The following is a 72,089-nucleotide window of genomic DNA, read 5'->3' on the forward strand; positions in this document are numbered from 1 at the left end:
ATGTACATGTTTCTGTGAAGTTAAGTGGAGTGTTACTCCATTGGTTATATTTCCTCACAAATTTTATAGCAACATGCGCAAGACACTCAACTCATTCGAGATACACTGTAAGGCCCATTTTCATCCTGAATGCATCACGCGCCCCACGTGATTTCGTGCATCACGAAATTACAAAAATTCGAAAAATCTCACAAAGCCTCGGCAGAATCTTCGTCGTCAAAAGCGGAGAGTATCCGTCGATGAATCTTTCAGGTCTTGATTTGAATGCGTTCTCTACTTGTCATTTCATAAGTTTATCGTAGTATTTTTTGTCTATATTTGTTTAAAATAGTTGTATTTGAAGTCGAATAGTATCGAACAACATGACGGTTTGCCACGGCGAAAACGTTTTGCTCGCCGCTCCACAAAGACAGCAACTTCTGCCACTCTTTTCAGCACAAGCATCTTTGCAAGAGCATTTTAGTTCTGCCTCCAAGGTATCCTAACAAATCGAAACTGGCAAAGTAAAAGTAAGTTAAGGTAAGCCATGCCTGTCGGCACTGAAATAATGTCACCTAGCTCGTTAGCTTCAGAATTGTTTTATTCCTCTTACTGAATAACCCAGCCGTAAATAATCTGCTCCGGTGATTCTTCAATGTCGACTCCGGTTTCGCCTGTTAAAATCACCCAGTAAACCGCATGACGACCAGGCCAATTTTTCTTTTACTAGCGCGACAAAAATAATTGGCCACTGAATCGGAATACGCTATTCGAGATTCATAACCGTTTCCTCCTTGTACCGGCCATCATTAATTGACGAAATCGTCAGGCGTTAGAGAGAGTAAAATCTGTAAGTGCAACTCTCAGAATGAAAATGTTTTATTGAACTAGAGTAAAAAACTAAGTTGTTTTTCTCTTTCCTAGAATCATCGAAACAGCCTCCTGTCATTCTACTTTCAAATTCAACAGCCATTCTTGGAAATGAGGCTGATTTGCGTTGTCACGTGACGAGCCACTCAGTCACTTACATCAGGTGGTACTTTAAGACTCCGGCTACTAAATTGAATTCCTCAAACAGTGGAACTCGGGAAGATTTGATAGAGATCTCATCTATCTTACCAATCAATATCTTTAGTTATTATCAGGAGAGCAAATTGAATAGCCAACCCTACAGGCTGGAAGCAGTGGTTCGTGTTCACAATGTCTCTTTCGCTGACCAGGGTGAATACATTTGTGAAGCGTTCAATGAACACGGAAAAGCCAGACACGTTGCATTCTTGAAAGTTATAGAAGGTAAATCACGCTTATATTCATTTTCGAGTTGTTTATCTACTGTCTTAAAGTGCCCCTAACACCAAAATGTTTTTTTCGCAAAAATGAATCTTTACACCTGTTCGAAACGCATTGCGGCCAATTTTTTCATTTTTCTAACAAATCCTGCCATTTTATAGGCTTCGAAAGTTGCGAAGATCCAAGCATCTTTTGTTCACGACCGAGTCAGAAGGGGAGTCACTGTGGGTCTATTCCTGATTTGACGTCACAATCTACTTCCCATGCATGTTTACAAAGAGTTAATACAATGTAATTCAGTTTGTGACGTCAAATCAGGAATAGACCACTCCAATGACAGGATTTGTTAGTAAAAGGAAAAAAATGGCGGCAATGCGTTTCGAACAGGTGCAAAGACTAATTTTAGCGAAAACATTATTTTGGTGTTAGGGGCACTTTAATTGCACGCCGCAGTGCGAGTCTGACACCGATGCAAATTATAACGTTCTGCTTCTTATTGTTGAAGGATCCAATCCATCAGCTGATGGCTTTGAGGCAAAGTATGGAACACTGTCTGGACAATCTCAGAAGTTACCTCTGGCTATGCTTATTGTAGTGCCTGCCGCTTTCTTAGTTGTTTTAACGGCGGTTTTTGTCAGGGCGCTGGAGAAAACGAAACAAAAACATCCCGTTGGACTTAAAGCTGACAAGAGTGAAAATGAGGTGGTTTCGATTTTGAATAATCAATGTACTTGCCAGGTGTGTTTGGGTGTGTGTGTGCCTGATTGCGCATTTATTTTGATGAAAATGTTTGAATTGTGACTAATTCAAAGCAAGAAGCAGCTCCAAAAAACGGGAAAGCTGTTCTCGACCTCCATGGTCGTTCCACTCAAAGGCACAAGCATTTTGTGTGACCTGTTTGTTTTTTCGCTGTGTCTATATGATAGGCACCCGGTCAAGGTTTCAAAAATCACTAAATAACTAGTCATGCGGCTATGTTACCGATTAAATTAAAATAAAATAAAAAATTGGGCTGTCTCGATGTGCAAGTCCATTTCAAATAAATTGCGTCGCGCGAAACCTAGTGGCAACACAGTTACTGAAAGGAGGGTCCTTGCAATCAGCGATACTTGAAATTGGTGCTAAATCTAACCCCGTCGGTAATTAAATGCTTTTACTGACTGCTCTCTATACTAGCCTTCTTTTCACTACATATGTTATTTATTGTTCGCTGCCTCTTGACGGACTAGTGCGCTTCTCTAACAAACCTACGTACAATTATTTCCAGGAAGGAGATAAAGAAACTGCCATCTCAGATCCTCAGTGGATTTCAAATTTTACCAAACACGACGGATTTGAGCGTGCTGGGCAGCAGACTGTACCATTAGCCAAAAAAGTCACGTGTGATGTAGTACCTTGTTTATGCGACTCGGTAACGTCATCAGGGCTCAGTGACGTCGTCAGTGGTGATTTCGTTGGCAACAAACGCTGCAGCGAGGTTCTGGAGCTGGAGTGGGATGGAATTGATCTGGTGATGGACGAGGGATTTGAAGCTATCAAATTGTGCAAGGAGGAGGAAGTGTAGCGGTGAATGACGAGAGAATGAGTGTTGGCCCGGCCTACGATCACAAAAGTCAGATGGACTCACGGGAAGCGATGCCAGGGTTCGTGCTGCTCCTTGAAGTCCTCAGGAAAAGCCCTGGAATTTAATTTTGGACTTCAAGGGCGCTCGAAAAAAAGGATTTTGTGGGAAAACTGCTTGCATTTTTGCTCGGGTGAAAATTGTTGAGGTTAAAGAGACATGTCAAAAATTGAGCCCAAAAATGACTATTGCATGGGGAAAGATTAAATGCAGTCAAAAATTAGAATGCCCGTGCGTGCACTTAACTTTCAGGATGTGGGAAAGAATGATCGAAGAAAACACTGAAAATCGATGTATGGCATCATAGAAATTCTCTTACAAACACCTCTTTAAAAACTCAAATTCTGGTTCTTGAAACTCCTTGAATACTCCCGAAATTTTATAGACAAAATCCAGCTCGAACCGTGGAAGAAAAGAATGCTGGAAAATTCGAAAGGAAACGAAGAGAGTATAAGGGAGAAAGGGAATTCGTTGAATAACTGGGTCAGTGGAAAGAGCGATTAAGTGGAACATGGAGAATAAATTTGAGAAGGCAACGGACAAATATGGAGAGTGGAGAGATTATACACAACTCGCCTCGGTGAACCTTTTCTAAGTGCGAGTTGTATACTTAATTAATTAATATTTTGTAATTAGGGGTTTTCAAAAAACCAATAAACAGAATTGAAGAACACCGAATACAGCCACAGCAACTACAAGGGCTCCCGGGTTCGCTAAGAAAACATATGCAAATAAACAAATGAACATACAACACTAAAACAAGGAACTCCAATTCGTAAACACAAAGAGCTTCAACATAGACAGCAATAAAAGCAAGGTGACACACGCTAACACCAACCCGGTGTGGCCAACACATCACGCTTGCCGTGGGAGAACAGTTTTGCTGTTCCCAACCCTTGCTTTTATTGCTGTTCAACATAGAGCAGTTTTCAAATGACTGTCGGAAGTGGTTACGCAATTGCGCTTTGCGCTTGCTACGCTTAGTGATTGGTTTAAAAATCTCGCCACAGTTTATCAACCAACAAGGACAGCCATAACTAATCGCGACTTACACGCGCGATTTTCCCCGCGCTTTGGGCAAGTTACATGGAATTATTGGTTCACTGCGCTGTTTGCTCCTGCTGTGATTGGTCGAAGTAATTACTTTGGTCAGTGTTTGGTCTACGACACTCAGTTGAGAACCGCTCTACACCGACCCAAAGAAAGAAAAGGTTGCAAAAAGCGACTTGTTATTAACAAGTTCTATCCGAATACGCTGGTAGGTTTCGAAGAAAGAAAGCCAAAAAACTGAACTTCTGGTTTGAGGGAAAGCATTGGAATTTCTAGCAAATTGTACTGTGGATGTTAAAAAACGCGTGAATATTCATTATTGAGAGACTGTATGGGGATTCATTGCGTATTTGAGGGCATGATGACTGCCAACTCAACTCTTAGCTCTGTTATAATTGTTCATTATGGAGTTAAAACCAAATGCAAATATTCAATTTTTAAAGAAAATATGTTAGGAGTTATTCATGCATTCTTTGGCGTGAGGATGAATTTACAAATCCCTCGTACTTGACTTCCTAGCAAACACTAGGAAATTTCTCGAAAACCTTAAAAAGGTCAGTTGTAAGGGTTACATCATAGAGCAATCACTGTCGTTTACTTCGAGACCTAATTCTTTTGGTATTCTTTTTGTTAAAATTGCCTCTTTTTACCTTTTTCCCCCTGTAAATTGGTTGCTATGGTTAAAAAATGTCAATCACCGTCATACGTCTTCACACTCTTGGATGATCTCTTCGGTGGTACAATAATGAATCAAACCCTCAAATATTAAAAATGTGAAAGGCCACCTTAACTCAGATACAGCGTATCGCAAGGGCCGCACGATTTTAGCAATAGCGGACGTTTTTTCCGTGTTTCCACAGCCTCATCTATACACGAGAGGTAGATGGGAGAATTCTCGACAGTTATGCAAACCCTCGACTGCGTCTCGGGTTTGCACAACTGCCTGAACTGAATTCTCCCAACTCCCTCTCGTGTTTAGATGAGGCTATGGAAACACGGAAAAAGGTCCTCTATTGATTTTATGAAATATTTCCCAAAGATAATTAGACAAATTATGAAGGAAAATGATGGTTTTTTCCTTCTTGATTGAAACAGATTTCCTTGATACACGCTCATATTTCCTACCAGCCAATCAAAACGCGCGTCTGACAACACATAACCAATCCAAATTTGTGTGATGTCACAGCCGTGTTCCATACTCTCATCTTAACACAGCTATTGACCAATGAGAGTGCGCGTACCATCCTAATTATTTTATAAATGTAGATGCTTCTTCCATCTGACTTTACTGTGCTCATAGCTGCAAAAATGGTCACATCAATGGCGAGTGGTAAAGCCCCTGGGATTGATAAAATTCCAATCCATGTTATCAAAGAGTGTTTACCTGCTATCCTGCCATCGTTAACGTCTATTATTAACGCTACCTTTGAGTTTGACACCTTCCCTTTGGCCTGGAAAACAGCTGAAGTGACCCCGATACCGAAGGTTAGAGACCACGACATTCCAAACAATAATAGAGCGATTTCGCTACTCCCTGTCCTTTCTGTCCTTTCTATACGCTCACAATCAGTTTATGTCATATCTACTCTCGAGAGGCCGTTTATCATCCAAACAAAGCGGAAATAAACAGTGGCATTCAACGGAAACATCTGTCATTCAAACAACTGACGAAATCCTAAATGCCATTGATAAAAAGAAACTAACTGCAGTTGTCCTTCTTGATCTAAGCAAAGCTTTCGACAGTATTGACCATCAAATACTTCTTGCTAATTTACAGGACATTGGTGCGTCCAGACCTGTGATAGAATGGTTCGGAAGTTATTTAACCTCACGATACCAATTTGTGCGAATAAATACAACTCTGTCGACCAAACTACCTGTTAGCTCTGGCATTCCACAAGGGAGCATCCTTGGCCCATTACTCTTTAACATTTATGTTAATGACCTTCCTCCTGTGCCAGAAAATTGTTCATCGCAGTGTTACGTCGACGATACCAAACTACTCATGTCACTTCAACTACACGATCAGCACGAAGCGATAGCAAAGATGAGTGAGGACTTGTTAAGTATTTGGAATTGGTGCTTTGGTAATCAGCTTTTACTCAACCCAGATAAAACAAAACTAGTGATATTCGGCAGTCGGCCAATGACTGCTAAGGTTAGCGACTTTAGGCTATTTCTATTGGGGAAGGAACTCGAGCCCGTTAAGGCTGAAAGAGACCTTGGCGTCACATTGGACTCCAATTTGACATATAATGAGCATATTATTTCCATTGTATCCTCATGTATGTCACGATTGGGCCAAATTAACTGCGTTAAGCATATCTTTGATAAACACGCCTTAATTATTATCATAAATACCTTAGTGTTTATCAAATTATTCTATTGCTCTTCTGTTTGGAGTCATGCTACTCAAGCTAATCTGGATAAGCTCCAAGCAGTACAGAATTTCGCTTGTCGCATTTTGTGCGGCGCTAAAAAATTCGATCACATAACTCCTTTGCCAAAAGACTTGCGCTGGTTACCAATCAGGCAACAACTTTATTTTCGTTTTGCTGTTCTGGTTTTTAAGAGCACGACGGGGTGTGCTCCGGAGTATTTGACATCTAAGCTCGTCAGAAGATCCGTCGTCTCGACAAGGAATACTAGAAACTGTCAGCTTTTGAACATACCACTCTTCCGCACTACTACCGGCCAAAGGACCTTTCAATATAGAGCGACCTCTCTGTGGAATGAGTTGCAACCTGCGTTCAAACTTAGCCCATCCGTGACGGAGTTCAAGCGCTTATTCAGGCAAAAGCTTCTTAATGACTTCTTAATGACTGCTTAATGCTTGCTTAAGTTTAGTAACTTTTATCTTCTTTTATCATTGTCATGTAATAATGGATGACACTCCGTGTTTCGGAGACGTCCGAGTTTGGGGTGGTAAAAATGGTATCTCAAGATCAATTGCGATGACTTCTATTAGGCTGATTTAGCAACAGAACGGGAACGTCAGTGGCGACGTCGCGCGCAGCAAAACTACCAACGAGAATTTAGAATAGAGAAGAAAAGAGTGGAGTCTATTCTATTCTGAATTCTTATTGGTGTTTTTTCTGCGCGCGCCGTCGTTCCCTTTCTGTTGCTAAATCAGCCTATTGTGTGCTGCCAAACCGACTGCACTGGCACAGGGCCTCTGGCAGATTCCACGGCGGAATTCACAAGGTGCAGCAAGTTCCGGATTTTTACGTCTAAGTCTGGTTTCCTTAACTCTGTTAGCTCTTTCGTTCTCAAATCTTTCCACTCCTTGTGCACCAGTGTTACACAATCTAAATGGATAATACCCATATAATCTAAATTTAGATCAGTGGGTGCAACCCATCTCAGATGATCATCCGAGTCATCGAAGCATGTAACTCATTAAATATGCGTTTCCTCTTTCACTTCAATTACATGAAGCTCATCCTATACTTAGACATTTTCTCGTCAGGAAAAAAAAAGGAAAAAAAAAGGGAAAAAAGGAATTTTTTTGTTTAAGATGATCGACGGACATGGATGACAAAAAGGTTGAACCTAGTCCGTTAGCCACGCGTAAGGAATCATCGATAACCACCACACCATCGAAGCACGCTGCTGAATGAAAGCGAATTTTTATAATATTTAAATAGAGACCCATTACCAGTATTGAAAGCTAATCGATTTAAGATGGGTGCGTACTTAGAATGGGCGTTTAGACTTAAGTACAGTTTATCAGCACTATTCAAATTGGGTGCTTAGACCTAAATACGGTGCATGCATGGTTGGATGACTCGGATGATCATCTGAGATGGCTTGCACCCACTGATCTAAATTTAGATTATATGGGTATTATCCATTTAGATTGTGTAACACGGGTGCCTTTATTGATCCTTCTCCTCCATTCCTCGCGCCAACTTGCCAGCTGTTCCCAACCATCAACAGGGATCCCTGCCAAATTGATGTCCTTTTTTACCAGATCTTCATACCGAAGTTTCGGTCTGCCTCTTCCTCTTCTTCCTTCTTCAAGCTCTCCGTACAATATTTGTTTCGGCATTCTGTTGTCTTCCATTCTAGCTACGTGGCCAACCCAACGTAGTCTAATTTTCATTAACTGTGATTCTACGGAGGGACACAGGATTTTCTCCAGAACTTCCTGGTTTGAAACCTTGTCCTTGTAGCTGATTCCTGCAATTTTACGTAAGCATTTTTGTTGGAATGTACTTAGTTTATAATTCTGTAATGTAAAATTGACGAGCCAATAAGGTATGTATGTATGTATGGCCAGCTCGGCTTTCCCATGGTTAGAGACTGTACTCGCGAGTCCCGTGAGCACGCTCAGAAACGACTGAAACGACTCAAAACCCCAAGAACATCATTCCACATTGCAATTTTATTCAAACAAGCAAAACAAGAAAGACAAACTGATCGTGACAGTTGCTCAAAACGATTAATTATAGCCGCGGCGGGTTGTATGATCATACTAACTGGCACACTAGTTATTTGAACCAAATAGACGTTTGCCCTGTTTTTCCATAGTTGTTGGCAGTGTACCACCCACGATGAGTGTAATGAGGTGACCCGCCGGGAACATCCGGAGCGAAATCCGTTGGAGTGCAGCCACTACAGGGATTTCGTCCCGACCCTGAATGAACACTTGGGAAAAAGGGGCCTTTGTCAAATGCTGCAAATGGTGCGTTCTTGTTGTTGAAACCATACCCGGTCGGATAAGAATCACCCCAAGTAACCCCAAGAGCCTCTGCCAGACCGAATCTCAGGTAGGTCCCACTTTCTCCTTTTACGGCTTCAACAATGAATTCTTGGACGTGCATACGACCCTTCTGTCCGCCATTATAGCGGTTATGGTTTTTGAATGTAATGTTGAAGGGGTTGTTCTTAAGAAAAATCCTGTACACGTAAGCATACTGTTCGATGCCCCCTGAGGCTGGGTTGTTTCCTCCGGCCATGATCATATAATTTGCGTTAATAGCCATTTTTAAAGCTCCGTGCGGTAGATTAATAAGGCCATTTAAGGATCTGCGTTTGTTGGGAAGCCACGCGAAACCAAAGGGATTATTCATGTTGGGGATGCCTTTGTTATTAGCATGCGTTCCAGTTGTAGAAACGTAGCCATAACTCGCTAGCATCCATCCTCCGCCTGCAAACTTCATGTCACAGAACGTCTCAGCCGATGCTGTTTCACCAGGGGGCTGGATCCAGTACATGCCGCTGCCCACGCTATCGCCGGCGTCTAGAATTGCCTGGGCGTTTGGTGCGGGATTCTCTTTGCTTCCAAGTCTCACTCTCTGACAATGTTCACCTCCATAAGGAGATGGGCAACTGCAGAGATTTACGCCATTGCAAGTACCACCGTTTTGACATGGTTTTTCTGCACACATGCCTACAAAGGAAAAAAGCTGCACTTTTATGAACCTTTCCATTGCTTAGCATCGCGCGTTTTTTTCCCACCGAAGATTTCGATCGGTGGCTTAAACTCAGCCCAACCTCCTTTTTCCCGCTCAAACTCGAAGGCCGGACTAAGAGAATGGAAGATCTCCTTTTCTACTTTAAGGTTAAGGAGGTCATGAACTGCACTGTCAACTGTGATCGGTTATCCTGTGTCACTTTTCCGGCAGTTCATGACAAGCCTCCATACTCGTAACAGCCTACGTATGAATACTACAGTCAAGTTTCAAAAATAAGCCAGGCATCATGCGGATAGCGTCTGTCTAATTAGAGATAATGATACTGTAACCATCCCTTGAGAAGACTGATTTGCTCTATCCAGTGTTCTTTGACTTTTGCCAACCGTGCGCGAGATATTAGGGACTTTTAAATCGAGTGCAAATTTTCCCTTCTGAGCGTGCGCACTTTGAAAAATGTCGGCCTCCAAACCTTATGTGCATGCGGAAAACTCGTACTCGTCGTTTTTCGGCGACTTTTTTGTGGCTGGCGGCCCTTTTCTTTTCCTCTTTGGATTGCAGGTGTGGAGTACTTTCTGTAAACCAAGATCATATTCGCGAATGCATTGACAGAGATGTTTAATGTCAACCCCGGTGAATGAAATGAATAGGTTATTTTTCGATGTTGACTCGGGGATACTCGGAAGAATCCGAGTGCTCCTTCGGAGGCGTCGAACCGACGGCCTTTCGATTACCAATTCGGAAGCTCTACCACTGAGCTATAATTTTTTTTTTTCCGTACAATCGCAATTTTTTTTCCATTTAGATAATTTAGATCCCGGCTAGCAATGAGGCGGGACAATCGCGACATTCACCTAGTTAATGGCCTGGCTCCCAAAAGTCTCCTGTAGCTCAGTATAATAGGAAGGTCGTAGGTTCTACTCCTGCCATGGAGCGCTCGGATTTCGTTCGAGTATCCTCGAGTCAACATGGAAAAATAAATATATTTAATACAAGATCACTTGTAACCGGAGCTTCTCGTTCTGGCGTTACATTAGGTTTTACTCACTCCTTTGGCAGAAAGCTCCGGTGAATCCTGCAGGACAAGAGCACCAAGCAGCAAATCTTCCAGCGCATTTACCTCCGTTGCGACAGAAAGTATCTTTACACACTGAAAAGATAAAGGTGAAATTTCACTCCCAAGTTAATTAGGCTGTATTACTTTTTCCGGAAACTGTCCAAGCGCGCTCCAACAGACAAATTGCCAGTGCTTATAACCCCCTATTCGCTTTGTATGATATTGTGAACACATTGTGACATTCCTTAACTTGCGTCAGCAATGTTTCTATTGAACACCCGAGATGCACAACGAATCAGTTTCTACGGTGCATCACTGACCTAGTGCTTTAAAAGTAAAAAAAATAAGTCAAGGATATTTTTGGCTTTGATGTAGGTCCACCAGTTATCATCCCTCTGTGGAACCCTCGAGAAAAAGGCGAGTTCGTCTAGCCAGTTGTGGAATTGTTTGCAGCGAACCTGCCCGGGTTAATTCAATCTCGACACCAGGCTGAGGGAGAGGAGAGCTCTGGGGAACCCTGAAACAAAGCCTGAAACAAAGCGTGAAGACCAATGAAAAGCGTCTGTAATTGGTGCATTCATGTTAGCGCGAGGAGTGAGCAGGCGCCATAATGTTCAAATAGCCAATTTTTGGCTATAAAAACCCTACGGCGCGTCTTCTCCTACATGGAGTTTCCCAGAGCCTCGGGTCATGCGCAGACAAGATCTGAGGCTCTGGTGACGAGAATAGGGTTAATTAAGAGGGTTGGACAAATTGTCTGTCCTGCGCCATTGTGTCGAACATCAAGTACGCGAAAAAATGGCCTAAAATGGCTTATTCTGGGAGAACGCCTCGAATAAAAATCCTAGCTGAATGATGAAACGGAGGACAATTTAGCGAAACTGGGCATGACCTTTCCTACTTTTTTGTCAGTTCTACGAAACTGACTGATTTGCCACTGTAATCAAATCATTATTTCTTTCCACACAGAGCATCTCCCAATTTCTGTTCTAAATTTCTATATTGAAGTTATCTGTTAATTCGTTATCTATTTATCTCTTTCCTGAGGCTCTTTCTTCGCTGTTTATTAGCAGTGGCCAGGGCGGACTGCGTACATCTACAACAACGCTTTTTAAGAATCAAAGCAATCGAATCCAGTTGCCATGTCCATAGGCCATTTTACAGTTGTGTGCTCAGTGACTTAGCCTATAAATTGTTCCGAGGCTGCCGTTGACGTTGCATTGATGCAGACCTCACTGCTTTTATCACATAAATTGTGTTCTTGTAATTCTACTTAGTCTAGTTTAACATTAGATAAGCACAAAGGTTTGTGTCATAGCTGGGTCACCTGCAGCCTCGCTTCCATTCTTAGGCCAGGTAACCTAGCTACAACAGTAAAATGGTTTGTTGGATCATTTTCTTCCTTCTCATTATTTTCGCTATAACGAACAGCTTGGTCTTTCAGTTAAAGAAAGTTAAAGAGACTCCAGGAAGATAATATCTCCTTCCAAGCGATAGCTTAAAATTTGACTGAAAAAAAGTGCAAAGTACCCGGAGTGGCATGTATGGTAACGAGGCACCATGGCAAACCAGTCAACTCACCATTGCACTGCTTGAGACGGCAGTACTTGACAAAAGCCTCCTTTGTTTCGTTGCATTCCTTAGCTGTTGCATTCAGGTCACAATTGATCTTCTGGGAAAATATTGAGCAGCTTTCCAATACTTCTTCCGTTTTCTCAAAACATTGCAGGCATGACGCTAAAGATAATGTCAGCAAAGTTAAAATTCGAAAACCTTTCCATTCAAAAGAATGATTTTCGTCCTTGTTCCCTGTTGATTTGGTAAGAATGTTCGGCCAAGGGTTTCGTCTTTTGTTAAAACGAGAATTTTGTTGCCTTTTCATAAAGAGATAGTTGCGTGACAAAACTACAAGCAAGGGCTAACGCTCACATGGTTCATTTGGGGTAGAAAACTAGCACTTCACGATTTTTAAGTCTGTACAAGCAAAATTGTCCGGCAAACGTAACAACAAACCTTTTGCGCTGTGAGTTTCACACAGCTTTTTCGCGTGCTCAAGATACTTATCACAGATGTCGTAATGGTTGACCGAGAATTGTTTCTCATTTGATGTCCTGCATTTTCCGGATTGCACATAAGCTTCTTTCAAACAGTCCTCGTACGTCAAGTACTAAAACATAAATAACATATTGTGAATAACTAGTAAGTGTTGGCATGCAATGGTTACGCGATATACTTTTTGCCCCTGTTGACCGGAATTCCAGCTTCTGTCCCTCTGTTTGGTAAGCGTGTAAATTTATCCCTGTGATCAAACCGGTCTTTCCCGGTGAGGAACGGCTTCTTATTCGGCAGGTCTTTTCTGCGGGTAACAGGTAACGAGTAACGATAACAGGTAACGGGTGGCGGGTAACAGGTAACAATCTGTGCCCGCGTAATGGGTACCGAGTTTTGCGATTCCTTGCTTCACTGAAAGCACCTGTGGGTCGAAAAGTCTGAAGAAAAACGGCTCTTTTGCAAAAGTTCAGTTGCTTTTATTGGGAGTCATCTCGAAGACTTTTTTGACCTTTTTTTTGTTGGGTATTGAGTACTAACCCTAAACCTGAAAAGACATGCTGCTCGCAGGGTAGAAAATCATTGAAGCGTGACTAGGGGGCAAAGCGTCCTTTTTCCATAAAAATCATTCAAAGGATACGTGCCCTGTAATAGGCGCGGTAACATATTTTGAACCGATTTTCTCATTTCTAGGAAAATGAATGGATTCAGACCTAAAGATTTTTTTTTTTCAGGAAATGCGGTTAAAACCTTCCGGCCGAGCGACTTTATCTAAAAACGAGGCCCTACACGGTCGAGGGAGATGACATCAAAGTGAAAAGGTTAAAACGTGACTGTTGCAAAAAGCTGTGTTGTGTTTCACAAGCTTGGCAGCGCCTCAAAGCAACAGATCAGTTACGAATACTACTAAAGGTCGAGGGCAACTTTTATCAGCTCAATACATGCACGCCTTACTTATGAATGTTGGAAGTTATTCGTCCCTACACTCATAGCGCAATGTTCTCCTTTCTGGAAAAGGATTTTAATTATATATATATAATTCTGTGGAGATTTGAAAAGATTTGCCTTTCAACGCAGCTTCTTCTGCTCGCGATTTGAGCTAATTTTAAAACTGTCCGATTTCTAAGAAAACGCCTTAAACCGAATGTTATTGACCATTTATAGAGGAACGCTTGACATGAGAAAGCATTTTATACAGGAACGCGAAAATACTCAAATGCTGTTTCTAAGAATTAGATATTAGTGATTGCGGAGAAAATAGAAGGACAGTTAAAGGTGAAGTAGCCTGCGAAGGCAGACGTATTTCTGGCGGTCGTTTCGGGGGAGAGAAACGACTGCCGAAAATACGTCTGCGTTCGCAGGCTAAAGGTGAAGGCAATGAACTGAAGTCGGCTAAAATCGCACCCTGATGGGAACATTGAAGAATCTTAGAACTAAAGTCCGACATATCGGAAGAATCAGAAAAATAGAAAAATCTTGGAACTGAATCGTATGAATCGTAGAATCGGAAAAAAAACAGGAGAATCTTATATCCGAGTTGGATAATCGGAGGACTTCGATTTAGCCATTATGGCACCCTAATGTGCAACACCCCAAAAACCTCTCATCGATCAGGGACGCAAAGTGATGTTAAATTCTTTAACCAATTTAATGCCAAACTTAACGGTGCTCGAAGTCTTTCAATAAAGGAATAGACCGTTCTCTGATTGCTCAATTTTACTTTACCTTACTGGTGTCAGTTGTTCAAAAGGTGGCTAACGCTGTCCACCGAATAAATCACCATACAGCAGATAAACACTAGCAAAATCAATTGAGTTATCCAGTGGGTAGCACTATCGATCCACCCTTCAAACAATTGGGGCCTGGTCACCAGCAGCACAAGTTTAACAATTATCTACCGTAACAAAACACAATGGCTTCGACCAGGTGAATGCGTGCTTGTAAAGCAGACGTAATAATCACTACTCCAAGCAGCTTACCTCTCCACATTTTCCCTCTCTTTTTATCAAGTAGCTTTGATCGGCCAGAGAGAACCCAACAGACCAGAGGCTTGACGCGATGAAACAAGTGAAAACAAGCGATGCTAAAGTTCTTCTCATTTTGTCAGGCTTAGCTTCTAACGCGCACAACTAGACACTAGAGACGACTCATTGCGGAAATGCGATTACTTGCTTTTTGTGTTCCCTGAATTGTAAATTGATCCTGAACATGCACCAAAACACGTTTTGCACACTTTCGTAGGCTCTCCGCCCAGCAGCGATTTGGTTCTTTACCGGCCGTGTTAAGAAGTTCCTCTTTCTGCTCTTTCAGTATCACGTTTGACCATGGTCAACGGTAGTTACACATTTCTCTGTCGAGTTTGCTTCCCGAGAGAATAAACAATGATTTTTTGTTTTCTGCAAGTGTTGATTGACAAACGAGAACTTGATGTTTTCCATTTAATTTTAAATTACAATTCGCCAAATTTCAAAATAGATTTATCTAACAATTGTTTCATTGAACAGCTTTTCAACCAGCTTCCACTAGTTCAGTTTCAGACTCCGTCTTTCAACGACGTTACACGATCTGTTCAAATAACTGTGTTTATTGAGAGGGAATTAAGCTAGTGTGGAAACTGTTGAAACACTGAAAACAGGCCGGGGGATTAACCTTTTGGGGTTCGGTGAGGAATTAAACTTAAGCGATGCTTTTTTAATTCCAAAAATCAGCGTGTAATTTCACCTGGCTGACTTATTTGCTCTCTCGCATCTTTTAACCTGGGAATTAGTTCAGCTGGATCAATCAGATCACCGTATTAGACAAAGATCCGTTATCGTAATTTTCTCTTTTGCTGATTTTCCTTTGTGAATCAAAATTTTATGCGTTTTTAACAGATAGGGACACTCGCTTATTTTATGCGCTCTTAATGCGCCGATCAAATCGAAAGTTCAAAATCCCCCCCCCCCCCCCCTTCCTTCCGGGGCAAACCCCGGGCATTTGACTATTTCTGTGCCAGGGTGGGGAAAATTGAACCGGAAGTGTCAGGTTTCAAATACTTTTTTTTAGGGCGCCGAAGTCGCTAACATCTATAAAACACATGTTTGGAGGAGATGGAAGAGTTAAAAGGAAGAGATGTAGCATTTGTGAGCGATTGGCTTACAAAAAAGGTCTTGAAAAAGTCTTTATTAAAGACGGCAGGAGCCGACGACGATTGTTCTTTAGTGGGGAATGACAGACAAATCCGACGATAGGGTAGGGTATTTGAACACCATTTTTGCCCGAGGGGTCAGGAATTTGAACGATCCAATCTTCAAAAGTTCAAATGCCCGGGCTATGCCCTGGAAGGGTGGGGGGGGGGGGGGGGAATGTTGAAGTTTTGAGTTGATCGGCGCATAAGATGCTCATATTCTTCAGCCCGCTCTTTTTGCTGGTCAGGCATGAGATGATCTTTGTGTTCAACCAATCTTTTTCGGTTAGCATGTTGAATGCGATGTCTAAGTATAAGGAGGCCCCAAAAGGTTTTCCATAGGAAAGAGTGGGTGTTCAGCGGAAAGAGATTACAACTCTGTCGGCGATCCTTTCAGTTGGACAGTTGACGCTTTGATACTTTGTCTTACCTTATCAGGCAATTTTTTGAGAGTGTTTGCTTTTATTCACATTTGAGGCCTGTTGCAGGCCGGATTCAAAATCTGCTCAGTGGTATCCTTGCATGACTCGAGAACAAGGTAACTATAAATTGTTACTTCATAACTCCTAAGTTAATGACGTTAATAGTACTGAACAAAGGGAGCTAATGAAGGATCTGTTGCTTGGTGTTAAATGTCACCGCTCTCTAGGCTGCGCGGCACTTCCTTGCATTTTACACGATGTGACATTCCCAAACCCGAATTTAAATCCTGAGTGACTGAGTAAATCGCTGGTGATGAGGGGATGAGTGTTCCAACAAATGTTCGTTGAAGACACAGGTTTATAGATTTGGAGGGTCCGCGTTCTATAGCTAGTACCGGTAAGTGCATTGACTGAATGCAAAAATGGCCGCCAACAAATTATTATTTTGTCTTTGTGTTAATTAGCCTAACTAGCCTCGGTCACACGCGTAAAATTGAAAGAATTTGGGCTGTAAAACGAGGCTAGTTAGGCTAATTAACACAAAGACGAACAATTTGTTCAGTTCTTTGTTCCCTTACTATGTTGTGATGAGATTGAATGGAGACTGAATGGATAAGTGTATGAATACAACATTAAGAAGGTGTGTTGAGATACGTAAGACAGAGACAGGTTGAGGGAAGGTATCATGGGTGTTTGCAGTCCATTTTTTTTTGGGGGGGGGGGGTGGGGTGTTGATAGCTGCTTTAAACCGTGGGTAGAAATTTATGCATATTCAACTTAGATAAAATGAGGATCACCAATTTAACCTAGGTAAAAACGGATTCAACCCGAGACCGAATTTGACCGACAACATATCCACCACTGGCACGTAATTTCCTGCAACTGATTCACCCGCGGTCCGCGATATTCATCTGCAACTGACAAGATCCTCGAAAATAGGTGGTCTAGGTCTTTTTTAATGACGACTGGACTTGCTCAATTTAGAAGCTAACTCGGATAAATCTAAGAGTTTTGCGGGTTCTGACACTGAATGTACTATGATTAGAAAATCACTGTTCTTTCTCTGCTGGTTAAACCACTTTTAAGAAATGGTAAGATTATGGTAAACCTCCATGATCATGATTCATAAGTTGGCTGGCATCTGCGCTGAAATAAGGGCATTCCAATTCATCGTTCACTTCTCCGCTGTAGAACTAAAGTTGTAAGTATATGTCGCTATCTTTAAGTTAAAAAAAAAAACCTCTTTGTGAATATCATACATACATCGTTAATTTGGTAATGCAGGTCAGCAGTGGCAACTTACACAGCTGAAGTTGACCTACCTAAAACAAATTCTAAAATCTGCTATTAAAACAATTCTTACAGAGCATGCATCGACAATACTGTTTACGATAAAATGAAATAACCTATTTACAATAAAAGGAAACGACGGTATTCACCCACTGGTTGTAGATAGATTCACAAATTTTGCAAGTATTAATATTTACATCCAATAATGCAAAAAGTTAATATCCTTATTGATATTTGTTGTGATCCCTTTGTTAAAAGTAATTATGCAGAGACTAGTTTTGTTACATTTCAGTGTTGCTTTCAAAGCATGATCTATCTTATCCAAATTCCTTGTCGCTCTCATGTCCAATGAACTCCATTTCCAGTGAATTCCATACCACATGCAGTCCCTCTACATAGAAGCGATTTCTTCCAAGAAGCACTGTTTTCTTGTTTCACCTCAAGTAATACACCTCTACGCTTAGATTCAGTGAAAGCAAAGAATGGCAATGATCAATGGTTGAAGTCCTGTTTAACCTAAAAAACTCCAATTCGCAGACATCCTACTCTCGCCACTTGATATAGCTCAGTACCTCGCTTTTTAAAACATCATCAGGAACTATGTGGATAAATCTATCAACTTCATTAAGTAACTTCTCAATTTCATATAGCCTAGCAACAGAGCAGTTGCCCCAGACAGATATGCAATATGTCATTTGTGGAATCACTGTATTAAAGTAAAATGCTTCTAGTAGTTTGAGTGGATGGTATCGCATATTCTTCAGCATTTATACTGACTTCATGAACATTTCATTCATGGAAAAACGTGTACCTTTGCCTTTTTCTAAGTTGTTCGTTCAAGGATAATCAATATTGGGACAAGTGTATGAAGATTATGATAGGTACGAATGATGTTTTGAAAGTTCTCAGGATTTGCAGTAGCCGAGGCGAGTGCAATTTGAGAACTTTCAAAACATCACGAGGGACTACACTTATAAATCACGAAATGCACGAGTAAGTTCATACGATTTTGTGATTTACCTCTCAAAATCAGGGGGTCGCCGACCACCTTGTCAGTGTTTCGTACGAATCTCATTTCCTTTTACATTATGACAAGGTTTAATACAGATTTCTCACAATCGCATTCCTAAATTTGTATTTTAATCTATCATGTTTTTAATGTATTTTAAACTTATTTCAAGTGTTATTCATGTAATAGCACATGGCTTATTTTTAAGGGATTTTGCATTCTGTTTAAGCCGGCCTACCGCAGATTATTATTCTTATATTGTAATCTGGAACTTGATTAAAGTTAAAGTTCAAGAATAGAAACGTCATATTGCTTAATTGTACGAGTATAATGAGATCTTGGCGTGCAACGCGATATTCTGTTGAGCAGGCCACAAACTGACATGTAAGAGAAAGGAGAGAAAGAAGATAGTGGAACAGCAATAAGGACTAATGTAGATCTAAAGCAGAAATTTCCCTTACTACCTGCATGCAAATTATCCAAGAGGTCTAACAGCTCGCCTACGTTTCAGATAAAGAGAACTTCTTATCGCAAGGTTGTTTCTTTCATATTGCATGATTTGCGCCTGGCATCTGACGTCAAGACGTATGATTGTGCAAAACTTGTTCGGCCATTTTCTATTGTCAGTTTGTACACCAACATGGCCCTCTCATCACGTGCATGCAAATCAAGAATAAGAGTGCAATGCCAAGGGAAGAAAAAAAAAGACATGAGTGTTGTTGTTGATCAAAACAGGAAGTAATTATCACACCCTTTTGTGAATGCGAGCTTTATCTGTAACGAATCGCAAACGATATTTCGAATGACTTAATACAATCAAAAACTATTACAGAATTTAGTCATTCAAACTTAATTAATGTGTTTGTCCAGTACGTAAAAAGGAATCAACCGACAAATGTTGGACGGGCCTTATAAATAATAATAATAATAATAATAATAATAATAATAATAATAATAATACTGATAATAATAATAATAATAATAATAATAATAATAATAATAATTGTAAGCGTCTTTTGACCAAACTCTGCCGTTTTCGTGTTTCTTGCGAGTGATGACAAGGCAAGACGCTTGAGTCTACGTAAGTAACTCAAGTACAGCAATTAAAGGGATGACCCGTTTGTAGCGTCATACATTTATAATGAAATTGCACGCATGGCATAATTGCAATTGACTTCGCAAGAGTTAATTTCGCAAACAAACCATCCAATTTCGAAAACAGCCTTTAATTTTAATTTTTATTATTGCTCTTTCGTATTCGCAGAGCTATAGAGTATTTAATTGTAGCTTAATAATTGAGTAAAACGCAACCTTGAAACAACATAAAAATGTATTACCCTCATGTTTAGTATACCTGTAGAGCAATTATGTTGTAATTACTAGTTCTAGGCAAGGAAAAGACAAAAGAAGAATTCGTGAAAACATCTTTAAGACATCAAACTGCTTTACCAGTGTACATTCATGACAAAATACTGCTGCATAACAAAGCTGAATAACCTCCGGATATGGCAGGCAAGATCTATCAGGGATGGGAAACCTGTGTTTTCTTCAATTATTATTAAACTTGCCCCTACGAGAACGTTGTATAAGAATTTAATTTCCCGTATTGCAATAATTTCGCTATTACTCCAAGTCGTACGGCATTGAACCTGCGTATATCAACATCCCAGGAATAAAATTGGTGTAAAGGGGTCTAAAGGGTGTGGATGTTTGGAAAGAAAATTGAAAATTTATAGTCGTGTGCTCGCGTCCTCAACGTTAACTCAAAGTTGATCATTTTAAGTCGTTGTCAGGAGCCTAGAAAGGCAAAAACAATTTACCCGAAATGTAAAACGCCTTTGCGGGGCGTGAGCGAAGCCTGTGTTTTTGTTCATTGTTCCTTCAGTGACGTTTTCGTAACCGTCGTCGTTGCCTTTTCTGAAGCTCTCTAATGTCACTAATTGATATTTGCTATCAAGTTCAAAACACAATCAAGCATTTTGCAGATGCACCGAGCAGACGTCATGATATCGACGCATTATTTAAACAATGGAACATCTTTATTGTCTGCTCTTGAAAAGGTCAATCTTGGTAAATAATTTACAATGAAGATAGTGGAATGGTATTGTTTTCTGCGATTTGGTTCATTTGTTTATCTCACATGCTGACTTCCGTCTTAGTTTAAAGGTCAATAATGAACCGGACCGGTTAATAATTATTGACGCGAGCGTTTCGAAAAGCAATATCATGATTTGGTCATTTAACAGCTTCGAATTCGAGCGTCATTTTCTTCCCACCCACGCATAAAAGATGCATCAGTTATAGGGGCAAATACCGTGAATCATGCTTTGCAATCACTGCAGCCATTTCACAATACCCTTTTTTCTGCAGTTTCTGAAGGCCACCATCTGCAAAACAACAAGATCAGAATTGAAAGTGAAGTTTTTTGTGACTGACGTCAGCACCAGGACAACTCCCAAACACGTTTCATTCTTTGGCAACTGGAACACGCTGCTTGTTTTGGAAAAGGGTTGGCTTAATGGCGATGCGATTTATGTAACCAAATTTATATTCTAGAGCATACTGACTCAGTATTCGTTGCTTTGATCCCCTAAAAGTTTACTAAGACGGTTATTCTTTCCTTCTTTCCTCAAAAACAAATGTCCTGTTTGAAGCAGGCAGAGGGGTTATGTGGGCATCAGTACCCGCTTTCGTGCTTTTTATCTTAAATTTATAACCAACTGCTGTTTACGGTTTTCCTTTCCCTCTGAAAATCAATCCTACGGTATGGGAAAGTTTTTTTGCCTCTCTATATATATTAGCTTATATTCTCAGCCTGACTTCTCGGTGACTTCTTTCTATTTCAGTTTTCAGTACATTTAAGATGATAGTGAAATATGTGAAAGTCATAATGGTTTAAAAAGGGGATCGTAACAACTCAAAGAGATCTAGAGATGATCGTCGCAGTGTTGTAAAGAGTTGTTAAGCAGTAACTGTTGTAGTCCAGGCCCGAGTTGCTCAAAAGGTGGATAACGGTATCCACTGGATAAGTCACTATCCACTGGATAGCGCAATTGGTTTTGGTTTTGCTGTGAGTTATCCACTGGTTAGTGTTTTATCCGACGGTTAGCGCTATCCGGCATCGTTTGTACAACTGGGGCCAGGATTGGACGGGACTCGAAACCATAACCGTGCCATTGCGCTGCATTTGTATTTGTATTTATTTATTTATTTATTTATTTATTTATTTCTGGCTCCACTTTAAGTAATTTTATGATTGTACAGTTATTAATAAAAATAAATGATAAACCTGTGAAAAAGAATACAACTAAGTATACTAACTAGATCATGACTCGGATTAATCAGAGAAGAGAGGAGAGGGCCACATCTACGGTAGATAGCTGTTGTGCCAGTTAAAAATTTGTTGTGAAAGATGATGAAATGATCATACTGCGCTGTGCATCTGAGCTATCAGCAAGTCAGGCGAGAATCTGCGCAAGATAATGTAATGATGAGCAGTGCGGTGCTCTAGCATGATGGGTTTGATTCAGTTTTTCAGGCTTCCCTTATAACTGCTTTCATTGTTCCCACAACTGCAAAGATGATTCTCGCTTAGAGTCATACATTTAACAAATTGATGTCAGTTTTTCAAGCGTCTGTCCTCTTATTGATCATGAATTTCGTCATAACATTGTCAAAGTAGTTGTGCCGGGATCCACAAGGCGATAGCTGAGTGGATCCGCAGACTACTTTGACGATGTTATAACAAAATTCATTGTCAATAACAGGACAGAAGCATGAAAAACTGACGTCTATTCGTTTTTTTTACAATAACAAAAAGGCAGAGGGGTCAAAATTAAATCACAGCACGAGAAGAACGCGAGACAAAAATGCGAGAAACTTTAATTTTATTCAATCTGACGCAAGCAATATCGCGTCAATATCGCATAAATTATAAAATTTAGGTATCTGTCCGCTTGTTGACTATAAAAATTAGCCAATGAGCGCGCGAGAATTTTGAAGTCATTGTAAAATTAACAATTTACTACTAGTTTCACAGCTCACAACTTGAGCTGTTTGGTAGACTCATCTCTCGTTTTTAGTATACCACAGTAAGACTTATTTTGCTCCGGGAAAAAGCACGATTAACAATTAATTTATGATTTTCAAAGCAATGAAGTGACAGAGCAGACTTGAATCATTATTATTCTAATTTAGTCAAGTTCAAACCTACGATAGCCGAAGTAAAACTGAAAAAAAGAGTTAATTTATATTATTATTATTTTTTTCATACATGAGGAATCATGGCAATGTAAATCGCAAATCAATAATAGCTCCCGGTGTCCCGCCCCGATCGCTTCGCTCTCCAAATTCTTTAATTTGTTTCGGACTCTACGAATGTTTTTTTTCCGTCCTCGCCGGGAGCCTGTGAAGGAGTAAATTGCTGGAGAAAATCTAGTGATTACAGAGTGAACAGTTTCATGTTATAATATTACCCAAACCAGACATTCACAGTTTATTGTGTAGTACGTCTCTGATGACTAAGAAATGGGTCACTGATCAGGCCCGTAACCTGGATTTTATGTGGGGAATGGGGGTGCTAACGAGGCCAAAGTGGACCAAACTACCGAAATGTATTTTTTAATGTCAGATCCGTTTATTTAGGAAAGTAGCAATACATGAAAAATTGTAATGGCAAAGTACCCGGTACCACACGGTACCACAATTGCTGGTAATCTCGCAATCTGGTTGGCTAATTTGCCGTTGTCGATAACAGTCCATACCATACTGCTCGCGTCGATGTGTCGCTCAGCTCGCGCTCTGAAAAAAACAACATTCCTTTGACGTTGATATTGTGGTAAAAAACAAATCGAAATGTTGTTTAACGTGGTATGTACTCTTATCGACAACGAATACGCCTCATTACTCTTAAACTTACTCTTAAAATATTTCCCAAAGATAATTAGACAAATTATGAAGGAAAATGATGGTTTTTACCTTCTTGATTGAAACAGATTTCCTTGATACACGCTCATATTTCCTACCAGCCAATCAAAACGCGCGTCTGACAACACATAACCAATCAAAATTTGTGTGATGTCACAGCCGTGTTCCATACTCTCATCTTAACACAGCTATTGACCAATGAGAGTGCGCGTACTATCCTAATTATTTTATAAATGTAGATGCTTCTTCCCTCTGACTTTACTGTGCTCATAGCTGCAAAAATGGTCACATCAATGGCGAGTGGTAAAGCCCCTGGGATTGATAAAATTCCAATCCATGTTATCAAAGGGTGTTTACCTGCTATCCTGCCATCGTTAACGTCTATTATTAACGATTTGGCCTGGAAAACAGCTGAAGTGACCCCGATACCCAAGGTTAGAGACCACGACATTCCAAACAATAATAGACCGATTTCAGTACTCCTGTTCTTTCTAAAGTCTGTGAGCGTGTCGCTCACAATCAGTTTATGTCATATCTACTCTCGAGAGGCTGTTTATCCTCCAAACAAAGCGGAAATAAACAGTGGCATTCAACGGAAACATCTGTCATTCAAACAACTGACGAAATCCTAAATGCCATTGATAAAAAGAAACTAACTGCAGTTGTCCTTCTTGATCTAAGCAAAGCTTTCAACAGTATTCAGAGTATTGACCATCAAATACTTCTTGTTAAGTTACAGGACATTGGTGCTAGCTCGTTAAGGCTGAAAGAGACCTTGGCGTCACATTGGACTCCAATCTGACATATAATGAGCATATTGTTTCCACTGTATCCTCATGTATGTCACGATTGGGCCAAATTAACCGTGTTAAGCATATCTTTGATAAACGCGCCTTAATTATTATCATAAATGCCCTAGTGTTTAGCAAATTATTCTATTGCTCTTCTGTTTGGAGCAATGCTACTCAAGCTAATCTGCATTAGTATCACCCAACTAGTGGACTAATGCAAATCCTGCATTTTGATTGGCTACGCTACTAGAGGACTATTATTAATAGTCCTCGAGTAGCGAAAAGTATGACGCTTTCTTACGTTTAATTCCCAAATAAATATTTCTTTAACTTGCTCTTGCTAACTTTATTACTGCCATTTCTGTCCGACTAGTTGGGTGATACTAAAACAATTAGACCCTTCGCCCTCAAGGGCCACGGGTCAATAGCCTATTCGGCTTCGCCTCATGGGCTATTGACCCGTAGCCCTTGCGGGCTACGGGTCTAATTGTTAATAAGCTCCAAGCAGTACCGAATTTCGCTTGTCGCATTTTGTGCGGCGCTAAAAAATTCGATCACATAACTCCTTTGCTAAAAGAGTTGCGCTGGTTACCAATTAGGCAACAACTTTATTTTCGTTTTGCTGTTCTGGTTTTTAAGAGCATGACGGGGTGTGCTCCGGAGTATTTGAGATCTAAGCTCGTCAGAAGATCCGTCGTCTCGACAAGGAATACCAGAAACTGTCAGCTTTTGAACATACCACTCTTCCGCACTACTACCGGCCAAAGGACCTTTCAATATAGAGCGACCTCTCTGTGGAATGAGTTGCAACCTGCGCTCAAACTTAGCCCATCTGTGACGGAGTTCAAGCGCTTATTCAGGCAAAAGCTTCTTCTTCTTCTTCTTCTTCTTAATGACTTCTTAATGAGTGCTTAATGCTTGCTTAAGTTTAGTAACTTTTGTCTTCTTTTATCATTGTCATGTAATAATGGATGACACTCCGTGTTTCGGAGACGTCCGAGTTTGGGGTGGTAAAAATGGTATCTCAAGATCAATTGCGATGGCTTCTATTGTGCGCTGCCAAACCGGCTGCACTGGCACAGGGCCTCTGGCAGATTCCGCAACGAAATTCACAAGGTGCAGCAAGTTCCGGATTTTTACGTCTTAGTCTGGCTTCCTTAACTCTGTTAGCTCTTTCGTTCTCAAATCTTTCCACTCCTTGTGCACCCGTGTTACACAATCTAAATGGGTAATACCCATATAATCTAAATTTAGATCAGTGGGTGCAAGCCATCTCAGATGATCATCCGAGTCATCCAACCAGGCAACTCATTAAATATGCGTTTCCTCTTTCACTTCAATTACATGAAGCTTATCCTATACTTAGACATTTTCTCGTCAGAAAAAAAAAAGGAAAAAAAAAAGGGAAAAAAAGGAATTTTTTTGTTTAAGATGATCGACGGACATGGATGACAAAAAGGTTGAACCTAGTCCGTTAGCCACGCGTAAGGAATCATCGATAACCACCACACCATCGAAGCACGCTGCTGAATGAAAGCAAATTTTTATAATATTTAAATAGAGACCCATTACCAGTATTGAAAGCTAATCGATTTAAGATGGGTGCGTACTTAGAATGGGCGTTTAGAGTTAAGTACAGTTTATCAGCACTATTCAAATTGGGTGCTTAGACCTAAATACGGTGCATGCATGGTTGGATGACTCAGATGATCATCTGAGATGGCTTGCACCCACTGATCTAAATTTAGATTATATGGGTATTATCCATTTAGATTGTGTGACACGGGTGCCCTCATTGATCCTTCTCCTCCATTCCTAGCTCCAACTTGCCAGCTGTTCCCAACCATTAACAGGGATCCCTGCCAACCTGATGTCCTTTTTTACCAGATCTTCATACCGAAGTTTCGGTCTGCCTCTTCCTCTTCTTCCTTCTTCAAGCTCTCCGTACAATATTTGTTTCGGCATTCTGTTGTCTTCCATTCTAGCTACGTGGCCAACCCAACGTAGTCTAATATTCATTAACTGTGATTCTACGGAGGGACACAGGATTTTCTCCAGAACTTCCTGGTTTGAAACCTTGTCCTTGTAGCTGATTCCTGCAATTTTACGGAAGCATCTTTGTTGGAATGTACTTAGTTTATAATTCTGTAATGTAAAATTGACGAGCCAATAAGGTATGTATGTATGTATGTATGTATGGCCAGCTCTCTCTCCCATGGTTAGAGACTGTACTCGCGAGTCCCGTGAGCACGCTCAGAAACGACTCAAAACCCCAAGAACATCATTCCACATTGCAATTTTATTCAAACAAGCAAAACAAGAAAGACAAACTGATCATGACAGTTGCTCAAAACGATTTATTATAGCCGCGGCGGGTTGTATGATCATACTAACTGGCACACTAGTTATTTGAACCAAATAGACGTTTGCCCTGTTTTTCCATAGTTGTTGGCAGTGTACCACCCAAGATGAGTGTAGTGAGGTGACCCGCCGGGAACATCCGGAGCGAAATCCGTTGGAGTGCAGCCACTACAGGGATTTCGTCCCGACCCTGAATGAACACTTGGGAAAAAGGGGCCTTTGTTAAATACTGAAAATGGTGCGTTCTTGTTGCTGAAACCATACCCGGTCGGATAAGAATCAGACCAAGTAACCCCAAGAGCCTCTGCCAGACCGAATCTCACGTAGGTCCCAATTTCTCCTTTTAGGGCTTCAACAATGAATTCTTGGACGTGCATACGACCCTTCTGTCCGCCATTATAGCGGTTATGGTTTTCGAATGTAATGTTGAAGGGGTTGTTCTTAAGAAAAATCCTGTACACGTAAGCATACTGTTCGATACCCCCTGAGGCTGGGTTGTTTCCTCCGGCCATGATCATATAATTTGCGTTAATAGCCATTTTTACAGCTCCGTGCGGTAGATTAATAAGGCCATTTAAGGATCTGCGTTTGTTGGGAAGCCACGCGAAACCAAAGGGATTATTCATGTTGGGGATGGCTTTGTTATTAGCATGTAATGCAGCTGTATAAACGTAGCCATAACTCGCTAGCATCCATCCTCCGCCTGCAAACTTCATGTCACAGAACGTCTCAGCCGATGCTGTTTCACCAGGGGGCTGGATCCAGTACATGCCGCTGCCCACGCTATCGCCGGCATCTAGAATGGCCTGGGCGTTTGGTGCGGGATTCTCTTTGCTTCCAAGTCTCACTCTCTGACAATGTTCACCTCCATAAGGAGATGGGCAACTGCAGAGATTTACGCCATTGCAAGTACCACCGTTTTGACATGGTTTTTCTGCACACATGCCTACAAAGGAAAAAAGCTGCAATTTTATGAACCTTTCCATTGCTTAGAATCGCGCGTTTTTTTTCTCACCGAAGATTTCGATCGGTCGCTTAAACTCAGCCCAACCTCCTTTTTCCCGCTCAAACTCGAAAGCCGGACTAAGAGGATGGAAGATCTCCTTTTCTACTTTAAGGTTAAGGAGGTCATGAACTGCACTGTCAACTGTGATCGGTTATCCTGTGTCACTTTTCCGGCAGTTCATGACAAGCCTCCATACTCGTAACAGCCTACGTATGAATACTACAGTCAAGTTTCAAAAATAAGCCAGGCATCATGCGGATAGCGTCTGTCTAATTAGAGATAATGATGCTGTAAGCATCCCTTGAGAAGACTGATTTGCTCTATCCAGTGTTCTTTGACTTTTGCCAACCGTGCGCGAGATATTAGGGACTTTTAAATCGAGTGCAAATTTTCCCTTCTGAGCGTGCGCACTTTGAAAAATGTCGGCCTCCAAACCTTATCCGCATGCGGAAAACTCGTACTCGTCGTTCTCCGATCTAAAGGTCCTTATAAAGGTCAGAGCGACTTTTTTGTGGCTGGCGGCCCTTTTCTTTTCCTCTTTGGATTGCAGATGTGGAGCACTTTCTGCAAACCAAGATCATACTCGCGAATGCATTGACAGAGATGTTTAATGTCAACCCCGGTGAATGAAATGAATAGGTTATTTTTCGATGTTGACTCGGGGATACTCGGAAGAATCCGAGTGCTCCTTCGGAGGCGTCGAACCGACGGCCATCCGATTACCAATTCGGAAGTTCTACCACTGAGCTATAACTTTTTTTTTCCGTACAATCGCAATTTTTTTTCCATTTAGATAATTTAGATCCCGGCTAGCAATGAGGCGGAAAAATCGCGACATTCACCTAGTTAATGGCCTGGCTCCCAAAAGTCTCCTGTAGCTCAGTATAATAGGAAGGTCGTAGGTTCGACTCCTGTCATGGAGCGCTCGGATTTCTTTCGAGTATCCCCGAGTCAACATGGAAAAATAAATATATTTAATACAAGATCACTTGTAACCGGAGCTTCTCGTTCTGGCGCTACATTAGGTTTTACTCACTCCTTTGGCAGAAAGCTCCGGTGAATCCTGCAGGACAAGAGCACCAAGCAGCAAATCTTTCAGCGCATTTACCTCCGTTGCGACAGAAAGTATCTTTACACACTGAAAAGATAAAGGTGAAATTTCACTCCCAAGTTAATTAGGCTGTATTACTTTTTCCGGAAACTGTCCAAGCGCGCTCCAACAGACAAATTGCCAGTGCTTATAACCCCCTATTCGCTTTGTATGATATTGTGAACACATCGTGACATTCCTTAACTTGCGTCAGCAATGTTTCTATAGAACACCAGATATGCACAACAAATCAGTTTCTACGGTGCATCACTGACCCAGTGCTTTAAAAGTAAAAAAAATAAGTCACGGATATTTTTGGCTTTGATGTAGGTCCACCAGTTATCATCCCTCTGTGGAACCCTCGAGAAAAAGGCGAGTTCGTCAAGCCAGTTGTGGAATTGTTTGCAGCGAACCTGCCCGGGTTAATTCAATCTCGACACCAGGCTGAGGGAGAGGAGAGCTCTGGGGAACCCTGGAACAAAGTGTCTTCTCATTGGTTTTCGTAAAGACCAATGAAAAGCGTCTGTAATTGGTGCATTCATGTTCGCGCGAGGAGTGAGCAGGCGCCATAATGTTCAAATAGCCAATTTTTGGCTATAAAAACCCTACGGCGCGTCTTCTCCTACATGGACTTTCGCAGAGCCTCGGGTCATGCGCAGACATGATCTGAGGCTCTGGTGACGAGAATGGGGTTAATTAAGAGGGTTGGACAAATTGTCTGTCCGGCGCCATTGTGTCGAACATCAAGTACGAAAAAAAATGGCCTAAAAATGGCCTATTCTGGGAGAACGCCTCGAATAAAAATCCTAGCTGAATGATGAAACGGAGGACAATTTAGCGAAACTGGGCATGACCTTTCCTACTTTTTTGTCAGTTCTACGAAACAGACTGATTTGCCACTGTAATCAAATCATTATTTCTTTCCACACAGAGCATCTCCCAATTTCTGTTTTAAATTTCTATCTTGAAGTTATCTGTTAATTCGTTATCTATTTATCTCTTTCCTGAGGCTCTTTTTTCGCTGTTTATTAGCAGTGCCCAGGCCGGACTGCGTACATCTACAACAACGCTTTTTAAGAATCAAAGCAATCGAATCCAGTTGCCATGTCCATAGGCCATTTTACAGTTGTTTGCTCAGTGACCTAGCCTATAAATGGCTCCGAGGCTGCCTGTGACCTTGCATTGATGCAGACCTCACTGCTTTTATCATGTAAATTGTGTTGTTGTAATTCTACTTAGTCTAGTTTAACATTAGATAAGCACAAAGGTTTGTGTCGTAGCTGGGTCACCTGCAGCCTCGCTTCCATTCTTAGGCAAGGTAACCTAGCTACAACTGTAAAATGGTTTGTTGGATCATTTTCTTCCTTCTCATTATTTTCGCTATAACGAACAGCTTGGTCTTTCAGTTAAAGAAAGTTAAAGAGATTCCAGGAAGATAATATCTCCTTCTAGGCGATACCTTAAAATTTGACTGAAAAAAAAGACAAACCCGGAATGGCATATATGGTAAAGGAGGGACCATGGCAAACCAATCAACTCACCATCGCACTGTTTGAGACGGCAGTACTTGACAAAAGCCTCCTTTGTTTCGTTGCATTCCTTAGCTGTTGCATTCAGGTCACAATTGATCTTCTGGGAAAATATTGAGCAGCTTTCCAATACTTCTTCCGTTTTCTCAAAACATTGCAGGCATGACGCTAAAGATAATGTCAGCAAAGTTAAAATTCGAAAACCTTTCCATTCAAAAGAATGATTTTCGTCCTTGTTCCTTGCTGATTTGGTAAGAATGTTCGGCCAAGGGTTTCGTCTTTTGTTAAAACGAGAATTTTGTTGCCTTTTCATAAAGAGATAGTTGCGTGACAAAACTACAAGCAAGGGCTAACGCTGACATGGTTCATATGGGTTAGAAAACTAGAACTTCACGTTTTTTAAGTCTGTACAAGCAAAATTGTCCGGCAAACGTAACAACAAACCTTTTGCGCTGTGAGTTTCACACAGCTTTTTCGCGTGCTCAAGATACTTATCACAGATGTCGTAATGGTTGACCGAGAATTGGTTCTCATTTGATGTCCTGCATTTTCCGGATTGCACATAAGCTTCTTTCAAACAGTCCTCGTACGTCAAGTACTAAAACATAAATAACATATTGTGAATAACTAGTAAGTGTTGGCAGGCAATGGTTACGCGATATACTTTTTGCCACTGTTGACTAGAATTCCAGCTTACCTGTTACCCGTTACCCGTTACCTGTTAGAAAAGACCTGCCGCTTCTGATACGCAAAGAAACGCTTACAACATTCCAACGCAACATCTTGCATTGTTGGGCACAACATGTTGCATACGTTTGGCCACCTTGTTGCGATATGTTGCAACATGTTGGATGATGTTGGATCAAATTTGAAAACGGTCAAATTTTTCGTGCAACATTTTGGATGTTGCATGATGTTGTACTCGTTTTAGCCACCTTGCACGCAACATTGTTGCACTACGGCACGCGCGATAGGTTCACTAGGCATGCGTGCGTTTGGCCAGCCAGGTCAACACGAGACCACTTTCATAAATGGCGATCACTTTTACATTCTTTGTTAATTAGACCTACTGCCCTCATTTGATACAAATATTCCTTTGTAATATGCTCTCCATAGTGAGGCTAGAAAAGCTTATGAAAGAGGTCTGTGTCGCAACATCATGCAGCAATGTTACAAGATGTGGCGTTGAAATGTTGCGAGTGTTTGGCCATGCCTTAAAAGTCGGCGCAGTGGACCTAGTGGTGAGAGAGAGGACTGCAGTCCTTACTTCTGTCTCTTTGTGATTGTAATCAACCAGGGTCATAGTCTGGGGAGTGGAGGGGGCAAGTACTGAGACCAAGAAGAAAATACTGGGAGGGAGCAGGGGAGAGGGAAGAGGGAACTTCTTCAAACCTCACCCACAATTTCTTGAGTTGGATAAATTGAGCTTTGAAAAGTTGTTGCAATCGACTTGGCGATACAATGTGTCCTTTGCCGAACAACCTGGTTACAGGAACCAATAATTAATGAAAAGTTCACTTAGCCTGAATTCGAAGTTTCAGAGAAATACCACTGAAGGCCAAGATTTTATGACCATTTAATTTAGAAACTCGAGAATTCCATGCGTTTGTTTAGAATTAGAGAGCTTTTGCCCTTCAGCGAAATATTTCATAATAAAGTGACGCAAAAACTGCTGAGATATTTAAATTCACTAATAGTAGAACAAGCGAGAATAAATCATGCAATCAAGAAAAACATTTCACATTGGTTTTCAAAAAATGAAACAAATAACTAAAAATAAAATAAAATACAATGATCGGTATGAAAAACCATTACCCTGCGCATGCGAGCAGTTGATTTCTCCTACGCTTCCCGAGAGAGAAACCACTACGAGCAACCGTTAGTTTCTTTGAGTGAGCCGCCGTCCAGCACCAAGGACGACTAAATTAAATTTAAACCGGTAAAACGAGTTAGTAAACTTGTTTTTGTGCTTGCGCGAACGTTCAACTACGTAACGGCTGCGTTTGGGCGAGCCTTCTATTTAATGATTTCCCGCGAAATAAGACGAAGTGATGTCAAATACATCACGTGGCGTTTGACGTACTTTGCACATGCTCGATGGAAAATCAAACTGTTGCTCGCAGTGGTTTCTCTCTCGGGTAGCGTAGGAGAAAATCATTGAAGCGTAACTAGGGGGCAAAGCGTCTTTTTTCCATAAAAATCATTCAAAGGATACGGGCCCTGTAATAGGCGCGGTAACATATTTTGAACCGATTTTCTCATTTCTAGGAAAATGAATGGATTCAGACCTAAAGATTTTTTTTTTTTTTTCAGGAAATTCGGTTAAAACCTTCCGGCCGAGCGACTACACGGTCAAGGGAGATGACATCAAAGTGAAAAGGTTAAAACGTGACTGTTGCAAAAAGCTGTGTTGTGTTTCACAAGCTTGGCAGCGCCTCAAAGCGACAGATCAGTTTCGAATACTACTAAAGGTCGAGGGCAACTTTTATCAGCTCAATACATGCACGCCTTACTCATGAATGTTGGAAGTTATTCGTCCCTACACTCATAGCGCAATGTTCTCCTTTCTGGAAAAGGATTTTAATTATATATATATAATGCTGTGGAGATTTGAGAAGATTTGCCTTTCAACGCAACTTCTTCTGCTCGCGATTTGAGCTAATTTTAAAACTGTCCGATTTCTAAGAAAACGCCTTAAACCGAATGTTATTGACCATTTATAGAGGAACGCTTGACATGCGAAAGCACAGGAACGGGAAAATACTCAAATGCTGTTTCTAAGAATTAGATATTAGCGAATGCGGAGAAAATAGAAGGACAGTTAAAGGTGAAGGCAATGTACTGAAGTCGGCTAAATCGCACCCTAGTGGGAAAATCGCACCCTAGTGGGAAAATCGAAGAATTAGAGCTAAAGTCCGACATATCGGAAGAATCGGAAAAATAGAAAGATCTTAGAACCGAAGTCCGAAAAATCGTATGAATCGTAGAATCGGAAAAAAAACAGGAGAATCTTATATCCGAGTCGGATAATCGGAGGACTTCGATTTAGCCATTATCGCACCCTAATGGGTAACACCCCAAAAACCTCTCATCGAACAGCGATGCAAAGTGATGTTAAATTCTTAAATCAATTTAATGCAAAAGTTAACGGTGCTCGAAGTCTTTCGATAAAGGAATAGACCGTTCTATGATTGCTCAATTTTACGTTACCTTACTGGTGTCAGTTGTTCAAAAGGTGGCTAACGTTGTCCACCGAATAAATCACCATACAGCGGATAAACACTAGCAAAATCAATTGAGTTATCCAGTGGATAGTGATTTATCCAGTGGGTAGCGCTATCGATCCACCCTTCAAACAATTGGGGCCTGGTCACCAGCAGTACAAGTTTAACAATTATCTACCGTAACAAAACACAATGGCTTCGACCAGGTGAATGGCGAAGTGGCGACCTTCTGCGTGTAAAGCAGACGTAATAATCACTAGTCCAAGCAGCTTACCTCTCCACAGTTTCCCTTTCTTTTTATCAAGTAGCTTTTATCGGCCAGAGAGAACCCAACAGACCAGAGGCTTGACGCGATGAAACAAGTGAAAACAAGCGATGCTAAAGTTCTTCTCATTTTGCCAGGCTTAGCTTCTAACGCGCACAACTAGACACTAGAGACGACTGATTGCGGAAATGCGATTACTTTCTTTTTGTGTTCCCTGAATTGTAAATTGATCCTGAACATGCACCAAAACACGTTTTGCACACTTTCGTAGGCTTTCCGCCCAGCGATTTGGTTCTTTACCAGCCGTGTTAAGAAGTTCCTCTTTCTGCTCTTTCAGTATCACGTTTGACCATTGTCAACTATGGGCAGCCGTCACCACCAAAAATACAAGCCTAGTTAATGGTTAAGAATAAACCGGAATGGTTTAATTGTCCTTTGTAGAACAGTTTATCAGAATTTGAAAAGATGTATTTAAAACACAAATGGACAAGTCACCTTTTAATTAGTGAAATGAAATAAACAAACATTAAATGGTTTAGACAATTCAGAAACTGTGTAGATACCCTTGGTGAATTGATTCAGTGAAAACACGAGTGGTTAAGTGTTTAATGAAATGGATCATTCACTTATGCAATCATTGCAGTTAACACAGAATTGGTCAGTGCCAAAGACCACCGGTGTAATTATCCTTGTCAAAATGACAAATTATTTTATCTGCAAATGGTTAATCGTGAACCACAATGGTCTAGCATAACATTGATCGGTTTACCATAATGTCAAACGGTTTAGTGTTACCCCAAATGGCTTAGCGTGACGACAAATGGTTTAGTAGAAAGCGAAATGGTTTAGTGTTGCAGCAAATGGTTTGTGCCGGAACCGCCAAAAATACAAAAGTGAAATGGACAAGTCAAGATTGAAATGGAATAGTCAATGTGGGGTCTTACGTCACAACAAATACGTCATTCAGATAAATGTCGGCACGAATTTGCCCCAACGAGGTTCGTCCCGCGAAGTGCACAAGTCAGATCGGGAACAGGTTATTCTACCAGTACCGCCTCGTTTACTCGACTCAGTGATACTTATTCCGGTAAGAATCCTTCTTTGTTTTTGCCTAGTTTAGCTGGATTGGTAAATTTTCTACTGTGATCATTTTGCCGTGATATCGGCAAGTTATATACATGAATGTGGATCAAAGCAAAGTAAGCACAGGAAACATGGACAGGCCGTGTTTTCCTTTGTCTTCAACTGTACGCTAGTTAGCCACTGACAATCAGTTTCTGAAAATGTGAGTTTCTGTAGAAACCTGAGCATATTTCTCTATCGTTTCAAGCCTTTCCTTGAACCTCTGAGTTAAAGTTAAATACACTTGCTACCCGTTACTCATAAACAGCTTCCATGTCTTAAAACGATCAATCGCCTTATCACGGATGCTCTGGTTCAAAGTGTCAGGTAGCTGTCTCGTCAAATGATTCCTTTTAACAGAATTTTTGTCAATCCTTCTGTTTCAGGTTCCAATTTTTATTGAGTTCCATACATTCGAGTAACTAAGGATTAATCATGGTAAGCATTTTTTTCCCTCTGCATTTTAAATACCCTTCAATAGCCAGTTAAAACATGAAGAAGGTGAAATAAAAGAGGATAAAAGAAGAATTGCAAACTGTTCTACATTAACTTTAAGTACTGAACACGAGGCCTGATAACAACACTAAAAGATTGGTATCGTTGTCAGTTTTTTCAGGTGGATAACGATGACAGAAATTAAAGGTGATGCGGTCGTATAGTGTTTTGCTTAAAGTTTATCTGAGTGTTTGACCTAAGTAGATGGCCCTCGACAGGTCTGACTTTCTGAGTGTTATGAGCACTTTCGCTTTATTTAGGGAAAATGAAATGATTTCGACATCGACCTGTCCTTTTACGAGGAGAAATTTCCATTTATCTACCCGCGAAAACGGCAGCGGTTTTCAACAATACCAATCTTTTAGTGTCGTTATGAGGCCGTGTTCAGGAGTTTCACTTTGCAATTCTTCTTTTATCCTCTTTCATCTTCTTCATGTTTTAACTGGCTATTGAAGGGTATTTAAAATTCAGAGGGAAAAAAATGCTTACCATGATTAATCCTTAGTTATTCGAATGTATGGAACTCAATAAAAATTCCCGATCTGACTTGTGCACTTCGCGGTACGAACCTCGTTGGGGCAAATTCGCGCCAATATTTATCTGAATGACGTATGGGTTATGACGTAAGACCCCACATTGACTATTCCATTTCAATCTTGACTTGTCCATTTCACTTTTGTATTTTTGGCGGTTCCGGCGCAAACCATTTGCTGCAACACTAAACCATTTCGCTTTCTACTAAACCATTTGTCGTCACGCTAAGCCATTTGGGGTAGCACTAAACCGTTTGACATTATGGTAAACCGATCAATGTTATGCTAGACCATTGCAGTTCACGATTAACCATTTGCAGATAAAATAAGCCGTTTCAAACTACTCTGAACCGTTTGTCACATCAGTGAAACAATGTACGGTAAGCTGGACCGTTTGCCGTTTTACTGCAAATCATGTCAAAGCACGCTGATCTATTCAAGACTTGACTTTGTCATTTTGACAAGGATAATTACACCGGTGATCTTTGGCACTGACCAATTCTGTGTTAACTGCAATGATTGCATAAGGCAACTGATCCATTTCATTAAACACTTAAACCACTCGTGTTTTCACTGAATCAATTCACCAAGGGTATCTACACAGTTTCTGAATTGTCTAAACCATTTAATGTTTGTTTATTTCATTTCACTAAAGGTGACTTGTCCATTTGTGTTTTAAATACATCTTTTCAAATTCTGATAAACCTTTCTACAAAGGACAATTAAACCACTCCGGTTTATTCTTTTAAACCATTAACTAGGCTTGTATTTTTTAGCGGTGACGGCTGCCCATAGTCAACGGTAGTTACACATTTCTCTGTCGAGTTTGCTTCCCGAGAGAATAAACAATGATTTTTTGTTTTCTGCAAGTGTTGATTGACAAACGAGAACTTGATGTTTTCCATTTAATTTTAAATTACAATTCGCCAAATTTTAAAATAGATTTAACTAACGATTGTCTCATTGAACAGCTTTTCAACCAGCTTTCACTAGTTCAGTTTCAGACTCCGTCTTTCAACAACGTTACACGATCTGTTCAAATAACTGTGTTTATTGAGAGGGAATGAAGCTAGTGTGGAAACACGTGTTTGGACGAGATGTAAGAGTTAAAAGGAAGAGATGTAGCATTTGTGAGCGATTGGCTTACAAAAAAGGTCTTGAAAGGTCTTTATTAAAGACGGCAGGAGCCGACGACGATTGTTCTTTAGTGGGGTATGACAGACAAATCCGACGATAGGGTAGGATATTTGAACACCAATTTTTGCCCGAGGGGTCAGGAATTTGAACGATCCAATCTTCAAAAGTTCAAATGCCCGTGCTATGCCCGGGAAGGAAGGGGGGGGGGGGGGGGGGTGGATGTTGAAGTTTTGAGTTGATCGGCGCATAAGATGCTCATATTCTTCAGCCCGCTCTTTTTGCTGGTCAGGCATGAGATGATCTTTGTGTTCAACCAATCGTTTTCGGTTAGCATGTTTCACGCGATGTCTAAGTATAAGGAGGCCCCAAAAGGTTTTCCATAGGAAAGAGTGGGTGTTCAGCGGAAAGAGATTACAACTCTGTCGGCGATCCTTTCAGTTGGACAGTTGACCCTTTGATACTTTGTCTTACCTTATCAGGCAATTTTTTGAGAGTGTTTGCTTTTATTCACATTTGAGGCCTGTTGCAGGCCGGATTCAAAATCTGCTCATTGGTATCCTTTGCATGACTCGAGAACAAGATAACAATAAATTGTTACTTCATAACTCGTACGTTAATGACGTTAATAGTACTGAACAAAGGGCTGTTGCTCGGTGTTAGATGTCACCGCTCTCTAGGCTGCGCGGCACTTCCTTGCATTTTACACGATGTGACATTTCCAAACTCGAATTGAAATCCTGAGTGACTGAGTAAATTGCTGGTGATGAGGAGATGAGTGTTCCAACAAATGTTCGTTGAAGACACAGGTTTATAGATTTGGAGGGTCCGCGTTCTATAGCTAGTACCGGTAAGTGCGCATGCATTGACCGAATGCAAAAATGGCCGCCAACAAATTATTATTTTGTCTTTGTATTAATTAGCCTAACTAGCCTCGGTCACACGCGTAAAATTAAATTGAAAGAATTTGGGCTGTAAAACGAGGCTAGTTAGGCTAATTAACACAAAGACGAACAATTTGTTCAGTTCTTTGTTCCCTTACTATGTTGTGATGAGATTGAATGGAGATTGAATGGATAAGTGTATGAATACAACACTAAGAAGGTGTGTTGAGATACGTAAGACAGAGACAGGTTGAGGGAAGGTATCATGGGTGTTTGCAGTCCATTTTTTTTTGGGGGGGGGGGGGTGGGGTGTTGATAGCTGCTTTAAGCCGTAGGTAGAAATTTATGCATATTCAGCTTAGATAAAATGAGGATCACCAATTTAACCTAAGTAAAAACGGATTCAACCCGAGACCGAATTTGACCGACAACATATCCATCACTGGCACGTAATTTCCTGCAACTGATTCACCCGCGATCCGCGATATTCATCTGCAACTGACAAGATCCTCGAAAATAGGTGGTCTAGGTCTTTTTTAATGACGACTGGACTTGCTCAATTTAGAAGCTAACTCGGATAAATCTAAGAGTTTTGAGGGTTCTGACACTGAATTTACTATGATTAGAAAATCACTGTTCTTTCTCAGCTGGTTAAACCACTTTAAGAAATCATAAGATTATGGTAAACCTCCATGATCATGATTCATAAGTTGGCTGGCATCTGCGCTGAAATAAGGGCATTCCATTTCATTTTTCACTTCTCCGCTGTAGAACTAAAGTTGTAAGTATATGTCGCTATCTTTAAGTTAAAAGAAAAACCCTCTTTGTGTGACTCATACATACATCGTTAATTTGGTAATGCAGGTCAGCAGTGGCAACTTACACAGCCGAAGTGGACCTACCTAAAACAAATTCTAAAATCTGCTATTAAAACAATTCTTACAGAGCATGCATCGACAATACTGTTTACGATAAAATGAAATAACCTATTTACAATAAAAGGAAACGACGGTATTCACCCACTGGTTGTAGATAGATTCACAAATTTTGCAAGCATTAATATTTACATCCAATAATGCAAAAAGTTAATATCCTTATTGATATTTGTTGTGATCCCTTTGTTAAAAGTAATTATGCAGAGACTAGTTTTGTTACGTTTCAGTGTTGCTTTCAAAGCATGATCTATCTTATCCAAATTCCTTGTCGCTCTCATGTCCAATGAACTCCATTTCCAGTGAATTCCATACCACATGCAGTCCCTCTACATAGAAGCGATTTCTTCCAAGAAGCACTGTTTTCTTGTTTCACCTCAAGTAATACACCTCTACGCTTAGATTCAGTGAAAGCAAAGAATGGCAATGATCTATGGTTGAAGTCCTGTTTAACCTAAAAAACTCCAATTCGCAGACATCCTACTCTCGCCACTTGATATAGCTCAGTACCTCGCTTTTTAAAACATCATCAGGAACTATGTGGATAAATCTATCAACTTCATTAAGTAACTTCTCAATTTCATATAGCCTAGCAACAGAGCAGTTGCCCCAGACAGATATGCAATATGTCATTTGTGGAATCACTGTATTAAAGTAAAATGCTTCTAGTAGTTTGAGTGGATGGTATCGCATATTCTTCAGCATTTATACTGACTTCATGAACATTTCATTCATGGAAAAACGTGTACCTTTGCCTTTTTCTACGTTGTTCGTTCAAGGATAATCAATATTGGGACAAGTGTATGAAGATTATGATAGGTACGAATGATGTTTTGAAAGTTCTCAGGATTTGCAGGAGCCGAGGCGAGTGCAATTTGAGAACTTTCAAAACATCACGAGGGACTACACTTATAAATCACGAAATGCACGAGTAAGTTCATACGATTTTGTGATTTACCTCTCAAAATCAGGGGGTCGCCGACCACCTTGTCAGTGTTTCGTACGAATCTCATTTCCTTTTACATTATGACAAGGTTTAATACAGATTTCTCACAATCGCATTCCTAAATTTGTATTTTAATCTATCATGTTTTTAATGTATTTTAAACTTATTTTAAGTGTTATTCATGTAATAGCACATGGCTTATTTTTAAGGGATTTTGCATTCTGTTTAAGCCGGCCTACCGCAGATTATTATTCTTATATTGTAATCTGGAACTTGATTAAAGTTAAAGTTAAAGAATAGAAACGTCATATTACTTAATTGTACGAGTATAATGAGATCTTGGCGTGCAACGCGATATTCTGTTGAGCAGGCCACAAACTGACATGTAAGAGAAAGGAGAGAAAGAAGATAGTGGAACAGCAATAAGGACTAATGTAGATCTAAAGCAGAAATTTCCCTTACTACCTGCATGCAAATTATCCAAGAGGTCTAACAGCTCGCCTACGTTTCAGATAAGGAGAACTTCTTATCGCAAGGTTGTTTCTTTCATATTGCATGATTTGCGCCTGGCATCTGACGTCAAGACGTATGATTGTGCAAAACTTGTTCGGCCATTTTCTATTGTCAGTTTGTACACCAACATGGCCCTCTCATCACGTGCATGCAAATCAAGAATAAGAGTGCAATGCCAAGGGAAGAAAAAAAAAGACATGAGTGTTGTTGTTGATCAAAACAGGAAGTAATTATCACACCCTTTTGTGAATGCGAGCTTTATCTGTAACGAATCGCAAACGATATTTCGAATGACTTAATACAATCAAAAACTATTACAGAATTTAGTCATTCAAACTTAATTAATGTGTTTGTCCAGTACGTAAAAAGGAATCAACCGACAAATGTTGGACGGGCCTTATAAATAATAATAATAATAATAATAATAATAATAATAATAATAATAATAATAATAATAATAATAATAATAATAATAATAATAATAATACTGATAATAATAATAATAATAATAATAATAATAATAATAATTGTAAGCGTCTTTTGACCAAACTCTGCCGTTTTCGTGTTTCTTGCGAGTGATGACAAAGCAAGACGCTTGAGTCTACGTAAGTAACTCAAGTACAGCAATCAAAGGGATGACCCGTTTGTAGCGTCATACATTTATAATGAAATTGCACGCATGGCATAATTGCAATTGACTTCGCAAGAGTTAATTTCGCAAACAAACCATCCAATTTCGAAAACAGCCTTTAATTTTAATTTTTATTATTGCTCTTTCGTATTCGCAGAGCTATACAGTATTTAATTGTAGCTTAATACATCTTTAAGACATCAAACTGCTTTACCAGTGTACATTCATGACAAAATACTGCTGCATAACAAAGCTGAATAACCTCCGGATATGGCAGGAAAGATCTATCAGGGATGGGAAACCTGTGTTTTCTTCAATTATTATTAAACTTGCCCCTACGAGAACGTTGTATAAGAATTTAATTTCCCGTATTGCAATAATTCTGATAATTTCGCTATTACTCCAAGTCGTACGGCATTGAACCTGCGTATATCAACATCCCAGGAATAAAATTGGTGTAAAGGGGTCTAAAGGGTGTGGATGTTTGGAAAGAAAATTGAAAATTTATAGTCATGTGCTCGCGTCCTCAACGTTAACTCAAAGTTGATCATTTTAAGTCGTTGTCAGGAGCCTAGAAAGGCAAAAACAATTTACCCGAAATGTAAAACGCCTTTGCGGGGCGTGAGCGAAGCCTGTGTTTTTGTTCATTGTTCCTTCAGTGACGTTTTCGTAACCGTCGTCGTTGCCTTTTCTGAAGCACTCTACTGTCACTAATTGATATTTGCTATCAAGTTCAAAACACAATCAAGCATTTTGCAGATGTACCGAGCAGACGTCATGATATCGACGCATTATTTAAACAATGGAACATCTTTATTGTCTGCTCTTGAAAAGGTCAATCTTGGTAAATAATTTACAATGAAGATAGTGGAATGGTATTGTCTTCTGCGATTTGGTTCATTTGTTTATCTCACATGCTGACTTCCGTCTTAGTTTAAAGGTCAATAATGAACCGGACCGGTTAATAATTATTGACGCGAGCGTTTCGAAAAGCAATATCATGATTTGGTCATTTAACAGCTTCGAATTCGAGCGTCATTTTCTTCCCACCCACGCATAAAAGATGCATCAGTTATAGGGGCAAATACCGTGAATCATGCTTTGCAATCACTGCAGCCATTTCACAATACCCTTTTTTCTGCAGTTTTTTAAGGCCACCATCTGCAAAACAACAAGATCAGAATTGAAAGTAAAGTTTTTTGTGACTGACGTCAGCACCAGGACAACTCCCAAACACGTTTCATTCTTTGGCAACTGGAACACGCCGCTTGTTTTGGAAAAGGGTTGGCTTAATGGCGATGCGATTTATGTAACCAAATTTATATTCTAGAGCATACTGACTCAGTATTCGTTGCTTTGATCCCCTAAAAGTTTACTAAGACGGTTATTCTTTCCTTCTTTCCTCAAAAACCAATGTCCTGTTTGAAGCAGGCAGAGGGGTTATGTGGGCATCAGTACCCGCTTTCGTGCTTTTTATCTTAAATTTATAACCAACTGCTGTTTACGGTTTTCCTTTCCCTCTGAAAATCAATCCTACGATATGGGAAAGTTTTTTTGCCTCTCTTAATATATCAGCTTATATTCTCAGCTTGACTTCTCGGTGACTTCTTTCTATTTCAAAACGTAGTCAGACGTGAGTTTGCATGATGAGTTTATATGCACATTAACAAATCTCAGAGAGATAGATTTGATTTTGAAGGCCTTGTGCTAAAAACGGACAAGTTTTTCTGTTTAATTTGCTCAAATTCATTATTTCGTGTTATTTTTGTGCAAAAATGGAGCATTGTACATATTGCGAGATGCTAAAAACAGTAATGAATGATAAGCAAATGGCTAAGTTAATCTGTATCACTGAATTGCATGTGAGCCTGAAACTTCTATAGTCTCAGTTGATCATGAAATTGCCCAGTTTTCAGTACATTTAAGATGATAGCGAAATATGTGAAAGTCATAATGGTTTAAACAGGGGATCGTGAGGACTCAAAGAGATCTAGAGATGATCACGCCGGATCGTCGCAGTAAGTAAAGAGTTGTTAAGCAGTAACTGTTGTAGTCCAGGCCCGAGTTGTTCAAAAGGTGGATAACGGTATCCACTGGATAAGTCACTATCCACTGGATAGCGCAATTGGTTTTGGTTTTGCTGTGAGTTATCCACTGGTTAGTGTTTTATCCGACGGTTAGCGCTATCCGGCATCGTTTGTACAACTGGGGCCAGGATTGGACGGGACTCGAAACCATAACCGTGCCATTGCGCTGCATTTGTATTTGTATTTATTTATTTATTTATTTCTGGCTCCACTATAAGTAATTTTATGATTGTACAGTAATTAATAAAAAATAAATGATAAACCTGTGAAAAAGAATACAACTAAGTATACTAGATCATGAGTCAGATTAATCAGAGAAGAGAGGAGAGGGCCACATCTACGGTAGATAGCTGTTGTACCAGTTAAAAATTTGTTGTGAAAGATGATGAAATGATCATACTGCGCTGTGCATCTGAGCTATCAGCAAGTCAGGCGAGAGTCTGCGCAAGATAACGTAATGATGAGCAGTGCGGTGCTCTAGCATGATGGGTTTGATTCAGTTTTTCAGGCTTCCCTTATAACTGCTTTCATTGTTCCCACAACTGCAAAGATGATTCTCGCTTAGAGTCATGCATTTAACAAATTGATGTCAGTTTTTCAAGCGTCTGTCCTCTTATTGATCATGAAGTTCGTCATAACATTGTCAAAGTAGTTGTGCTGGGATCCACGAGGCGATGGCTGAGTGGATTCGCAGACTACTTTGACAATGTTATAACGAAATTCATTGTCAATGGCCGTTTTTATACTAGAGACACATAATTCGTCTGGGACGAACTTGGGCAAACATTTGTTCTGCGTCTGTTAAATTCGTCTAGTATAAAGACGGCCACAAGACGCATTATGCGTCTGGACGAAGAATTTATTTTAGTGCGTCTTCGAAGACGCACTAAACTGGAAAGTTCGTCCAGACGCATTATGCGTCTAGTGCCCGTCTTTATACTAGACGAATTTAACAGACGCAGAAAAAATGTTCGCCCAGGTTCGTTCAAGACGAATTATGCGTCTCATATAGTTCGTCCCGTCTTTACACTAGACGGATAACATGAGAGACGCATAATTCGTCTGGACGGATTATGCGTCTCTAGTATAAAAACGGCCAATAACAGGACAGACGCATGAAAAACTGACATCTATTCGTTTTTTTTTACAATAACAAAAAGGCAGAGGGGTCAAAATTAAATCACAACACGAGAAGAACGCGAGACAAAAATGCGAGAAACTTTAATTTTATTCAATCTGACGCAAGCAATATCGCGTCAATATCGCATAAATTATAAATTTAGGTGTTTGTCCGCTTGTTGACTATAAAAATTAGCCAATGAGCGCGCGAGAATTTTGAAGTCATTGTAAAATTAACAATTTACTACTAGTTTCACAGCTCACAACTTGAGCTGTTTGGTAGACTCATCTGTCGTTTTTAGTATACCACGTACAGTAAGACTTATTTTGCTCCGGGAAAAAGCACGATTAACAATTAATTTATGATTTTCAAAGCAATGAAGTGACAGAGCAGACTTGAATCATTATTATTCTAATTTAGTCAAGTTCAAACCTACGATAGCCGAAGTAAAACTGAAAAAAAGAGTTGATTTATATTATTATTATTATTATTTTTCATACATGAGGAATCATGGCAATGTAAATCGCAAATCAGTAATAGCTCCCGGTGTCCCGGCCCGATCGCTTCGCTCTCCAAATGCTCTACGAATGTTTTTTTCCGTCCTCGCCGGGAGCCTGTGAAGGAGTGAATTGGTGGAGAAAATCTAGTAATTACAGAGTGAATAGTTTCATGTTATAACATTACCCAAACCAGACATTCACAGTTTATTGTGTAGTACGTCTCTGATGACTAAGAAATGGGTCACTGATCAGGCCCGTAACCAGGATTTTACGTGGGAGATGGGGGTGCTAACGAGGCCAAAGTGGACCAAACTACCGAAATATATTTTTTATTGTCAGATCCGTTTATTTAGGAAAGTAGCAATACATGAAAAATTGTAATGGCAAAGTACACGGTAGGAACTGGATATTTTAACTACCACAATTGCTGGTAATCTCGCAATCTGATTGGCTAATTTGCCGTTGTCGATAACAGTCCATACCATACTGCTCGCGTCGATGTGTCGCGCAATGCCTTTTTCAGCTCGCGCTCTGAAAAAATCAACATTCCTTTGATGTTGATATTGTGGTAAAAAACAAATCGAAATGTGGTTTAGCGTGGTATGTACTCTTATCGACAACGATTACGCCTCATTACTCTTTTCCCAAACATTTTTTCTTATTGTTTCTGCATGTTGAGCGAGTTTGCAAAAGTATGATTGAAAGTAAAGTCGGACGCGTACAAGGCCAGGAAGGAGGTAACTGCGGATTAAATCTAAATCCGGATTTTTGAGATTCATCAGTTCAGCCTTTTTTTGGGAAAGGATTTGAAAAAAGTACTTTTAACAAGCGGTTTCCCATGCAAAAATGATACACGACAGCTACTGTACGTTCAGCCCAAATGTTTTTCTTGCGCCATTTTTACCTTACGATCGAAAACATGAATAGGTCGAAAATAGTTGGGTCTCCTGAAAATTTCACACCGCGAAAAAAGCGTGTTTTTGATCATTTCTTTTTATCGATCGCTAAGGTATTTTTTTTTAATGATGGCATTTTCATTTAAGAATTTCTCCAAAACAAACTTAACCGCTATTTTTAAAATTTGCACGCAACTCTGAGTTTGTTTGTTTGCGTTGTCATGGAAAATAACATCCTTTTTTTCGGATTTTGCGTTTTTTTGACGCTGAAGAATCCATTGATCCGAGATCAGAAATCCGTTTTTGGATCTTCCCAAAAAAAAAACGCACCTATAGATAAGCTCGAACATCTGTGCGTTCTGAATGGCTCGGGCTACTAGAGTGCAGCTGGTTTTAGTTTCCCAGTGAATACATTACTGCTTTTTCCATTCTTTGAGTTTGCACCCTGTGCACCCCCCTGGTTACGGGCCTGACTGATTAATATGAATTGTATGAAAAACTTACTGATAAACCCGCACGGTCCCCACATTTGCATCATTCATTTAGGAGTGAAATAAACACAAAATGCAAAATTATCACTACCTCTTCACAGTGGAGAAAGTGTGATTCACCTTCTGTCAGTTAACACTATAATCATATCAATAAGTAATGCAATTAGTCAAATCATTGCATCAGAAAAAAAAAACATTCTCAGTTTCCCAACGACATGGCATAACTGCCTCTTGTCAGCTGAGACTTGCTCCGGCCTATTTCATTTTCATTAATTGTATAAAAAGTTATCTATTTCTCTTCTGTTCTTGCGCAATAGTGATATAATTCACAGAAAAATAATCAAGACCTGTAAGGAAAAAAAGCCAACATAACAATGCAAACTAATAATTCAAGTAACTGATGAGGTATAACAACACCACTGAATGTTAAGTTCAGATCGGAGGGCTCGTTATTGAGTAAATGAATCAGCAAATTCGAAACAAGACTGGGCATCTTGTTAGGATTCAATTCTCTGGTCGAGGGTTTTAAAAAAACAAAGTAAACTTTTAAGAAATAAAATGATTTTCGGTCTGATTTTTCGTGGACATTGAAGTTCACCTATACCTTTCGAATGATGGTGGCTATTTAGGCTTATATCTCATAACGATTCCCATCTTTTTTGGCATTTTATACAACTGACGAGTCCACTGACAGGGACAAAACATAAATATTTAAGGCTAGCCAGGAAAGTTTATTGTTGTACTATGGTACTGCTCGCAGCAATTGAAAATATTGAACGAAAAACTGAGTAAGCGAAAGTTAATTAAGAGTGTAATCGCTGACCAAAACTCGAAATATATTTTGTGTACTCAGTTTACTTGACCAAAACGCGGCCCTCTGAATACCATTATTGAAGCTGTACTGGTATGCCATGAATTTATAAACCAAACTAAATTGGTTGGGTAACGAGGACCTCAAGACACGAAGAACCCAACCGCCATTTTTGACTTGTTCAAGCATAGGCAGCCCAAGCTCGCGTCACTACAGACAGCCGTTAAGAATTTAAACGCGTTATAAGACTTTGTACGGGAAATCAAATACCGTCGATTATAAAGCCTAAAAAATGCTCAATTTAACTTTCATTCAATAAAGTGAATTAAAATGACTCACCTCTGGTGTATTCTTGTGCCTTTTGGAGCTTATTACACCGTTTCGGGAATTCTGTGTTTTCAGTGTTTTCAATGTTCGTCTTAGAACAAGTTAAATTGAGCATTTTTTAGGCTTTATAATCGACGGTATTTGATTTCCCATACAAAGTCTTATAACGCGTTTAAATTCTCAACGGCTGTCTGTAGTGACGCGAGCTTAGGCTGCCTATGGTTCAAGATTTCAAGGTTAAGCGTCACATTCAAAGTTGGTGTGATTTCTTTGAAAATTTATCATTTTAACTCATAGTTTAAGTAAAAATGAAATTACTTTACCTCAGTATTTCCTTCAGCACAGAACAATTAAGACACTTTTTTCTGTGAATGGTGTGTGCTTTTCCATGTAAGCGTAGGCGTTGATTTCGTGGGATGACACGTCACTGACATGTGCAATTTTCTTCTAAGATCAGCAACAGCAGCAAGGCGCCTACTTTTATAATTAAGTGTTCCTGTTCAGCCAGACCTTGACGGCTTCTTATTTTCAGTCAAATAACGGCTTCCTGTGGTTTTTGGTGACGAACTTGTTACTTTTGGGCCAATGAAAATGTCCAAAACAACACCGACAAGAACTTGAAGAGATCGTTTCCCACTAATTAAGAACCGTACGAATGGCAATCTTACAATTTTACACTATTTACAAAATCGAATACAACGTGAAACCAGCGTTACAACAGAATACATGGTACAGGGAGAAAATGAAAGCGATCTGGCTTTTATTAGTGTTGAAACTCACTTTACAAGCGGGCACAGTGAATGTAGCCTGCGAACGCAGACGCATTTCCGGCGGTCCGACAGCCGGAAATACGCCTGCGTCCGCAGGCTACAGTGAGTGGGGTATGAATGTTTTGAGAGTTTTGCATCAACCCTGCTGCCTTCGACAATATCGAAAATTGAAAAAAAAAAAAAAACGCCTCCTATGAGTTCAGGAAGTATATGGGTTTATGATTTTTAAGAGGTATGTTCTATTCGCCATTTCGGCTTGGATGCAGGCGAAATTGCAGAATACCCGGCCATTTATAATTATTTGCATAAAAATGACAAGTATTGTTATTCACGGGCTAAGTGAAACTGAGATCAGAGTTTGGATTTTAAAAAGTGAGCTCAACGGGAAACAGCTCGAAATGAAGTGCATAGCCGGCTATGTGTCGTACTACCAGGCGAAACAATTATATTAACCTCCACTTCAAACTCTGGGTCAAAGCTTTTCCTGTGATACTAAGGAGTATGTAAAGACAACGATCCTGTGAAATACAGTTCCGGAATATGACGTAAACAGGAAAACACTGAAGGAAATACAATCATTGCTTGATTCGCTGTCTTTTTCCCTAGCCTTTCAAAAGTTAATTTACAATTTCATTATATAAACGAGTTCAACTGTTCTTATAACCAACCCCCATAAAGAAAGAGTAAACGTTTATAGTACTAGAAAAGTTTAACCATCAAAGAACTAATATTAAATACTTTCTTTTCCGTACGGTTTCTTCTTTATCATGCAATTGTGATTTAAATTCTTGTGTAACAGTGCAAAACAAATTTCCAATCCTTTTTTCATGAGTTAAGAAACTCGTAATTGTGATATTAGCGAATCACTGTTTTTAACTTGTACGTGGTGGTCAAAGTGAAACCACCTTACAACGACTGATGTCACGTGCTATTATAACATTCAGGGTCACCCAACGGAACGTTTCGTTAAATTATCTGTTCGAAAGGCCTTTAATCACCTAGGATTTTCTTTAGGGAATTTTCTCATCGAACTTTCGTGATATGGAAAATTTAATGCCTGTTGCTTTCTGATTGATAAAAATGTTGTTGTAAGTACCAAAAAAGGAGCAGCTATCATTTTCGGAGAGGATATAATACCTAAGATTTTCAGGAAGGACAAAGATGCCCTAATAAATTCGAAAAGCTTCAAGTTCCCCTAGATTAACCGAGCAGATAAAATAGCGCAGCCTAAAATGAACCTACAAAGCTTTAAAAGCACTCCAGAGAGCTTAGAGCAGCGTTTAAAAGCACTTGACAGAAAACTGTCGCTCGGTGGCCCTGTTCTGTGTAGGTCGCACACTACTGGCGAACCGAACTACGCTATAGTGTCAGTAGTGAGGTTTCCAAAGAACGTAAAGGGGCTAGGTCACGCTATTTTAGATAATTTTGTTTAATGTTGTTATTAATGAGCTCTAAACGTCAAATTGGCAGAGCAAGAGTCTTTCATTTGCAAAATCACGGCCACATAACAACTGAGAATGATTTTCCAGCATTGTAAATGACATTTTTATATAGACTGATATAAATTTGAAAAAAAGTGGACCGACGTTTTTCAAATTTACCCAAATTCAATCCATTTCAATCCTCTCCAGTTTTGTCCATCCATGTCCCTTCTTGGCTTCCCTGTGTTTTGTTAGAGTTCTTCTATAGGTTTGAAGAGTTGTTTTGATATTTTAGTTAATTCTATGACCATTCGATCAGTGCTGAAATTGCCTAAATTTGCGTGACCTAGCCCCTTTAACTAAAAGGACCTTGACGTGATCTGTATCTAAAGATGGTAATGGTTCAAACTGATTTTAAAAGGAAAACCTAGCATAACTGTGACCACGCAAATATTACACACTAATTGACTTCGTTGTATATTTGATTACAGACCAAAGATCGTTTTTTCCATTGAAAAAGTCAGCAAACTTAGAGTTAGCATACAGTTTTCCTATGAAAAGCTCCGTCATTGAGAGAAAAATGTTTTAAGAATAAACGACTAGTCTAAAATGTTTGCTTTAAAAACACGATTAAGCATCTTCTCCGCCCTATTTGCAAACCGACGAACAGTACCTGCTGAACAATATTTCAAGGGACTGTAAGGCAATTAACAGCTTTGCCATAAGGGCTTAAAATAAATGTCCTTAGTAATAAAAGGATTAAATTCAATTTAGAAGATAAACTCTTTTGTCTTCCGCGATATAGGTATTTTTTGGATCTTTATGCGTCTTCAATGAAGTGTTAACTGCCGCTCTGGACTCAATTCGAGTTAAATATTAATCAATGACCCGGAAACGACGTCATATCATGGTCAGTGGCACAAATCTTTTGCAAACGATGGGGTTCAGTTCCTGTAATGAAAAAAGAAACAGTTGAAACTGGTGCGTACTCTTTTATCGTACGATTTGTTGATTCATTATTTTCGTCTCGATACCTATTGTTTGTGTGTTCTTCGTTTCCGTGGAAACACACGGAAACCTCTAACGTCTGCTTGTAGTTTTGAAATGAATAATGCCATACTTTTGCGAAAAATCACCCTTCATGATAAAATTAAGATTGTTTTTTAGGTCAATGATTTTCTTCGATTTTAAGTCAGAACGTACCTTCGATTCCCTTGATCCCAATGTCCTGTCATTTGAGATACTCGTCAGTGTATTGACAGTCCTCTCACTTAATAATCGCTGTGCAGGTTGACCGCCGCACTAAATGGTGCCAAAAAATCATCGAAAGAAACTGTTTACTTCGCTGGATAGCTCATTGTATTTTAAACGTCCTTGCGGGGAGATAAGAATAAAATGCTCTTTCCTTGTGAAGAGTGAAATCATTTGGTCGTGCATTCAAGGTATTTTATGGTCGCTTAGTGCAGCGATGACAAAGTGTTTTGAAAAACCGTAAAAAACATTTCGTTGAGATAATACTGCCAAAGCCCCTTAAATAAATTATCTCTGAATTAGGTTGTTACCGAATGTTATGCGGCGAGCGTTAGGCCCGGGTTAAACGCCGTACTTCACATGGGCCGAACTCAATTCAACTAATTTACATGAATTAAAGGGGCTAGGTCACGCTATTTTAGGTAATTTTGTTTAATTTTGTTAATTATGAGCTCTAAACGTCAAATTGGCAGAGCAAGCCTCTTTCATTTGCAAAATCACGGCCACGTAACAACTGAGAATAATTTTCCAGCTGTGTAAATGACATTTTGATATAGACTGATATAAATTTGAAAAAAGGTGGGCCGACGTTTTTCAAATTTACTCAAATTCAATCCATTTCAATCCTCTCCAGTTTTCTCCATCCATGGCCCTTCTTGGCTTCCCTGTGTTTTGTTAGAGTTCTTCTATAGTTTTGAACAGTTATTTTGATATTTTAGTTAATTCTATGACCATTCGATCAGTGCTGAAATTGCCTAAAATTGCGTGACCTAGCCCCTTTAAGTTCATGTGAAGTACGGCGTTTGCCCCAATTAAGTTCGACTGGTTTTATTTGGATCGGCTGAGGCGTTCTTCACGGCCACTCCAGGCGGGAATAACGGCTGAAGATCCCCATTGGATCAAACGCCGATCTTCACATGAGCCGAACCAAATGCATAATCATGTTGATGTATGAGACAGCCTCGATCTCGGTTTTGCTATTTATTTTCGTGGTCAGATAAAGGTTCGACGTTTGACTCAGCGGGCGAACTTAACTAGTTTGGGTCGACCTAAAGTGTAATTAGGTTCGGCTCATGTGAAGTACGGCGTTTAACCCGGGCCTTAGTGTTAAGTTAAATGTTTTTATTTATTTACTTTTAGCCTATACCTATAATCTATTCTGGATGACAGTTCCTTTTAAAGTGTCTAGAGAAAGTATGATATTTCAGCCAGAAGCGATGCAAGGTAGATTTGATATTTAGCAATGTACTATATTTCGGCTGGTCATACAAGCCTCCTTCAGGAAAAATGAGTTGAGATACTTGCAGAAGGCTGATTTCTCCAGCCGGAAATATATTACATTACTAAATATCAAATCTACGTTGTATTGGCTCTTGATCAAAATATTTACTCTTTCAACTTTTCATTACGCCAGTTGATCCCACGTACACCGGCAGGATAATATTGCTGAAAACTCTTGAACCTAGTACTAGCGACACGTTTGGTCAGCTCTTTTTTTTACAGTTAGGCTTAACTTAAAAATTTCCAACTTCTTTCATTTAGTTTATTTGTTAAATTCATTCTGCATATGATATTGATGCAGCAGTTATTACAACTGGCATGTCTTCCATGCCGTCGGCTTTTATCTATCCTGACTCCAATTACGTTCATTCTTTTAATAAGATGTCTTGTCTTATTTTCTTGTGAATGTGGTAAATATATCAAAGATTCGATTTTACAGACGAAACATCTTGTGTGATTCAATGTTGAGCGATCAGCCAATAGCTGATCTAAAAATAAACGCCGTCATTTTAAAATGTTTGTTTGACCGATAAATACTTTCTGCCGGAAGTTCAAAGAAAAGAAACTATCTCAGTATTTTAATTAAAGGCCTTATATTGTGCTTAGAACTGAAATTAAGAGAAATAAAACAGACCTGTTTAAGGACATGATTTAGAAACCCGGCCTAAAACATTTAAAAGTGAGTTTAAAAGAAGTGAATTAAGAGAGAGCAACGTTATGGATTTAATCGTGATTACCTTAAAAACTATTTACAGTTCGTTCTATTTTTATTTCAAAGTCGTAGCGAACAATTCTGGGCCCCGTTGTTCGAAAGCCGATTAACTTAATCCAGGATTAGCGTAAACTTTTGTTTCAAGTTTTCAACTTTTTGTTGAAAGTTTCTTTTGCCTTTTTTGTTTTTCAAGATTTACTTCTTCTAATGAAAAGTTTTGCCGAATATCAGCGTTGAACAGCATTTGGGAATAGAGAATGAACTCCTTGGTTAATTTTTAAATCTGGGACCTTAGCCTTAATCGGCTTTTGAACAACCGAGCCCTGCAATTTAAAACAGACGTTTAAGCTTTCTTGAAGAAACACAACTTGTGACTTTGATTTGGAACGGCCACTGATACCACTCGGAAGATCTCTTACAAGTTTCAGTCTCGCTGTACGTAAAAAACCGATTGCCTTTGGTGCAGTTTGGAATCCAGTATGAAACAGTGTTGTAAGTCAATTCACCTCCAATCCGTTATTGGGCGAATCATGAAGGGGTCCTGTGGTGTCTTGATATGATTTCCTACATCTCTTCATCATGAAGTACAACACCGAGGCAAGTAAGGCTGTCGGGCGATGAACTAACTTGGCGAACTATTTCTTCCGGTTTTGTCATTCTCTTTGTCTATTCAATGTGCACTTGTAGCGGATATCTTTAGTCCACGGATCTCGATAGCGTTTGGCCTGGCCAGTTCAGAGCACCAAGTTTGGTTGTTCAATTATTCAAGATCTAATATTTGTCATCCTTTTTTCTCATACCAAGACACCAAATAATGTTCACCGAAGAACACAAAATTAACATTATTGACAATGAAAATTCCACTTCGCCAGGAACCTCAATCATTACAAGGCTATAACTGAAACTAAAGACGGTCGCTCAATATTGGCTGAGAAAATCATAAAAACAAATATAAGTTTTTTGAAAGAATCGTCAGTCTTCATGATCATCAGTGTGGGTAAATGATGTTGACATTTTAAGAGCGGACACCGTTTATATTTATTTCACAGCGTTTTAAAGACAGATTTATTTTTATCCGAGAATTTCTCAGAGACTCAGTTAAAGGCAAATATAAAAATAAATTAAAAATTCAACGTTTGGAATGAGTATTAACAAGAAAAAAATAAATTTTCTCTTGGTATTGCATGCTATTGTACAACATATACTCGAAATTTCTATGTGCAGACAATCCCATAGGGTCTATATAATTGTGGTTTGATGCGACAGATGATCTTGCTTAGTCTTCAGCACTGGTGTACTTTCAGCGATGGTTTATTTTAAAATATCTCATTCCATTTGATGGGAAGAATGATGTGTAATCGCACTTGAAGCCGGATAGATGATAAGGTGGAATAATATTTGTTACTATCTGGGAAGCAAGACACGTTTATCACAGAAATTTGTTGAGAGAATGAAAGAGGAATTTTTGTGTTAAAAACATTTGAAAAATTATTCAAGACTTTGTTTGGCTACTAACAATAGACACATTATATTCAAAATTTTAAAAAGGCAAAAGTAATTTTTATAAGAAGATTTCTCGTGTGGTTTTTGGCAATGGGATACATCAAACTAAGTATTGTATTCGATGTTGGAGCCTTATAAATGCTTGTGGTGTTAGATCGTACTCTTCCTCAATTAAAATTTAAATACTGCATGCTATTGATACCTTTTCAGCTTTTTATTAATCTACCAACTTCCTCCTTGAGCAAAAAATGTTGAAGACTTCAAATTCGAGCATTATGCATGGGTGCAATTTCCTTGGCTCAAATAATTTTGGCGTTTCAGGCTTGATCTGCAGAATAGGTTAGCACTTTTTTTTTCAGGCGGTGATCGTCCAAGTGATGGACTAAGAACTCCTTTTCATTTTATACATCTCTCATTATGGACTTTCTAAGAAAATCTGAAAATTATTTGCACTGAAAAATGTTGTGCACTTGTTATTTATGACGTCACCATACGATTCTTTTTTTTACGAAGGAACGGCCTTAAACTCCTTAGAAATTAGATACTTACTTGATATTAGTGTTTGTATTGTACTTTGCCGAATAAAATGCTCACTTAGTCACGATCTGTCCTAGCAACAGTCTCCAAAACAAATGTTATTTGCTTTTCTACTTTAATTGAATTCTTGTGATCAATTAGGCCAAATGCGCTATTGTAACAGTTCAATATCTCAATTCCGCGTTGTTTGGCCGAAAAATATCCCTTGTTATTTCCAAAATCAATGAGTAAAAGACAATTTCGAAAAGAAGTATTTGCATTAATGAAGACCAAAGAATAATGTTGTAGTTTTGTTGCCAGTGGCCATTAAAGTGCACTGATGCTGTTCTTTGTTGTTTGCAGCCAAGGATAGAGGCGATGGAAATGGATTGCCAGTTTTGTTCAAGTTTGGAGACGTTGGCCTCTGAAAGTAGCCAAAAGTTAAATGCGAATAGCTCTTTGTGCCATTCAGTTGTCAGGAACAGGAATGTTATACGTGTGAACTAGAGTACTAATTTACAATTTTACCCAGTTTTGACCTAAAAACGGTAAATTTAGCGAACTCCCTTTGACTGCAGAATTAATCTGCCCTTAGCAACCAATTTGTTTTTCTTACCCTTTTCGCTTTTATTGGCTAAAAGTAACGCTCCTTGTAAGTATTTTCCCTGGCCACTGATGCCAAACCAAATTGATCGTTAATGGGGCAGTCCTAAGTCCTAAGGCAGTCCTAAGGGGTTATTAACTGCATGTTTCACAAAAGGTCAATGACAACGTTTGACAAAACGAAGACGCAAATGAAATAAAGGCGATTAGAAACTTCAGCAACCTTGTTCCGCAAACAAGGACGATTGCTTGTTTTAACTGATTTTATTGCCATGCTTATCTAATAAACATCTTTCATGTTGTCTTGAAAGGTAGCTCTCTCAAGGTCCCTTTCCACACTAACGCGTTTTGGTTTGAAAACGTAATACTTTTGAACAACTTTCTCACTCAGTATCATTCACACCAAATCGCCCAATAACGCCACCGGAAACAGAGACTTGCAAACGCACCGTTTTGCCAAGGTCAGGGCAGGCTTAAAGTGTGGACCTTTGAAAACAATTAAGTTTGGACGTACGAAAATTTCTTAACACGCTTTTTGCGCAGACAGCCTTTGAAAGACGATGACGTAAGAGCGCCAAAAACGCCACGGTGTAGATGAAAAGAGAGTTAATTGCTTTGTTTCCGTCAACCAAAACAGCCGGTTTCAATTTAAGGGTAGACGATGTCCTTTCCAGTTTCTGACTTTGTTGTAGAAAGGTTGAAGTGAATTCTGCTTGCAAAAACGCTAAACAAATTGCGATCGGAAGAAAGTATTTGATAATGAGCGGATGGGCAGGAACAGGAAGCTTAAGTATGTGAACTTCATTTGCTTTGTTAAAAGGTCGTTAACTTTATTTCATTAAAGTTTATTGAAATAACACTGATGAACAAAACTCGTGAACCGGAAAAATCGCTCAATTGTTGCCGGAACGGTCATCACCAATAAAAACAACATATGATGAAACTCTCAATTGCAAAGAAACTTAGTCATAGTAGCTGTCTTACTGCAAAAAACATTTCTAGTCGATCATTAAAAGAGACGTTTAAGGTGCCCTTACCATCATGAGTCCTCTGAATAGTTAAGAGCTCTTGTATGAAGAGATATATACGTGGTTTAGAGAAGCCGTTAAGCCCGAATTAGTAATTTTGCTCTTACTTAGTTACCAAATCATGCATGATAAGTAAAAGGCCTTTGCTCTATTGGAAAACACTAGCCTTTCATCCGTTTGGGTTTTCCACGACGATGGCATCAGAGTATTTCACTTTCGTTACCGCCTTGAAAGTCCTTTTATCTTAGAAATGAGTCCAGGTCAATTTGTTCGAAGAATATTACAAATGCTGCCCGATATAGCTAAGTGAAAAGAATTTGTAATTGTTTCATTAATTTCACTTCTCAGTTTTTCAGCAACTTCAGATAGAGAAATCCGTTGAAAATTAAAACCTTTGCGCTAACATGATTTAGTTTCTTTTTTTTTTGCTAGTTGACTTTTTGTTGTCGGTAATACCTCTGAGACCAATGGCTGGCCGGATCGAATCAACGACGTTTAGTTGTATTATAACATTGTCTTTTGAGGTACCCAAGTGATATCTCTTTCCTCGTGAGAAAAATCCGTGCAGGTAAAGTTAAACTCAATATTTAAGATCTTAAGTACTAGTTGAAGTAAACTCTCTATTATTTTATTGAAGATATTGTCAGAATAAATGGTTCAAATGACCCCCTCGTGTCCGCTGAGGACGGTCACGTTCCAAGGTAGAAAGAGTGCTTCCCTTCATGTTTTTGCCAGAGCAACGAAAACAGCGACTTTCAGAGGGAAACTGCGCCTTCACAATGGTTCATTCACTTTCTAAATCCCAAACGACGTGCAAAAATGCCCATTATGATGCTCTTTTTCTGTTGTTAACTCTTGCAAGAAGTTGTTTTAGCAATGACAACAATCCCACTATCGGGATACCAGGCTCTCGTGACCCTGGTTTCTTGGTGACGTATTGGTCTTGTGACAACTGTTACACGACGGTAAAGAAATAAACGATTTGAAAGAGAGCCTATAATTTTCTTTTCGTAAAGGCGTGATGCGGAGCCACGCACAATTTATTCTAGCAATAGAATTCCGGTTGCTTTCAAATTAACTCTGCAAAGTCAGGATTAGTTTTAATGATATCCGGTAGCTTTCAAGAAATACTCCCATTTGCACTTTAAGAGGACAATATTTGCTAGAAGTTTCCGGAATTTAAAACACTTGTGCTTTTAACCACACTCCGTTCCCGTCCAATATTTCCAAAACAGGATAGTTTTGCTTCTTGAATAAAAAACTACCCTAAGTCTTCAGGCACGTTGTCTCCACCCAACATGTATCTCCATTTCCCCAGTTCAAGATTTTCTGCTTTCGTTTCGCTGTTTATTTAAGTGTCATGTCTGCTATCGCACTTGCGATAATGCTCTCGATTTGTTTAGTTTTGCGTAAACTTCCGTGACATATTTTGAATTTATGGTGTTGTGATACCAACTAAAGTGTCAGATTGAATTTTGCCAATATCGGGATTATCGAAATACAAGAGTTTTCTTTTTGCACACACGAACATCGTCCATGGTTCCTTCTAAGCCAATTTTGTTTAATTATTTAATTTTTCGGACGGAAAAGATTTTTAAAGCCCATTTTTCAAGTTTATTTCTCTTGTTTCTTTGCATAAAGTCAACTTTTTTTGTTTTGAAGAAACTGTGAATTCGTTTTCCCATTTGGCGTGAGACGATATCACCTTATGCAGTTGGGAAGATGCTTGTAACTTTTGTACTTAGTTATCTATAATGGAATATTTCACTTTAACAGTGGTCCTATTGTAGTCACTTAGTTACTAAGAAAGTTTCATACCAAAGATTATCGCTAAGTTGAATGTTTAACAGAGTTTATGCACATTGATAACGCCTTAGACTAGGGAAGTGTGATTTGAGCAGTTTTCATAAACATAGCAAAAGTTCGCCTTAAAACGTACTCGTAAAAGTCACTTCTTTATTAAAAAAAGTCTCGCGCAAAAGGATTTACCTGCACGTGCAAACTTTGTGTGGCATGATGTAAGTGGAAATACTTGTAACTCTCTGGCAAAGCTAGAATGGGTTATTTCATCAGAGAATGATCTCATAATATACAAGTTATTTAAGAGTACATCTCCCCTAAATTTTCTTAACATTGAATATTAAACAGAGCTTATCTCCGAAAGGCAAGACACGAAAGGAGAAAAGACTGATAAGGCAATTTCTTAAGAATGTCAAAGTGTCGCACATTTTGAATTATATAATCATGACATTAGATCGAATTTTTTTATGACCAGTGAAAACGCTGGGAAAATGTGTCAAAATGTGAGCTTTGTTTGAGGGGATTTAATTGACAGAGATGTAATTCTCTAGACAATGGGCTAATTAAACGGATAAAACCAACCCTAAAAGATCAAAACATACACACTTTTTAAAGCACTTATCGCCTGCAGCTTACCGATGTTGCTTACGGGTGATAAATACATTGCCAACGAGGGGGGATTAGAAAAAAATCGCTCGAAGACTACAAACACGCAAGCCAGCCTAAACAATTCAACGAGAATTACCCTGAACATAATCTGACACTCACCTACAGCTGAGAAATAAAATAAGTTGCAAACAGATTTTTCTTATGACAGCTTCACGAAATGCAGGGGAAACAGCAATTGTTAGCCATGCGTGCAACTCCAGAGATCATATTCTTTGCACCTCTTCAAATATAAACGCTATAAATATTCTTCGCATGTGGTCGCAATGTTACATTTCCCACGATTATCCAGGTCGATTGTCAAACAAAAGATCGTATTGGCTTGGTCACGTGGCGTGAAGGCTGAGCGTTTATAATGGGCTGCGAGCGAGACGAATACTGTAGTGTCTCTCTGAGAGCATCTAGTAAAGAACACTTGTCTGACCAAGGAAACGAACTGTGACTTGAACCCAAGGATGTCAGCGTTTAGCCCAGTCTCTTGCTATGAGAAAGCGCCTGATTTCTACCCAGCTGTTAACACAATGACGTGGCCCAGTGCTGTACCTTCGCCGGCATATGACTTGTCGCCTTGGTACTCGTGGGGACTTCACTCAGCCAAACTGAGTTGCCATGGAGCTTCACCCACAGCTGCTGTTACTCCTCTGGACTACACGAGCTTTTGGCCAACTGTTCCATCTCTTGGAAGCTGTGGCTTCCTCGTGCCCTCTGGAAGCTCTCTGGCTAGATCGTACGAGAAACCAAGCCAATCCTACATCGGCTTGATCGCGGAAGCGATCCTCAGCTCTCCAGAGAAAAAGCTGGTGTTAAGTGACATTTATAGCTACATTCTGACTCGCTATCCTTACTTCAGGACTAAAGGCAGTGGATGGAGAAACAGCATTCGCCACAATCTATCGCTCAATGATTGCTTCATCAAGGCTGGTCGCAGTCCCAATGGCAAGGGACATTTCTGGACGATTTGTCCTATGTATTACGAAGATTTTTTGCACGGAGACTACCGCAGGAGAAGAGCTGGAAAGGTGATCAAATTAGACTTGAAACCAGCTGATCGCCTCCTTAGCGATTCACATCGTTATTTCGCATTCTTTAGTGAGGAATCGAAACCCAGTGTTCCCGCCCAACGCGAAACCGTTTCGAATTCAACGCCACCGAGATACGAGGAATGTGATCGCGAAGAAGCAAGGAACAGGGATGTGGACTCCATAACGAGCGAACCCTCTTCGCCAGAACACGACCCGGGAAGAAGACGAAGCTTCGACGTACAGAGCTTACTTTCGGCGCAACATTAATAGACAGTACATAAGAAAACAAAAACTGAAGGATTAGAACAATTTATATAACAACTAGATTACGATAATTTAATTTCACGTATTCAAGATCTAGCTTCGACTTTTGTAATCAGATATTACGGTGTTTTCGGAAATTCGACAATTTTTTTCGTTTTAATTACTCCTCAGTAAACAAAAATGGGCAGCGTGGGGATTCGATTTTTTAAGGGAAACTTGTAATCAAACAACGCAATTTTGGGTTGCGTGCAAGATAGCGATATTAATTCATGAACTCTACCCCGAAACCGCAAATTGCATTTGATTATGCAAGTTTAATGATCGAGCATATTGTATTTTTATTCTTGTCGATGACTGTAACTCATCATTTGTAATAAAACTTGAGAAAGGATGAGCATCGAGTCTTGTCACGGTTCAAAAAAACATGGGTGAACTATATTGGAAAACTGAATCAGGAGAAACAAAATTAAATAATACTTTCCATAAGATCTTGTTTGTGTTTTTTGAGTTCAATATCAACATTTATTTAATGGAGAATTGAATTGAAGTTATTCAACTTCAGTTGAAAATAGCCTTTGTTTTTGATAATATCCCTTTTTTGAAACGAGCTGCCGTGAAATTTGTGAGCTAAGTTATTATTTTGCCCTCAAATGAAACAATATCTAAACCTAATACTGATTTGTAAAGGCAGAGCACAAAGTTTCTCGTTTTGCCTATGATGTTTGACTTTGGAATAACTCTGACACTTTCAAGTGAAGAGTATTTGAACACTTTAAACGACTATTCAAACGAGACACGCATATACGAAACACAATCATGAAAATGATTTTTTTTTTGTTTTTTCAAGAATTAATGTTTTAACTGCTTACATCAAATTGGCTAGAACAATGGCTCTGCCACGAGTAAGCCTTTGCGAAGCACAACACTAACATATTATTGAACTTCCAAAAATAACTATTCGCTTGATCATGATGGACTCAGTTATAAATAAACCAACATTAGTCTAAGAGTTTTGAAAAATGACATTGCAAAGCAAGGCTCGTAAAGATTTTAATTCATCATGGGTGAATGTGAGGAGAGTTAAGCGGAGGTCCTCTCAATATGAGAAAGAAAGAACACGATTCGTTGAATATTAATTGTGATACAAAATATTTAGTTAAAATGTCATTTTGCGATTCGATGAACCTTAATTAATTAAACTCTTTTCGTTACATCTCCAAATACTGCATGGGCGCTTAATTTGGCATAGGATGACTTTGAAACTGAAAGACTTGCGGCAGAGGGGACGACAGACAAAGATTATTTCGGACAACTCAGCTTTAATTAAATAGTGTCAAGACGTTGTGAAATTCAGTTTCAGTGCGTGGTTTGTTCAATGCATCAAAGGTCTTCTATATACAACTATACGTGGGCTTAACATGGAATTGCTAAAGCTGTTCTATGTTAAAAGTAAATTCGAGATTGAATTGTTCTAGAGAAAAAGTTCACCGCACTCGTTGAATACTCTAACGTCTTCCATTGCCTCCGTTTTCTATACTGCTTATGATGTAGGGAGGTTAGTTGGTATTTTTGTTCGGCTTTTCCCCCAACTATGCAAGCAGAACAATTCGTTGTGGCTTGCTTTTGTACCTTGCATGTCAATCTTCTTTTTCAAACTTCAAGATACCTATGCAAGACGCTTGAAATAAAGCAGTCTGAACTGGACTCTGGTTAGATAAATAGAACTGCAATAGTTCTGTGGGGAGAAGATATCCGTTAAGACACCAAGCATGACCTTATAGGTCAAAGGCTAAACATAAAAAAAATTAACCGTAACGAAGAAGGACGAAGCGGAAAGAGTGGCCACGAAGCTTGGTTTGTTTGCGGATTTGTCTTTTGTGACCTGAGTACACCGAGCTTTGCACATAGCCAATTGGCTGTCTATGTAGCCTGTTAAGAGTATGATGCACGCCGTGCTTGATAATTTCAACAGAATATATATATATATTTTTTTGCCTCTCGTCATCGCAAAAAGCACACTTGAGTTCATGCATATGGAAAACACGCTACATGAATGAAGCACATGACATAAATTAATTTGAAAATGAACTGGAAACGGACGTGCTTGTCACATGAAACTCCTGTTAACAAAAGCCCTTCAAGTCATAATTATAGAGAAAACATCAATTGAGCAAAAAAAGCAGATGACTGGTCTCATCGCATGATAACAATGCTGCTTTCGGTGAACAAGTTTAAGTAAAGATTGGACTTGGAATAGACTAGTGATCTACTTATAAATGTCTTTCGAATTAGTTCCGACTTTTGCTGATTACACCAGATACAAAGTTATATCAGTATCCTATCGTAATTGTCTCAAAGTTGCTGTGTCACGACAGCGCAGTTCATTAGTTCAGTGAGTAGTTTTCTCAATTAGTCGCCGCTACTCGCTATGCAACTTAACTTTCACCCAGAAATTATTTTTAAACAACACAAATAAAGCCTTCGTGACAAAAACGTGTGCCGAGCATACAGAATTTGACGAATTTCAGTTACAAACAACTGCAGAGATAAACTTCGAAAAACTTTAAGGCTTCAGTTACAGTTACAATTCATATATGCAATTTAATCTTGAGTTCTTCAAGTCTCTAAGTTTTAGATTTGCTGTTTTACAGTCTCTTGATTTCGTTACCTGTTCCCCGTCGCTGATCTCGTGAAACAGTCCCTTGAAGCAAACTGACTTGAAAGAGTCGTGAATGCGCAATCATCGAGAGGGAGCGAAAAAGACTTTATTTTTCAAACAGCTATTAATCCGCGCCCGGCCGATCTTATTCGGTTTTATCGCTGACTTCTTGGACAAGATGTTACACGAGTGGAGACGAACCCTGCTCAGTTCATTGATTCTTTGAACTGAATTACCGACCGCCTTATCACCGCCTTTCAAACATCTTTGGTTTTCATAGTAATAATTAATTAATTAACTGTTTTTTTAACAAAGAAGCCTCGATACAGGGAAAGAATAACCCAGAACTAGAAAGAAATTTGTTGTAAGAGCGCACGCCTTGCTTTGGTCTGCTGGTCTTGGGACGGCGCAGTGTTCTCGTGGTTTTGGGCATTGCATGTGCACCGCGCATTAAAACTGGAGCGTCGGTGTGTTTGCCTAATGGTGAACATGTCTAATCATTTTCCTTAAGTGGTCTTTGTTTATTTTTCCAATGCCACCGTGATCAGTATCCTAATGCGCCAAAAGGGTTGAATCTGAAAGCAAAAAAAAATTGTCAAAAATGGATGAAAACAGTGCGTTGGAAAATTAGGAAAAGGCGAGGTTGTTTCCTGAAGAATTAGATATTTGCATAATTGTTCGAAGCAAGCTGTGTTCACTTAATGCAAGCCATAAAGTCTCTGCAAAGGTCCTTGAGTTGAGCAGGTGCATCGTACAAAGAACGACGAGATTAGGAAATGACAACAACAAAAGTTTGATGAGTTTAGAAATATTCCGTTCGCAGGATAACTAAATATGATATTTACGGTAGAAACATCTTTGACGTTTTGTACTACCTAGGGGTAAAAACTGAAATTTGCAATTGATGTTGTTGACATTCATAATCATATGAATCAGATGATTTTAATGAACAAAGGAGAACTCTATCAACATCGATGGACCTCAAAACAAAACAGCAAATTGTACACCATTAAGGTTATACCCTTGCATATGGTCGCGTCTCAAGTGTTTTTAAGCCACATAAAACGCAGTTTTCTGTAGAAAAACTGAAATGAAGGAATTATCGATTGCAGACTTGGTCAGAAAGACTAAAAGTCCTGAAATTCCTTCTGGCTCCCAACACAATGCAGTGTTTTTTCTCTGCAGTTTTCGTGCAAACCTGCGCATTTCTACTCATACTTGTCTCCGTAAACAATATAGCTTATCCGCTAACTCTCAAAAAGGAATTAAATGAAGGAAGTCGATCAGTTTTAAAATCGAGTTCGCGTGTTTTGCAAGATAACTAGAAACTTCGGTCTGGGTCCAGGCTTAGCTTATAATATAGGATTGATGTTTATTGCAATATATTGTAAACTTGTGCATAATCTCCCCTTGAAAGGTCAGTTATATTGTGTTAGGTTGATGCCCGCAGGTGGCAAGTTTCAAACGCACCGCGTGAATACGTGAGTGGACCACGAGTGAGGTAGTCACAGCCGTTTGCGAAAACACCTCAAAATGCTATAAGTGCTTAAAAAGGGTTGTGCCGTTTTCTTCATTGACTCCATGCAAGGTCACGAGAATATATCAATCGACATTAATAGTTGAGATAACGCCTTTAGGAAAGTGAATTAGAATCTTGGACGTTCGACAGTAAAAGCAATCTATGGCTTTGGCCAACTTGTCGCAATCGTTTTGAGTTTAAAATGAAAGTTGACTTTCTGACATTTGTGATATCAAGTGCAGATTTTGCTTTAATCAAAGTTTTAGTTCTCACGGCTTCACATTGATTTCTTTGCCCATATAAGCCCCTTTTTATAACGTCCAGTATGTCAGTGCTTTTGTCTACCCACTCTAAACTAACAGATGTTTAATTTTGCCCAAGATGAAAATAACAAGCGTGCTAAATGGCATCATTATCATTGTAACCATGCAAAACTAAGTATTGGCTATTTCAAGTAAAGCATACGTCGTGGATGACATGCTTCAGTCGTAGAAGAGTGCGGCCTTTGATGTCTTTCTACAAAAGGAAACTCGAAATATCACGCATGCTCTTTCAGCAAGTCAAATGCCTTCACCGTGAACTAGCTTATTGCGAATCATCCTCATTCTAGCATTTTTGAATGCTGAATTTTTGGTATGATTCCAATTCAGGACTGAATAATGTTCCTTCACAGTACGTGATGGTAGTCGCTTCATGGCATCTAGAATCGGCCTTGCCTTTTCTGAGTGTCTTTGATGACCTTAAAGATACGTTAAGGAGACGCCTGATGCAGATGATACTAGAAATGTTGTCAGACAATAATGATGTTTTGGTTTGCAAAAACGTCGGAGAACGTGATGCAAGATCGACCACTGCTCGCCCTGCAGTGAAAATAGCTGGAGTCTTCTCAATTACCTCGAGAGAAAGTTTTTTTGTATCTTAAGATTCCAGCAGTTTAGCCTGGTAGTGTATATGGTTCCACTTTTATATTGCGAGCAATGAGGATGGTGATGTTAAAAACAATTTTGAACATATTTTGAAAACGAGCAGTAGGACTCTTGGTCTACAGTTCTTCGGAGAAACAACATCTTTCATACAGGTTCTGGCATAGGAGTCGACATCATAGAAATTCCATTTACACTTTATGAATCGTGTTCCAAAGCTCTTGACTGTAAGAAAAGTGTCCATTTGGTTGCCATTGGTTATCTGCGAACGTAGTCAAATAAACCATGCATACACAAAATGATTATTTTGTTTCGAATTTGTTTCAGTTGTTTTAGTTTGGTTTTTTTGTTTATGGCGTATGCAAAATGATTTTTTGGCAGAACTGATACACATTATTCATCACTTGCTAAAATTACTTTTTTACTGTTTGTTAAACAGAACAAATCTACCCAAACAAGCTTAACCTTTCAATCAAGAATTCAAAGAGGGAATCGAGTACCGGAAAGATATTTTTTCCAAGGTCCAAGAAAACACTCCTTTCTAGATCATTGACTTCCAACCAATGGGGTAGGAAAAAAATCCCCTGACAACTTGGAGAGCTGAACCCAACTGAGTTTTAGTGACAAGCCTCCCTATTTTGCATATGAAAGTTTAAAGTGCATCCTTGACTGTTCCAGTTCTTTTTCGGGGCTAACGGCCATTTCTTTCGATGGTTCACTTGAAATTAGATTTTGTCCGTTTGCCTCCACAAAGGTCTGGAACTACCCAGGATTCATTAGGAACTTACCATTAGCAAAAGTAATAGTGAATACATTGTTTCGTGAATAACAACAGAAAGAAAAATCATCTGATAATTAACAATGAGCAGTTTAACAGAAATTACCGAAGGGTGGGTCACTGTCTTTGACAACCGATCGAAGTTTTATCTAACAGGCACTTTCATCAACCTTTTCATTAAGTTCACTTTCGTTCTCCCTCGCCAAGTTCGTCTGAAAGAAAAATAGAGCAAATACAAGCCGGGTAGCTTATTTCGAATAGAACAAGCTCGGGACGAAACCTGTAACCTGGAATGAACATTTCTGAACAAAAAACCTCCTTATATACTTGAAAAAACGAAGGAACAATAGTTCGTAATTAAGAAGTGTAAGAGAAAATTCTTTTACAAGGATTATAAGGAAATTATATAAGAATCAAATCAATGCGCGCGCTCTGATTGGTCAATCAGCTATGTTTTATTGTGCCAGTAAGCTCATGAAAAAATCGCGCGTCTTCTGAATTATTATATAAAAGCAATAGACCACAATTTTCTATGGTTTATAGGATGATAAATCGGATGTTGAAAGAACACTCTAAGAATTCGTAAATAACTCGCCTGCGGCACGTGATTTACGAATTCTTTTCGTGTTCTACCAACATCCCGCGTGGTTTATCAGCCTATAAACCATATAAACTTGTGGTCTATTGCACATAACAATAGACCACACATGCTTGCTAAGTCTCCAAAACTAGGAAAGTTTGAGTCGTGCATCTTATCACGCCCCAATACTGGACACAGCTCGCCCGCTCACTAAAGCCATGCAACAGAATCAAATTAAATAGGAATGGATATTGCCTTTCAAAATAAACAAACAATTTCCTTTAGTTTGTTATTTTTGGATTGGGTTTTAACGCTGAAAGGAATATCGCGAAAAATGTTGTCCAATACTCGAGTTAAGTTTAAAAGAAAGCGACGCTATTTTGGTCTCTGATTTCGAATGCAGACAATGACAAGTCTACAGCCGGAGTAAATTGTCCAAAAGTTAAGTTGCGTACCAATATCTATCTTCCGTTATATCAAACCAGTCTCACGGAAAAGGGCGGAAATTGTACACCCGGTTCCATCAGAACACAATGTTTTTTTCCAATACTGAATAAGCAAAAAGTAAAGAGCTCATTGGAAAGCCCAACTTAACTTAACAAATAAGACAGCGTATAAAACGTTTTTGTTTAGTTCTACTTTTATTTTGTTGTCAAAATTCTCATTTAATCCAAGTTTAATCCTATCCAATACCAAATCTTGTAAACGCATCGCAAACAAGGCATTTTAGCTTGTGTATGACCAGATTTAAATGCTACATTGTGCCAATTAAAGGCCATTCTCAAGCTTGGTCGATCAGCAAATGTGAGCTGCATTAATTAATACGGAAAAAGAACTCCGGGAACAATGTAATTAGAAAACCAGAGGTAGATAAATAGTTTTCCGACGGGAAACGTGTATTCTGTTCATCAAGTCACTTTCAATATTCAATATAATTGATGTGGAAACTTTTTTAGCATGCTTTCATGTCGGATCCGTAGATGTGGTTTTCACTGAGACATTTTCATTCCCAAGTTGTTCAGTAAACTGAAGAAAATCACGAAACAACTTGTGCTCACAAAGTACCGGCTCGACAAGCTAAAATTGGGGGCATTTCCGTTTTAGCAAAAACACTGATCCACAGTTCAGAACTAAGCTTCTTGCCTTATAAATTAGGCTTGGTGAAATCCTACGTGATACAACAGGAATGCTGACAGCAGTTACATATTGACTTGCTGAGTTTACGCTGGTCCATCAATGATGAAGAAAAATATCTCAACCATTCGGCTGCATATCTGACCATTCTACGTTATTTGCGATTGAAATCCTTCACATATTATTTGCCCTTTTGTCGCTTTCGCATTTCACCAAACCGAGACAATCAGTTATGCCCAATGGACAAGTGATAAGTGCCTCAGTGATGAATCATGAGTTGTTTTTATCAGCTGGAGGAATTTGATTTGTTCGAGTTGCGTACGTAGCGTCTGAAAATTAAGAAGCAAAAATTTAGAGATCGGAATAAGAAAGGCGAATTCCTTCCGAAAATTGATAGCTAAAAGATATAAACTATCAGTAACTTTCCATTGCACTATTTTAAATTGACTTTCTGACCTGTAAGTTACACTGGGTTTATCCCAGTTTACCAATCTTCTAGGTGATGTTATTTAGTGATTTGATTGTTTTGTTGTCGGAAAATCCCGAAAAGACAGTGGGGGATTGTTACTGCGCAAATTTCGAAATTTGTAGGCAAAATTCTAATCGAACAGATATTTCAGCGAAACTTCCGTTCGGCCACCTCAATACTGGCTTTCGACTGAGGAATTGTGACTGATGCAAATGATTTCATTCCCCCGTTGTGTACAATAATTTATAAATGCTATGCTTCAAATTTCCTAAGCCTCGTCTCGTTGTAATGCTGATAAAAATAGACCAAGGACCGGGACTCATTTCCTCTGATGAGAATGGAACGTTTGTAGGTGAAAGAGTGTTTCTCTTTTATTGACTGTTTTGGAGATTTTAAGGTTTTAAGGCGTGTTCTTTTTCGATTGAGAAGAATATTTTTAAAATAGACTGTTTCTCACATTAATTAATTCAGAAGGGCTCTTTTTCAGGAGTACACTCTTCGATAACAATAAAATACATCATTAAATGAAATTTGTTTACTTATTAAATTCTCAACATCGGATAATGCAAATTCTAGCTTTTTCATTGGTTCACTGGATCGCCAGTATACCTGCTACTTATTATCTGGCACTGTCACTTATTTATCTAGCACTGCTACTCATTATCTAGGCCTAATTAGGCCTAAGGTTAGCTTTTATGTGCTAGATAGTAAGTAGCAGTGCTAGATAGTAAGTAGCAGTGCTAGATAATTAAGCGACAGTGCTAGATAATAAGTAGCAGTGCTAGATAATTAAGCGACAGTGCTAGATAATAAGTAGCAGTGCTAGATAATTAAGTGACAGTGCTAGTTACAAAATATATTTTGCATCGCATGTCACTTACTGAGCACCATAGATTCTCGCACCTATATCTGGACAATTTTGAGCCGTTATCTCTTTTAAATTTTATTTAAAACTGAAGTACGGATATCAGCATTTTCATTGGCTCGTCGGACCTGCTGTACCTAAAATGGTAAAGGAACGCGTCAGCAATAAAGCGAGCTGAAAACATTTTTGCAGCTCTGAGAAAAAATGGCCGACAAAAGCCGTTTTGGACCGGAATTGACCGAGGCAGAAATCAATGCTTTAATGGATAATACTACCCCCAGGAGAAAAAAAGAAGAGTTGTTGATCCTGGAGCTTTTAAGAAAACAATTATTCTCATTCGATTTATTTTTTCCTTCCTTTTCATTGGCCGAGAGCTCACCACGTGACCTGCAAATAACTGCCTACAAATTGGTGTTTTGCTGCAAATAATATTCTGCTCATGCGTAATTGAAACCACGCTCTTGTGTGAAAATGGCCATTCGCTTTCCTGAGCTTTCAGAAAGTGATTTAATTGTTGGGAATTGTGAAAACAAACTCAGTCATCGAATGATAAAACAATTATTGAACTCTGTTATCGCAAAATATCGTGATTTGTCAGTGTCTCGCTGATCAATTATTTGCCTCAGCCTTCAGCTTCGGCAAATAATTGATCTGCTGGGCATTGACAAATCACGATATTTTGCTCAACCTGTCCCAATAATTGCTAATCGTTGTATAACCAGACTTCCACTCAACAAAATGAGTTCTGTGATTGATTGATTCTTGGTCACGTGTCCCTGATCAAATCATCAAAGGATACGATTCCGCAGTTGGTGCCCGCGCCGGATGTTTTGCTGAGATTGTTAAAGGGAAAGTCTAAATCTACAACAAAGCACTCAATATCTAGTACGTCTGGTCCTTCGGAAAACTAGTTAGTTTTGTTTTCCTTCGAGTCCTGGTGTTTCCCGAGATGAAGTCGAGGGAAACGTCACTACTCTCGGGAAAAATAAAACTAACAGTTTCCCGAGGGACCAGACATTCTCGTAACGTCACGGCGGCCATGTTGGTGTTCCTAAACAATGGAACGGCGGCCATGTTGGTATACTCAACTAATCCTCCGGGAATTGAGCTCTATTGTCATGCAAACATTTTGCTTTGTTTCGGTGGAAAAAAAAGGTTACTGATCACTTAAGTGAAAAACTCTATACCCAGCAAACTTACTTCAAATATTTGAAGCAAGAGCCGATACAACGTAGATTTGATGTTAGTGGTGTACTATATTTCGGCCGGCCAAACCAGCCTTCTTCAGGTACAATGAGAGTTTACATTGTTGAATGAGAGTTTACATTGTTGAATGAGTTTACATTGTTGAATGAAGAAATGAAACCCATCCTGTAAATCAACTGATTAATTATGTCGAATGAAAAACATGAAGAATTTCCCTGAGCGGGATTTGAACCCACGTCCCCCTGAACACCGGTAGGGTGTGATGACCACTACACCATCAGGACAACCACGCTGGCAACGCAGCTATCGAGATAGTGAATTGGCCTATATATATAAATATATATATATATATATATATATATATAGATATAATGGATGTTGACGTAATACTGGAAAAAATGTGAAAAATCATGGCAGTTACAACGATTTTGAATTCAAATACTAAGAGTAACGGAAAAATAACAGAAATCACCACTAAGATCAAATCTACGTTAAATCGGCTCTTGCTTAAAATATATATTTAGTTTCTCAACTTGTAATTACGCCGATCAGATCCAACGTACACCGACAGGAAGATTGTCCACGGTTGCTTGCTTCAAAACTCTAACATTTACCACCTCCTTCACTAGCTCCACTTGCAGAATCTCACATTTTCGACAATTTTGGTCCCAGCTATGGAAACAATCGTCACCTGACTAATCAAATTCATCAGTTAAGTGATCCAAAGTTTTATAATTCGCCATCTTTTACATAATTAAGAAAACACTCGGATTTGTTCTCCAGTCATCGTCGAACGATATATCTCTTTCCAGATTTCTTTATTCGCTATTATTTTGATTTCAGTATTCTTTTTTAGTTTCATCATTGGCTCGTTTGACTGCTACGTCACTTTTGATTGACCACAGTGACTGAAAACTACTCCCTCTTCCAGAGGCCCTTCACATTTGACCTCGAGGGACCTTCTTTTGCGTTTTAATTTGCATGATTTGCCGGGAGCGTCTGCCGGGAAACTAAACATGAAAAACTGCTTTATCGGTAACTATCGAAAGGCAAGAGTGACTCAATAGCGTTCGGTGAGTGATGATCGCGTGAAAGGTAATGGTGGACATGGTTATGGTGGTCATTTAATAGAAAGGGGAGAACTTGATTTAGTTTTCAAGTAAGATGCAGATGTTGAGACATTCTGTGTTCAGATTGAGGCACTTTTACAGGAAAAACTAAACGGTTATAGAGTTTTGACCTCAGAGACAGTAACCATGCCAACGTCAGGCCACTTCCCTCAACGATCTGTCGCTGAAACTTCTATTTGGTTCTGTGCTGAACATCCCACCCTACATACGATCTCGATTGCGTGTTCACGTTCACATGATTGTTCTATAAACGAGATTAATAAAAACAAAGCCAGTTTCGTTGCAGTACAAATGTCGAATGCCACAACTAAAAGATAACTTCCTTATCCGATAGCAAGAGATGTGTTCGTATCTCTTTATCCACTTACCGGCCTTTTAGTCTTTCTCGTGATTATGTGCAAGAAGGCTGCTGAATCAGGGGTGCCCGTTTTTGCATTGTCATAACCGTACAACAAAAATTTAATTCCTTGTTACTGCCATTAACAACGGTATGCATAATGGCCGCATAATATACCCCTCGCCTAGTCAGTATAAGCGTATTAGAGACAATAACAATTACACAAGCCATAAAAATTCGCCGGTCGACCGAAACAGATAATCTTAAACTCGATGAGATCCCTTTAGGTTGAAAGGTAACGTTGTAATTTTTTCCCAAAATGCTGTCCTCGTGACACTAAACAACAAAACTGAATACCAAATTGAGAGCTAACTCGAGCACAGCCTTATGTATAAAATGTCTTTTTTGACCACTTTAAGAGATACGGTTTTTTTTTCATCTGTCAATCGGGGACGCTAATACTGTATTGACTTGTTTGTTTCTATTTCAGATTTTCACACTTCAAAGCTAATTACTGCCTGTGACATATATCAACAAACACTCAAGCAAATTATGTTCCAAATACTTACTAGTACGAGTGGGAGGTTAACAAGGCGAAAATTAAAAGAAACAACTTTCGAATAGAAGTCGTGTGTCACGAAAAAAAACGTCTATAAAAACCAAAATAAAAGTGATAAATGTACTTACT

At 39.4% G+C, this 72,089-nt stretch overlaps 4 protein-coding genes and 1 long non-coding RNA gene across 10 annotated transcripts in view; 3 read left to right on the plus strand and 2 right to left on the minus strand.

The window, feature by feature from the left end:
- Positions 1-3,602, plus strand: part of LOC138043679 (fibroblast growth factor receptor 3-like) — a 7,960-nt gene extending 4,358 nt beyond the window's left edge. For 5 of the 6 annotated variants that reach the window (XM_068890074.1, XM_068890072.1, XM_068890075.1 and 2 more), the window contains 3 exons: positions 904-1,272; positions 1,775-2,007; positions 2,537-3,600. In XM_068890074.1, coding sequence (XP_068746175.1) covers positions 904-1,272; positions 1,775-2,007; positions 2,537-2,833 — 899 coding nt within the window. In that variant the 3' untranslated portion in view covers positions 2,834-3,600. Of the gene's footprint in view, positions 1-903; positions 1,273-1,774; positions 2,008-2,536 lie in introns of all 6 variants that reach the window. The other variant, XM_068890076.1, reaches the window with a different exon arrangement.
- Positions 3,603-8,312: 4,710 nt separating this feature from the next.
- Positions 8,313-14,846, minus strand: LOC138043670 (uncharacterized). Its single transcript, XM_068890048.1, has 5 exons — positions 14,443-14,846; positions 12,428-12,581; positions 11,996-12,151; positions 10,406-10,507; positions 8,313-9,335 (listed from the first exon to the last, which is right to left on the minus strand). Exons 1-5 carry the CDS (start codon positions 14,560-14,562, stop codon positions 8,434-8,436), a joined length of 1,434 nt encoding a protein of 477 aa, XP_068746149.1. The 5' UTR covers positions 14,563-14,846; the 3' UTR covers positions 8,313-8,433.
- An 11,502-nt stretch (positions 14,847-26,348) lies between these two features.
- LOC138043671 (uncharacterized) lies at positions 26,349-33,874 on the minus strand. Its single transcript, XM_068890050.1, has 5 exons — positions 33,552-33,874; positions 30,498-30,651; positions 30,066-30,221; positions 28,471-28,572; positions 26,349-27,374 (listed from the first exon to the last, which is right to left on the minus strand). The coding sequence occupies exons 1-5, from the start codon at positions 33,669-33,671 to the stop codon at positions 26,473-26,475; spliced, it is 1,434 nt and encodes a 477-aa protein (XP_068746151.1). The 5' UTR covers positions 33,672-33,874; the 3' UTR covers positions 26,349-26,472.
- Positions 33,875-34,370: 496 nt separating this feature from the next.
- On the plus strand, positions 34,371-55,280 carry LOC138043673 (uncharacterized). The gene is made up of 3 exons (XR_011131308.1): positions 34,371-34,629; positions 49,961-50,136; positions 54,782-55,280. It is a non-coding gene; the product is annotated as an uncharacterized lncRNA (long non-coding RNA).
- A 3,614-nt stretch (positions 55,281-58,894) lies between these two features.
- LOC138043672 (hepatocyte nuclear factor 3-gamma-like) lies at positions 58,895-60,289 on the plus strand. The gene has a single exon (XM_068890051.1). The coding sequence runs from the start codon at positions 58,971-58,973 to the stop codon at positions 59,802-59,804; it is 834 nt and encodes a 277-aa protein (XP_068746152.1). The 5' UTR covers positions 58,895-58,970; the 3' UTR covers positions 59,805-60,289.
- The last annotated feature ends 11,800 nt before the right edge of the window (positions 60,290-72,089 follow it).

The sequence above is a fragment of the Montipora capricornis genome, chromosome 3 (assembly GCF_036669925.1).
Source record: "Montipora capricornis isolate CH-2021 chromosome 3, ASM3666992v2, whole genome shotgun sequence".
In the NCBI taxonomy this organism is placed as follows: Eukaryota; Metazoa; Cnidaria; class Anthozoa; order Scleractinia; family Acroporidae; genus Montipora; species Montipora capricornis.

What these genes read in the sequence shown, in the direction of transcription:
- LOC138043670 (XM_068890048.1), bottom strand. Translation starts at nt 14,562, where the DNA reads ATGAGAAGAACTTTAGCATCGCTTGTTTTCACTTGTTTCATCGCGTCA. An exon ending in GAGAGGGAAAATGTGGAGAG is followed by an intron (nt 12,582 to 14,442) that starts GTAAGCTGCTTG and finishes TTTATGTTTTAG; the next exon opens with TACTTGACGTACGAGGACTG. An exon ending in TGAAACTCACAGCGCAAAAG is followed by an intron (nt 12,152 to 12,427) that starts GTTTGTTGTTAC and finishes CATTATCTTTAG; the next exon opens with CGTCATGCCTGCAATGTTTT.
- LOC138043671 (XM_068890050.1), bottom strand. Translation starts at nt 33,671, where the DNA reads ATGAGAAGAACTTTAGCATCGCTTGTTTTCACTTGTTTCATCGCGTCA. An exon ending in GAAAGGGAAACTGTGGAGAG is followed by an intron (nt 30,652 to 33,551) that starts GTAAGCTGCTTG and finishes TTTATGTTTTAG; the next exon opens with TACTTGACGTACGAGGACTG. An exon ending in CCGTCTCAAACAGTGCGATG is followed by an intron (nt 28,573 to 30,065) that starts GTGAGTTGATTG and finishes TTATCTTTTCAG; the next exon opens with TGTGTAAAGATACTTTCTGT.
- LOC138043672 (XM_068890051.1), top strand. Translation starts at nt 58,971, where the DNA reads ATGTCAGCGTTTAGCCCAGTCTCTTGCTATGAGAAAGCGCCTGATTTC.